The sequence below is a fragment of the Erythrolamprus reginae genome, chromosome 1, assembly GCF_031021105.1.
Source record: "Erythrolamprus reginae isolate rEryReg1 chromosome 1, rEryReg1.hap1, whole genome shotgun sequence".
NCBI lineage: Eukaryota > Metazoa > Chordata > Lepidosauria > Squamata > Dipsadidae > Erythrolamprus > Erythrolamprus reginae.
This window is the reverse complement of record NC_091950.1, coordinates 11,470,946-11,543,034: the sequence shown is the minus strand read 5'-3', so window position 1 is coordinate 11,543,034 and position 72,089 is coordinate 11,470,946. Positions and strand designations below refer to the sequence as shown.

Below are 72,089 nucleotides of genomic sequence, written 5' to 3'. Positions count from 1 at the left end.
CTGCCCTTATACTATTTCCTGTATTTTATCTTAGGATGGATATATATTTATCCCAGGCATGTTTAAATTCATTTACTGTGGATTTACAAACCACATCTGCTGGAAGTTTGTTCCAAGCATCTACTACTCTTTCAATAAAGTAATATTTTCTCACCTTGCTTCTGATCTTTCCCCCAACTAACCTCAGATTGTGCCCCCTTGTTCTTGGGTTCACTTTCCTATTAAAACCTCTTCCCTCCTGAACCTTATTTAACCCTTTGACCTATTGAAATGTTTCGATCACGTCCCCACTTTCACACTAGACAGATGGAGTTCATGAAGTCTTTCCTGATAAGTTTCATGCTTAAGACATTCCACCATTTTTGTAGCCCGTCTTTGGACCAGCTCAATTTGATCCATATATTTTAGTAGGTGAGGTCTCCAGAACTGAACATAGTATTCCAAATGTCTTTACACACCTCCAAGATGTACTTGACAAAACAAACAAATAAATAAATAACTCGCGAACGGCAGGAACCTCACGAAAGCGAGAGCATCCTCTCTCCAAAAGGCCGGGCCTGTCTAAGCGAGGATGCTGGGGGTGGATTAGATTACCCCAAGAACCCTCTCCAAAAATATGGGAGCCTGAGCAGGACCAACCAACCCCCCCCCCCCCCGCCTCCCCACACAACAACCCCTCACTCTTCCCCCCCCCGCGTCGGAAGCCCCTTGGTCGGGGCCGGAGGGCTCTCGAGCTCCAGGGCTATTAGACCCCGCGACAACGTGACTCTCCACACGGCATTACAGCCCCCCCTCGTCGTCCGCGTGAGGCGAGGGCCTCGGAAGCCCCTCAGGAGCCGCGGCCCAGTCGACCGACGGCCCGCTGGCTCTCCCGCCCCCTCCCCTGAGGTAAACCGCCCAGCCCTTTTACGGAGAGCGATGATCGCCTCACCGGTCGGCGGCGGTTCCAGTCGCGTAGTCGCCTCCCCGAGCGGCCACTGAGGGGAGCGAAAGCGGAGGGGGGAGGGGCGCCTCAGAAAACAGCCGTTTGCTTCTCCTCCGCCTCCAACGGCCGAGCAGCCTCCGCCGTCGGCCGACGATTGGTTGCTGCCCCGCGTGGAGAGACAGCAGAGCCCGCCAATCGTCGAGCGAGATCCGCGGGCATCTCTACCAATGGCTTTACCCGCGTGCCAGGCCCCGCCTCCCCGCTGGTTAAAGAGCTCTGGCGGGGGGGCTCGCGTCGCCTTTCTTTGCTCTCCTTTCCGCTTCGGCGCCGGTCATTGGTCAGGCGGCGACCAATGAGAGGTCGCGTGAGGGAGGTCCGGGATGGGAGCGCGGCTGGGATTGGAGGAGGACGAGGGAGAAGAGGTGGGCCGGGCCAAGCGAGGCCTGGCCACGCCTTTTCGGGCCCCTTTGGCAAGGGATGGGTGAAGGGACGCGAGCGGCCTACGTGAGGACGTGCACAACAGCAGCCGCGCGGCGGTGGGAGGGGTTTGCGGGCCTAGCGCACCAATCGGGAAGGAGTGGGCGGCTTCTTATCCTCAGGCCACGCCCTCGCAAGCTTTTCCCCGCCTCCCTTCTTCTATTCCCCCACGCGAGTTTGCTTACACAGCCAAGTGGGCGCTATTGCATAATTTGCCCTCAGATTTTGATTCTATCTTTAGCTCTCCGATCTAGTCGATTGAAACATCCCTCCCGTTGCAATTCTACGGCTTCGGGTTTATGGTGATTTTATTACAGTTCCATTTTAATGTAACATTTTATGCCTTATATTGCATTGGGCTTTTTTGGGGGGGGCGGACAGATAGAAAGATGGAGAGGTAGGTTAGATAAATGGGTAGCTAGATGGATAGAAAGCTATGCAGATAGATGGATGGGTGATGCAGATAGATAGATGTTAGATAATTCATAGATAGTTGATAAAGATAGATGGATAGATAGATGATAGATAATAGATAGATAGATAGATAGATAGATAGATAGATAGATAGATAGATAGATATGTTAGATAATTGATACATGATAAAGATAGATAGATTTGATAGGTAGATAGATAGATGATAGATAATTGATAGATGATAAAGATAGATGGATAGATATGTTAGATAATTGACACATGATAAAAATAGGTAGGTAGGTAGATGATAGATAATTCATAGATGATAAAGATAGGTAGATAGATAGATAGATAGATAGATAGATAGATATGTTAGATAATTGATACATGATAAAGATAGATAGATTTGATAGGTAGATAGATAGATGATAGATAATTGATAGATGATAAAGATAGATGGATAGATATGTTAGATAATTGACACATGATAAAAATAGGTAGGTAGGTAGATGATAGATAATTCATAGATGATAAAGATAGGTAGATAGATAGATAGATAGATAGATAGATAATGTTAGATAATAGATAGATGATAAAGATAAATGGATAATTGATAGATGATAAAGATAGATGGATGAAGATAGGTGATAGAAAGATGGTGATAGATGATTAGATAGATAGATAGATAGATAGATAGATAGATAGATAGATAGGTGAGAGAGGGATAGATGTAGATGAAAATAGATGATAGGTTGGTAGGTAGATGATAGATAGATTTGCTGACACTAAACTAATATATATAGTGGTGCCTATACTTAAGAACTTTTCTAGATAAGAACCAGATGTTCAAGATTTTTTTCCTCTTCTTAAGAATCATTTTCTATTTAAGAACTGGAGCCCGGAAAAATTTCCCAGGAAACGTGAGAGCGGCACAAAGGCCCGGCCAGTTTCCTGCCATTCCCCCTTTAATCCCGGCCATCTCGGGCTTTTCTGGGCTGCCAGAGGAGCCTTTCGGTGGTGCTTAAGGAGGCTTTGGCAGCCCAGAGCGAATGGAGCATTTTCCTTTCTATGGGCGCTTGGAGAGGGAAGAAACCATTTGCTGTGGTGACTCCCTCGCGCTGCCTCCCATACACTCAGCGCACGGTTGCCTCCTGGAGCGTCTGGGTGCAGAAAGGCAAAAGGGGGTGCTTAGCCCCGGCCAGATCAACCGAGGAGTCACCACAGTGAAGGAAAGGCGCTGGCTACAAAGCGAGCGAGCGAGAGGAGAGGGGAGCCCTTCAGCATGGGAAGGAAGAGGAAGCAGGTAGCAGCAGCAGCAGCCGCCTTTCAGTCAAAGGTACGAGAGGTCCCCTTCTCGCCCACCTGGGTTTCTCTCTCTGGTGCAGTGTATGGGGGGCAGCCTTGCGCTGGGTGTATGGGAGGCACGTGCTCTTCCTCGCCACATCAGTCCCTTTTTTTTAAGCCTTAAAATTTTGGATTTTTTTTATTCCCCTCACCTCATCTTCTTCCTTCGGCAGCGACTGTCCTCCTCCTCCTCTTCTTCCTCCTCCTCCCTCCACCCAAATTCCGAGCTTTTATTTCTTTTCTAATGGGTTTGCACACATTATTTGCTTTTACATTGATTTCTATGGGAAAAATTGCTTCTACTTACAAGCTTTTCTACATAAGAACCTGGTCACGGAACGAATTAAGTTCTTAAGTAGGGGTACCACTGTATTGGTGATTGCATGATCTCTCTACATGCCATTTATTCTATATCATTATATAGCATGATTGGCTCAGGAATTCTGGGAATTGAAGTTCACAAGTCATAGAAGAGCCAACTAGAGAAAAAGAGATGCCACTCTAGGAGACTCTATGGTGGGGGAACCGGACTTCCCGTTGACTGCAGAATTGAAGAGGGGGAGGGCTTCCGATGAGGACCTCTGTGGCTCTTTTGAGTGTCTAAACCAGCTGACCCCTGGCTTAGAACATATGCCCCCTTTCCCCCCTGCCCATCCTCCAAAAACCATTTTGCTAATTAAAGGAGACTTCCAGTAAATTATAGATTTCTGTGATGGCAGTATAGAGGCTACCTGACATTTTATGGAGGGATCTGAAATCTGTTCCATGCTTTGGGGAAGGGAAAAAAAAAAGTGGTTTTAAAAGTGCAAAGAAAACTTTTTTCCGACACTAAAAGCCAATGGGAAGAATTGATGGGCTGAGCTTGGTGGGGCTATTAACGTCTTTTAAATAAAGTCTCAGTGTCACATCCATGTTTAGATAGATCATTCCAAAGGTTCATATCCCCTCAAGGTTTGAAAATTGTAACGCTCTCTACATGGGGCTACCTTTGAAAAGTGTTCGGAAATTCCAGATCGTGCAGAATGCAGCTGCGAGAGCAATCATGGGCTTTCCCAAATATGCCCATGTCACACCAACACTCTGCAGTCTGCATTGGTTGCCGATCAGTTTCCGGTCACAATTCAAAGGGTTGGTTATGACCTATAAAGCCCTTCATGGCACCGGACCATAATACCTCCGAAACCGCCTTCTGCCGCACGAATCCCAGCGACCGGTTAGATCCCACAGAGTTGGCCTTCTCCAGGTCCCGTAGACGAAACAGTGTCATCTGGCGGGATCCAGGGGAAGAGCCTTCTCTGTGGCGGCCCCGACCCTCTGGAATCAACTCCCCCCGGAAATTAAGATTGCCCTCACCCTCCTTGCCTCTCGCAAACTCCTCAAAACCCACCTCTGCCATCAGGTATGGGGAAATTGACTCCCCCGGGCCATTTCCTGTTTTACACAAGGTTTGAGATGTATGATTGTTTTTTATACATAGGGTTTTAAATTGCTTTTTTATTGTTGGATTTGTATCATGTTTTGTGTTGTGAGCCGCTCCGAGTCTCCAGAGAGGGGCGGCATACAAATCGAATAAATGAATGAAATGAAATGAAATGAAATATCCTGCCTGCGATGACTTAATGGCTTTCAATATCTTCTAAAATCAACCATCTCTGTTTACGTGGCTGGGAGTTGGTTTTGACTCCTAACAATGGCCTGGAACAGTCTCTTAAAATTTTCCGGGCAGGATTTTGGGAAGTCAATTAATTGCCTTTGTCTTCTCCTAAGGGTGGAAGAAGGACTGGTCTAAAGTCATCCTAAGGCCTCAAGAGTTTCTCATCTGGTGTCTTTTAACTATTAAATTAATCTGGTTCTCATCCAGCTATTAAAACCACTCTTTTTCAACTTTGCTAACTTTAATAGCAGAAATTGCAATAAAACTGCTGCACAGTCCTTTACTAAGTGGTTTAGAGTCAGCATATTTCTCCCAACAATCTGGGTCCTCATTTCACTGATCTCAAAAAGATGGAAGGCCGAGTCAACCTTGAGCCGGTGAGACTCGAACTCTTGACAGCAAGCACTGTCACAACAGCCCTTCCTTCGCAAGCAACAGCACTTAGCTCATATACCGCTGCACACTGCTTTCCAGCCCTCTCTAAGCAGTTTTCAGAGTCAGCCTCTTGCTCCCGACAATCTGGGTCCTCATTTTAAGTAAATAACTAAATTTGACTGACCTCGAAAGGATGGAAGGCGTAGTCAGCCTTGACCTTGATGAGATTCAATCTGCCAAATTGCTGGCAGCTGGTGATCCGCAATAACCTGCAGTACTGTTTATTTATTTTTATTTATTTATTTATTAAATTTGTATGCCGCCCTTCTCCGTAGACTCGGGCGGCTCACAACAGTAATAGAAAAACAATGTACAATACAAATCTAATAATTAAAACTAAAAACCCATCATTTAAAAAACATGCACACAACATACCATACATAAACAATATAGGCCTGGGGAAGTTATCTCAGTTCCCCCATGCCTGACAGCAGAGGTGGGTTTTAAGTAGTTTACGAAAGGCAAGAAGGGTGGGGGCAGTTCTAATCTCGGGAGCTGGTTCCAGAGGGTCGGGGCTGCCACAGAGAAGGCTCTTCCCCCGGGACCCGCCAAAAGACATTGTTTAGTCGACGGGACCTGGAGAAGGCCCACTCTGTGGGACCTAATCAGTCGCTGGGATTCGTGCGGCAGAAGGCGGTCCCGGAGATATTCTGGTCCGATGCCATGAAGGGTTTCATAGGTCATAACCAACACTTTGAATTGTGACCGGAAATTGATTGGCAACCAATGCAGACTGCGAAGTGTTGGTGTAACATGGGCATACCTTGGGAAGCCCATGATTGCTCACGCAGCTGCATTCTGCACGATCTGAAGTTTCCGAACACTTTTCAAAGGTAGCCCCATGTAGAGAGCATTACAGTAGTTGAATCTTGAGGTGATGAAGGCGTGAGTGACTGTGAGTATTGAGTCCCGATACAGATAGAGCCACAACTGGTACACCAGGTAAACCTGGGCAAACTCCCCCCTCGCCACAGCTGAAAGATGGTTCTCTAATATGAGCTGTGGATCGAGGAGGACGCCCAAGTTGTGCACCCTCTCTGAGGGGGGTCAATAATTTCCACCCCAGGGTTATGGATAGACAGGTGGGATTGTCCTTGTGAGGCAGAACCCACAGCCACTCCGTCTTATCTGGGTTGACTCTAGCCCAGTGATGGCGAACCTATGGCATGAGTGTCACAGGTGGCACACGTAGCCATATCTGCTGGCAATCAAGCTGTTGCCCTAGCTAGGCTCCAACTTGCAGCTGTGTGCCGGATGGCTGATTTTTGGCTTACTCAGAGGCTCTGGGAGGGCATTTTTGGCTTCCAGAGAGCCTCCAGGGTGATGGGGGAAAGGCATTTTTACCCTCCCTTGGAACCTGGGAAGCCTTTGGAGCCTGGGAAGGGCAAAACACGAGCCTACTGGGTCCATCAGAAGTTGGGAAACTCCATTTTTGGCCTCTGGGGGGGGGGAGAAGCTGTTTTCGCCCTCCCCAAGCATTGAATTATGGGTGTGGGCACTCGCACATGCGCAATAGCCCACGCTCATGCTCTTTCGGCACCTGAGGAAAAAAAGGTTCGCCATCACTGCTCTAGCCACTGCGCCACAGCAGCTCATGGACTTCAACTCCCAGAATTCCTCAAGTGCCCTGCTGGGGAGTTGAAGTTCCACATTGCCAAAAAAACACTTATGAAGGCTCTTATTGTGTAGGACAGTGTTTCCCAACCTTGAAGATATTTGGACTTTGCTGGCTGGGGAATTCTGGGAGTTGAAGTCCAAATATCTTCAATTTGCCAAGGTTGGGAAACACAGGTGTAGGAAGCTCTGGGAAGTAATAGCAGAGAAGTGTATAGGTCAGTGTTTATTATTATTATGTCAATACAACACAGCAAACGAGATCACTATGCTGGATTTCGTATTTCATCACCAGTCGGGCGCTTCCCAAGCACCTAGGACTGCGTGATGTAGCGGCGAATTATGTTTGCCGATCCCAGTATAGCGGCCTTTTGCAATTGACAGATGGAGATTTTGTCAATTCCAATGGTTTTTAAATGTCCGCTGAGATCCTTTGGTACTGCGCCCAGCATGCCAAGTACCACTGGGACCACTTTCACGGGCTTATGCCACAGTTGTTGCAGCTCGATTTTTAGATCTTCGTATATTATTATTGTTGTTGTTGTTGTTGCATTTTCTGGCTGCAGGAACACACACACACTGTGGGCACTCAATGCAGAAAAGGTTAGCCATCACTGATGTAGGTAGTCTTCAACTTACAACCAGCCCCTTCTAGTGATTGCTCAAAGTTACAAGAGGGGTGAGGAAAAATTACAGGTAATCCTGAACTCGGTCACAACTGAGCCCAAAATCTATGCTGCTAAGCAAAACAGCTGAGTGAGTTTGGTCCCATTTTGCGACCTTTATTTATTATTTATTAATTGGACTTTTTTTATTTAAAAAAATCATCTTTATTAAGTTTCTACATATAAAAAGTCAAAACAAAAAACAAAGAAAAAAAGGATGAAAAATAAACAAACAATTCAGCTTAAAGCATATAAAATGTTAAATTTCAATAGTAAAGACATAAGTTGTTGTTGTTGTTATTATTATTATTATTATTATTTATTGGATTTGTATGCCGCCCCTCTCCGCAAACTCGGGGCGGCTAACAACAGCAACAAAACCAGCATGTAAATCCAATCCTAAAAATATCTAAATAAAAACCTTATTTGTAAAACCAAACATACATACAAACAAGCATACCATGCATAAATTGTAAAGGCCTAGGGAGAAAGAATATCTCAGTTCCCCATGCCTGACAGCAGAGATGGGTTTTTAGGAGCTTACGAAAGGCGAGGAGGGTGGGGGCAATTCTAATCTCCGGGGGGAGTTGGTTCCAGAGGGTCGGGGCCGCCACAGAGAAGGCTCTTCCCCTGGGCCCCGCCAAATGACATTGTTTTGTTGACGGGACCTGGAGAAGGCCCACTCTGTGGGACCTAACCGGTTGCTGGGATTCGTGCGGCAGAAGGCGGTCTCGTAGATACCCTGGTCCGATGCCATGGAGGGCTTTATAGGTGATGACCAATACTTTGAATTGTGACCGGAAACTGATCGGCAACCAATGCAGACTGTGGAGTGTTGGTGTGACATGGGCATTTTTGGGAAAGCCCATGATTGCTCTCGCAGCTGCATTCTGCACGATCTGAAGTTTCCGAACACTTTTCAAAGGTAGCCCCATGTAGAGCATTACAGTAGTCGAGCCTCGAGGTGATGAGGGCATGAGTGACTGTGAGCAGTGACTCCCGGTCCAAATAGGGCCGCAACTGGTGCACCAGGCGAACCTGTGCAAACGCCCCCCTCGCCACAGCTGAAAGATGTTATTCTAATGTGAGCTGCGGATCGAGGAGGATGCCCAAGTTGTGGACCCTCTCCGAGGGGGTCAATGATTCCCCCCCCCAGGGTGATGGACGGACAGATGGAATTGTCCTTGGGAGGCAAAACCCACAGCCACTCCGTCTTATTAAGTTGTCAACCATATTGTTGACTATCGAGCGACCTGATGTTAGGTATTTATGTCCAGGGTGTGGAATTTGTGTATTTATTTTCTTTAGTTCTGTATACTATATTTGTATTCATTTTAGGTATTTCTGAGGAAGGCACAAGTTCGTTTTTAAGGGTTTTATGTTCCATCGATTTATGGTGCAGTGTTTCTATATTTTCATTATGTTTGGGTAAGAAAGGAAGGAGTGTCTAGTTCTACTTTTCCCTTAGGTTTTTAATGTATTTTTTCTGTTTGAGCCACTTGTACCAGCTTTCCCATATTTTGTAAAATTTGGATGTATCTTTTTCCTGTAGTTCCAAAGTCATTTCTGCGCACTCAAGGACCTTATTTATTAATTGTACTTATATGCCACCCCTCTCCGTGAACTCGGGGCGGCTTACAACATTTCAATTAAAAAATACAATATATAAAACACTTCTAATCCAATTACCGGTAATAGAAATAATTACTTTAATTTTTTTCTTAAAAAGCTAAACATTTAAAAATCAAATATTCACATACATGTTACCACATCCTATAGACTCACTGGGCAGAGGCTGGGGTCTAATGACCCCAAGCCTGCCGGCATAAATACGTTTTCAAATTCTTATGAAAGGAAAGGAGGGTGGGGCAGTTCGAATCTCTGGGGGGGAGTTGATTCCAGAGCTAGGGGCCCCACAGAGAAGGCTCTTCCCCTAGGACCCGCCAAATGACACTGACTAGTTCAGTGATTTTCAACCTTTTTTGTTGCGGCATTTTTTACATTTACAAAATGCTGGGGCACACCACCAACCAAAATGACACAAAATGCCACTCTTCAGACAGTACATATTATCCCCCCCTTGTGTGTGTGTGTATGCACATTCTTGAACCACTTCCAAAAACAGGCGAGTGCTGGAGGGGGGATTTCTCTTATTCTTTGGGTGCTTTTTATCATATGCTTTAAATCAAGAGTCATTTCTCTCTTTCTCTTTCCTCTCATTCTCTGCCTCAATCATTTTCTTTTTTCTCTCCCCTTTTTGTTCTCATTTCTCTCCCTTCCTCTCCTTTTCTCTCTAACTCTCTTGTTTACTTTCTCGATCTCTTGCTTTCTCTCCCTTTTTCTCGCGCACGCTTTCTCTCTCGGCTTTCTTTCTCTCTTGCTTTCTCTCTCTTGCTTTTTTTCTCTCCCCTCTTTTTCTCTCTCTCTCTTTTCTTTTGAAAAACAAGAGAGAAAAACACTGGACTAGTTGATGGGGCCTGGAGAAGGCTGACTCTGTGGGACCTAACCGGATGCTGGGATTTGTGTGGCAGAAGGCGGTCCCGCAAGTAATCTGATCCTATGCCATGTAGGGCTTTATAGCTCATAACCAACACTTTGAATCAGGTCTGGAAACCAATTGGCAGCCAGTGCAGTCCGCGGAGTGCTGGAGAAACATGGGCATACCTTGGCGGTCCAATGACAGCTCGCGTGGCTGCATTCTACACAATCTGTAGTTTCCGAACACTTTTCAAAGGTAGCCCCATCTTGTTAAGTTAGCTGCAGTTTATTTATTTATTCGATTTTTTTATGCCACCCTTCTGCTTAGACTCAGGGTGGCTTACAACATGTTAGCAATAGCACTTTTTAACAGAGCAAGCATATTGCCCCCACAATCCGGGTCCTCCATTCATTGTTAAATGAATCTGTCTTCTCCAGCGATTTGCTTGTCAGAAGGCCGCAAAAGGGGGACCCTGTGACCCCTGGCCACTGCAATTGTGATAAATACAAATGGGTTGCCAAGCATCCAAATTTTGATCACATGACCTTGGGGATGCTGCAACCATTGGGTTAGAAAAGGTCATCAGTCACTTTTTTCAGTGTCATTAGAACTTTCAACAATCATTAAATGGGTGGCTTTAGAAACATAGAAGACTGACGGCAGAAAAAGACCTCATGATCCATCTAGTCTTCCCTTATACTACTTCCTGTATTTTATCTTACAATGGATATATGTTTATCCCAGGCATGTTTAAATTCAGTTACTGTGGATTTACCAACCACATCTGCTGGAAGTTTGTTCCAAGGATCTACTACTCTTTCAGTGAAATAATATTTTCTCATGTTGCTTCTGATCTTTCCCCCAACTAACTTCAGATTGTGTCCCCTTGTTCTTGTGTTCACTTTCCTATTAAAAACACTTCCCTCCTGAACCTTATTTAACCCTTTAAGATATTTAAATGTTTCGATCATGTCCCCCCTTTTCCTTCTGTCCTCCAGACTAGACAGATTGAGTTCATGAAGTCTTTCCTGATAAAGCTTTGTGCTTAAGGCCTTCCACCATTCTTGTAGCCCGTCTTTGGACCCGTTCAATTTTGTCAATATTTTTTGTAGGCGAGGTCTCCAGAACTGGACACAGGATTCCAAATGTGGTCTCACCAACGCTCTATACAGCGGGATCATAATCTCCCTCTTCCTGCTTGTTATACTTCTAGCTATGCAGCCAAGCATCCTACTTGCTTTCCCTACCGCCCGACCACACTGTTCACCCATTTTGAGACTGTCAGAAATCACTACCCCTAAATCCTTCTCTTCTGAAGTTTTTGCTAACACAGAACTGCCAATGCAATACTCAGATTGAGGATTCCTTTTCCCCAAGTGCGTTTTAAGTCAAGGGCTATGTGAATTACACTCTTACAAGCCATTACATTGCTCAGATCCCAGGAACCAGATGTACAAAACCTACAGAGAGAAAAAGGACAGCAGACTAACTTACAACTATTTCAGCATTCAAGAAGGCACATGCTCTTTTTGATAGGAAATGTATTTTATTTTGAGAACTTCTGTTTGTACAAAATTAGCATAATTCAGAAAGGTAAAAAAGTTACTTTCCTCTGAACATTATTACAGATTTATAAAAATGCAAAAAACCCCAAGTCCATTTGTTCCAGTCTGTTTAACGTGAAGAGTGATTTATTTAGCAACCTTGGTTTATTTATTATGTTGAGGTATTCACTGTAGAGTATTGCGCCTGTTGAGGTGAGAAACAAACTGACCGTTGAATATATAGTCAAGATTTTCCATTCAAAAACTAGTTACATATCTAGTTTCCCATCCTAAGCAAAACTAGAAAATTCAGAATTAGCAGGTTAAGAAACATGCACGCAAACTGCAAAATGATCATCTAAAACTAACGATACAGAATGATAATATTATAGTTGATAATTCCAAGAACAAAACTTTCCTCGGGCAGCTTAGGAATTCGGTCTATTTTTTAATTTTATTTTTAAGGGTTCAGAGATCAGTCTGATCAGCAAAGAAGGCTGTTAAATTGTACTTTTCAATGGCTTTTATGTTCCCATAAGACACCACAAAAATAGAAAGCAGCACCGGGCTGGCAGATATGAAGGCAGAGGTAGCCATTTTGCATAAAGGCTCTTAAGACAAATATAAGATTGATAAGGAAGAACTGTTGCTTTAAAAAACCTACAATACACACAAATAAAACAACGGCGTCTCGACACAACCGAGGAAAACGCTGAAAGCCCAAGCCGCGTTACAAAGAAGCACATCAAAAATGCTGCTTTAAAAACAGCTAAAACACTTCAAACTTATGGCCTTGGATCCACTGCTTCAGAAGATTGTTCTAGCAATTGAGTTACATACAAGATTCGATTGGTGAGTGAATGGCTTCGCCCCAATTTAATAGATTTCTGACAAGCAATGTAAGGTTCCCTTCGACCTATGCTCTGATCCGTATATGTTAATTGAAAATGCTACCAAAACAGTACATATATATATATATATATATATACTATATAAAAGAAAGTTCCTCAATTGTAGCTTTTTTTTGGGGGGGGAGGCTTGGGAAGGGGGAACGGAGACAGACGTTTTTCCAAAAGGTTATTTATTTAAATAAAACCCCACCATAATCACATACGGTTTGTTTTTTTCCGAAGGGGGCAAGACAAAAAAACAGAACTAAACTCCAAAAACGGAAATGAGAAGTGCTTTACAGAATCATCGTCCGTTGCCATAACCTGGGAAGAGCTGAATGAGAAGATCCTGCAGGGGTTGGTTGACGTCCATCGTATAGTTTTTGCCGAGATCGTAGCGGCAGGCTGGGCAGCTGTAGACTTTGGCTCGGAAAGATCGATCCAGGCAATCCTGGAAGAAGACGGACAAAAGCAAACAATGGGATTTGTGCTTAAACAACAACTTTGATCAACCTAATCCTCCTCACAGCAAAGATTTTGGTCCAAAGTAGATTAAAAATGTAAATCCAGTGGAACAAATCTCTTTAAAGTTTAATTGTGGAGATTCTATGTAAGCTGGAGAAGCAGGGATGGAGGAGAGTGGAATTAAGCTCCGAGTGCCATTTAGTCTGAAAATTTCAATTTAAAAAAAGGATAAAAATAAGATGTAAAAAAGCTACCCATAAACTATGTTTTGGTGGTGGAGTTACTTATAATCTAAACCTTTTTGTTTTATGTTCAGAATTTAACACTTTCTGTAATAAATATTTCTAAAATGCAGCTGCGAGAGCAATCATGGGCTTCCCTAAATATGCCCATGTCACACCAACACTCCGCAGTCTGCATTGGTTGCCGATCAGTTTCCGGTCACAATTCAAAGTGTTGGTTATGACCTATAAAGCCCTTCATGGCACCGGACCAGATTATCTCTGGGACCGCCTTCTGCTGCACGAATCCCAGCGACCAGTTAGGTCCCACAGAGTTGGCCTTCTCTGGGTCCCGTCAACTAAACAATGTCGGTTGGCAGGGCTCGGGGGAAGAGCCTTCTCTGTGGCGGCCCCGGTCTTCTGGAACCAACTCCCCCCAGAGATTAGAATAGCCCCCACCCTCCTTGCCTTTCGTAAGCTCCTCAAAACCCACCTCTGCCGTCATCTTTCCCCCTAGGCTTCTACAATTTATGCATGGTATGTTTGTATTATGATTGGTTTTATAACAAGGGTTTTTAGCTGTTTTAGTATTGGATTTTTACATTCTGTTTTTGTCACTGTTGTTAGCCGCCCCGAGTCCACGGAGAGGGGTGGCATACATATCCAATAAATAAATAAATAAATTCGGTTGTCAAATTAGTTCCACGTACAGGTAGCCCTCAACGTACGACCAACACTGGGACTAAGTGAAGCAGTTGTTAAGTGGTTTACAACCTTTTCTGCAGCATTGAACAAATCCTGCTTCCCTTCCCACTGCCTCTCACCTGGCAGCATTTCTTTCCTTCATACCCCCAAATCATCCATGCATTCCATTAGTCATTAAGCGAACTACCACTGTCATTAAGTGAATCCAGTTTCCTCCAATGCCTTTGCTTCTTCAAAGTCCATGGGGAAGGCCGCAAATGGCAATTACGTGATCCCAGGATGTTCCAACTGTCGTAAATGCATCTCAGTTTCCATGAGTTCACATTTTTATCACTTCACTCTGAGGGTCCTGCCACGGTCATAAGTGAGAGGACCTATCACAATATGAGGACTGCCTCCAAAATGTGTTCACGTTTATTCTTGCAAAACAAACAAGGAACAGGGAGGGGATCCTCCCTCTGGTATGCTGTTGATTCACTGCCTGTTCAGTGAAATGGAGGGGGATAAACAGAGCAGGGGTCTATGTTCTGTCAGGTTGACTCTCAATTTAGTTTAGTTAAATTTCGTAATCACTCCGCAGTCTGCATTGGCTGCCGATCGGTTTCCGGACACAATTCAAAGTGTTGGTTATGACCTATAAAGCCCTACATGGCATCGGACCAGAATACCTCCGAGACCGCCTTCTGCCGCACGAATTCCAGCGACCGGTGAGGTCCCACAGAGTTGGTCTCCTTAGGGTCCCGTCAACAAATGTCAGCTGGCAGGACCTAGGGGAAGAGCCTTCTCTGTGGGGGCCCCAGACCTCTGGAATCAGCTCCCCCTGGAGATTCAATCTGCCCCCACCCTCCTTGCCTTCCGAAAGAGTCTAAAAACGCATCTTTGCCGTCAGGCCTGGGGACATTAAATCTTCCCCTGTTCAATGAATGCCATTAGCATGATTATTGTGTGAATGAATGCTTTAAAACTAGAATCTTAAGAATTCTTTTTTAGCATATTAATTGGGCAAACTATTGTTATGTATTTTGATATATGTTGTGAGCCACCCTGAGTCCACGGAGAGGGGCGGCATACAAGTCCAATTAAATAAATAAAATAAAATAATAAATTAATTTAATTAGTTAAAATAAAAAAATTAGAAAGGAGATATGAAATGGCAAAAGAAATTAAAAAGGGGCATTTAGAAATGATAGAATTAACAAAAAAAAGAATTGAGTAACAATAAATTGGGGAGAGGGAGGATTAGGTCTAAAATTAAGAGGTATAAGAGATAATGAATATGTTTGGAAGATAAGCTATAGCGATTGATTTGGAAGAAAGTTGAAAATTAAAGGTTGTAGACCCAGACAACAAAAATAGAAGGAAGCAGAATTAAAATAATAGGAGATATGCCTAGAAAAATATATGAAAGAGGTAAAGAGGGAGAAAGAAGGTAAAGGGGAAGAGGGAGATAGAGGGAGGGAAGAATAATATAGAAGAAAAGCAGACGGGAGACAAAAGTATGAAAGGAGCAAATTGAGGATATGTTTATGACATTTTGGATATAAATATATAACTGTGGATTTTTTGGTAACATGGTAAATGTATAGATGATTGTGTAAGTTTGGTGAATTAAAAAAAATACAAAAAACCCCCACACCCATATTAGTTTGCATGTAGCAGTTCTTCAAGGGACACCGGAGATATATGTTTTGAAGGACCAGGAACAGTGACACAAAAAATAGGAGGGTATCTCAGCCAAGCCCTCCTGTAACTCGTTTAAATGAGACATTTTCGTCTCGTGACTGTTTATGTGCTCGACCATCCCAAGATAAACAGCCATAAAACCAATCCCTGGATAAGTCAACTTTCAGCTTGATTCAAGCACTAATTAATTCCTTAAATAACACAACATTGGAATGAATTGTACGGCTGGCACAGTCAGAAAACGGGTTCTGTTAAGGCTTTTAAAAAAATGTACCTGTATATTATTTTCTGGAATACAGCTAGAATTAAAGGTGCCCTCTCTCTTATTCCTTTCCATTTTAACCCACTCAAAATCTGACTTCTGATCACCAGGAACAGGATCAAAGGGATAAAGAACTACCAAATGCCAGTGCGGTGAAGGCACCAGCCTATGAACTGGGAGAACGTGAATTCTAGTCTTGCCTTAGACACAAAGCCAACTGGGTGAGGCTGTCACTTTCTCTCAACCCAAAGAAGCTGACAATGGCAAACCGATAGAAAGACACAGGCTTAATTTAGTTTACACCATAACAATCTTGAAACAAATACTTCGACATCCATCTTTGGAGAGAGAATAGCTGAACTAAGAGGCAGCAAACAATCTCCAAAACCTGCATTTGGCACATTGATGACAGATATATGACAGTGAGAATAATTAATCAGCAGACCAGCCAACCTCCAGAATTTGTGGGTGCTCCATCAGTGGAGGTTTTTAAGAAGAGAGTGGACAACCATTTGTCTAGGGTAGTATAGAGCAGTATTTCTCAAACTGGAAACTTTTAAGATGCATAAATTTCAACTCTCAGAATTCTCTAGGCATCAAGGTGGCTGAGGAATTCTGGCAGTTGAAGTCCACAAGCCTTAAAGTTGCCAAGGTTGGAGAGTCCCTAGATTACCACAAACAGTCAGAGTCCAACCTCCTCGAATTTGGTTGACTCTTACTTCCCAATTTAGTGCCAACCGTTAATTGACTAGTCTTGTGCAAAGACTTGAGCAATCAATCATCTTAACCAGAATTTAATGTGAGGTCTCAATTCTTCAACCTGACAATTCCACTCTAATTAAAGACACTAGAGAGCAGGACACGCATTCCTCTGGTGAAAAGGTCACTATAAAGGGCAGGTCTGTTATGCAATGGAAGAGACCATTCTCTTTAAAGGGGGAACCCAGATTTGATTAACAACCCCACCCCACCCCCAAAAAAGTGATAAAATCAGGCGTGGCTCGCTTAATGATCACATCGCTGAGCGAGGAAAGTTCTGGAGTACGGGTGTCAAACTCACAGTGACATATTACAACAATTTTTTGCCTTTTGTGGAGCTGGGGTGGGCCTGGCCTTTGTGTGACACATCCAATCCATAGGCCGCCAGTTTTAACACCCCTGTTCTGGAGCGAATTGTGGTCATAAGTTCAGGACTGCCTGTAACTTCTACTACCACCACCACGTCTTACCCTACCCTGCCTGCCCAAAGCTGCTTGAGCAAAGGCCCTGGACCATGTGAAACGTGACATCCGCTTACCTTACATACGTTGTGTTGGCACATGGTGGTGATTGGCTGGAAAACCACCTCTTGACAGCAGATGCACAGAAAGGTTTCCTCCACTTTGCTCAGGAATTTCTGCCAAGAGAGAGAAACAAGGCAGTTACCCCTCAGCCTCCTCCTGCCTTATCCCCTAACCCAGGAAATGTTCCACTTGATCTGGCCTTGAAAAAGCCCATCTTCATTGCCTCCATTACTGCAAAGAGAACTGTGCTATCCTCGCAGTGTGCTATCATTGGTTTAGTGGCCGTTCGAAGTTACAATGGCACTGAAAGCCAGTGACTTACAACCGGCCCCCTCACTTACAACCGTTGAGGCATCCCACACACATGATCAAGACTCAAGCATTTGGCAACAAGCATTACAGGCAGTCCTACTTACAACAACAACTGAGCTCAAAATATGTGTTGCTTAAGTTAGAATTTCTTAAGTGAATTTTCTCCACGTTATGACCTTTCTTGCCGTATTTGTTAAGTGAATCACTACAGTTGTTAAAGTTAGTAACCTGGGAGGTAAAGAGATTCGGGCTTCCCATTGACATTTGCTAGTCAGGTCACAAAAGGGAATCCCATGACCCTGGGATACTTTAACTGTCATAAATCTGTGCCAGTGACCAAGTGTCTAAATTTTGATTACATAAGCGGGGCGGGAGGGGTGGGAAGCTACAAGTAATGAACTGTGAAAGCAAGCAAGATGTCCATGGGCATCTCACCAAAGGAAAAAGAACTAAAACTTTGCCACAGGAGAAGCCTTGTTCTGTAAGTTTGGTTGTTTCCCTGCAGACACTTCATAGCCCAACTAGGTAGCATCATCAGTGTTAGAAGGGAATTGTGGCAAGGAGGAGGAGGAGGATGAAGGGCACCTTGGTGCTTTCTTGGTTCACAGTCTAATCATGTTCTCTTCAACAAAAGCCTAATGAAGAAACACCCCCACCAACACTGAAAGGACGAACACTGTATACAAACAGGGAGCAAACCTCACTGCCTTCCAGCCCTGATGATGTTACTTAGCTGGGGTCTGTAATATGGTAAATGATTTAGCTTTACTAGATAAATGGTCAAAGCAATGGAAACTGCAGTTTAATGTTTCCAAATGTAAAATAATGCACTTGGGGAAAAGGAATCCTCAATCTGAGTATTGCATTGGCAGTTCTGTGTTAGCAAAAACTTCAGAACAGAAGGATTTAGGGGTAGTGATTTCTGACAGTCTCAAAATGGGTGAGCAGTGTGGTCAGGCGGTAGGAAAAGCAAGTAGGATGCTTGGCTGCATAGCTAGAGGTATAACAAGCAGGAAGAGGGAGATTGTGATCCCGCTATATAGAGTGCTGGTGAGACCACATTTGGAACACTGTGTTCAGTTCTGGAGACCTCACCTACAAAAAGATATTGACAAAATTGAATGGGTCCAAAGACGGGCTACAAGAATGGTGGAAGGTCTTAAGTATAAAACGTATCAGGAAAGACTTCATGAACTCAATCTGTATAGTCTGGAGGACAGAAGGAAAAGGGGGGGCATGATCGAAACATTTAAATATGTTAAAGGGTTAAATAAGGTCCAGGATGGAAGTGTTTTTAATAAGAAAGTGAACACAAGAACAAGGGGACACAATCTGAAGTTAGTTGGGGGAAAGATCAAAGGCAACATGAGAAAATATTATTTTACTGAAAGAGTATTAGATCCTTGGAACAAACTTCCAGCAGACTTGGTTGGTAAATCCACAGTCACTGAATTGAAACATGCCTGGGATAAACATACAGTGATCCCCCGCTCGTTGCGAGGGTTCCGTTCCAGGACCCCCCGCAACGAGCGGGTTTTCGCAAAGTAGCGCTGCAGAAGTAAAAACACCATCTGCGCATGTGCAGATGGTGTTTTTAACCTCCGCAGCGCTAGCGAGGAGCCGAAGATTGGGGGCGGCGCGGCTGTTTTAAAACGTTGCCGCCGGCATGGGGGGCTTCCTAGCAGCCCCCCAAACCCGGGTTGGAGGTCCGGGGGGTGCTGGCAAGCCCCCCATGCCGGCTTGTCCGCGCTCGCTCTCGCCGCTTTCGAGCTGAGTCCTGAAGCGAATTCGCTCCAGGACTCAGCTCGAAAGCGGCGAGAATGAACGGTGTGGGCGGGCGAAGGGCGGGCGGCAGCGAGGAGTTTGCGTGGGCGGTGGGGAAACTCCTTGCTGATGCCCGCTGCTCGCCCTCCCGCCAGCAAGAGGGGGAAGACCCAGGGAAGCCGCCCAGCAGCTGATCTGCCGGGCCCATCTACGCATGCGTGCCCATAGAAAAAAGGGCACGCATGCGCAGATGGTGTTTTGACTTCCGGGTTGAAAAATCGCAAATTACCCTGTTCGCAATGGTCGGGGACGCAATAACCGGGGGATCACTGTATATCCATTGTAAGATAAAATACAGGAAATAGTATAAGGGCAGACTAGATGGACCATGAGGTCTTTTTCTGCCGTCAGTCTTCTATGTTTTTATGAAATGCCTGCAAGAAAACAACCAAGTCCAGAGGGCACCAAGGACCCCAAAGTCGTCCTCCTCTTCACAAACCCCATTCCCTTCTAAAACTGATGATGGTACTAGTTGGGTTGTGAAATGTTTCCAAGAACAGAACTAAGCCCAGGGAGCACCAAGGACCTCACAGTTCAACCCTAAGCTACAAATATTCTATTTCATTGGTTTTCTCCGGGCGAGTGGTTAAATTCATTTATAGGCAATTTGGACTCTGATGGGCTTTTGCAACAATGCTTTCAAAATAATTTCCTCTCATTGCTACGATTCCGTCGTTTCGTTCCACATCACTTGTAAAGACCAGGTCCTCTACAAAGCCAAGCACAAGAAACAACCCGTCATCATCAGTTATGCTCTCCCTACATACCGGTCCTTCCTTAAGAGCTTCTAGTGCTTCATTCCACAACTTGGCGTTGGCTTCATCGTCTTTGATAAGAGCCTTCTGCTGGGGAGTGAGTTTGTAGACTTCAACTTTAGTTTTCTTTGGGGTAGTGGAAGGAGAGGCACAAAGGTCCGAATCGTTTCCTGGAAAAATACACAACCACACAGGATTTACTTCTTCATTCATTCATTCCTCCATCAGAGAGAGCGACAAAGATGATTAGGGGACTGGAGGCTAAAACATATAAAGAACGGTTGCAGGAACTGGGCATGGCTAGTTTAATGAAAAGGACCAGGGGGGACATCATAGCAGCTTTCCAATATCTCAGGGGTTGCCATAAAGAAGAGGGAGTCAATCTATTCTTCAAAGCACCTGAGGGTAGAATAAGAAGCAGTGGGTGGAAACTAAATAAGGAGAGAAGCAACTTAGAACTAAGGAGAAATTTTTGACAGTTAGAACAATTAATCCATGAAACCACTTTCCTCCAAAAATTGTGAATGCTCCAACACTGGAAGTTTTTAAGAAGATGTTGGATAACCATTTGTCTGAAGGGGTGTTGGGTTACCTGCTTAAGCAGGGGGTTGGACTAGAAGACCTCCAAGGTCCCTTCCAAATCTGTTATTTTACCTCCAGAACCGCCTGCTACCGCACAAATCCCAGCGACCAATAAGGTCCCACAGAGTGGGCCTTCTCTGGGTCCCGTCGACTAAACAATGTCGTTTGGCAGGCCCCAGGGGAAGAGCCTTCTCTGTGGCGGCCCCGGCCCTCTGGAATCAACTCCCCCCGGAGATTAGAACTGCCCCCACCCTCCTTGTCTTTCGTAAGCTACTCAAGACCCACCTATACCGCCAGGCATGGGGGAACTGAGACACCTTCCCCAGGCTTTTATTTATTTATTTTATTTATTATTTGGATTTGTATGCCGCCCCTCTCCGAAGACTCGGGGCGGCTCACAACAAGTGAAAAACAATCCAATACAATCCAATTAATTAAAATATTATGAGTTTAAGAAAATCCCCTATACTAACATACACACATACAGGCATACCATATATAACTTCAACGTGCCCAGGGGAGATGTTTAGTTTCCCCATGCCTGACGGCAAAGGTGGGTTTTGAGGAGTTTACGGAAGGCAGGAAGAGTAGGGGCAGTTCTGATCTCCGGGGGGAGTTGGTTCCAGAGGGCCGGTGCCGCCACAGAGAAGGCTCTCCCCCTGGGGCCCGCCAACCGGCATTGTTTAGTTGACGGGACCCGGAGGAGGCCCACTCTGTGGGACCGAATCGGTCGCTGGGATTCGTGCGGCAGAAGGCGGTCTCGGAGATATTCTGGTCCAGTGCCATGAAGGGCTTTAAAGGTCATAACCAACACTTTGAATTGTGACCGGAAACTGATCGGCAGCCAATGCAGACTGCGGAGTGATGGAGAAACATGGGCATACCTGGGTAAGCCCATGACTGCTCTCGCAGCTGCATTCTGCACGATCTGAAGTTTCCGAACACTTTTCAAAGGTAGCCCCACGTAGAGAGCATTACAGTAGTCGAACCTCGAGGTGATGAGGGCATGAGTGACTGTGAGTAATGAGTCCCGGTCCAGATAGGGCCGCAACTGGTGCACCAGGCGAACCTGGGCAAACGCCCCCCTCGCCACAGCTGAAAGGTGGTTCTCTAATGTGAGCTGTGGATCGAGGAGGACGCCCAAGTTGCGGACCCTCTCTGAGGGGGTCAATGATTCCCCCCCCAGGGTAATGGACGGACAGATGGGATTGTCCTTGGGAGGCAAAACCCACAGCCACTCCGTCTTATCCGGGTTGAGCTTGAGTCTGTTGACACCCATCCAGGCCCCAACAGCCTCCAGGCACCGGCACATCACTTCCACCGCTTCGTTGACTGGGCATGGGGTGGAGATGTAAAGCTGGGTATCATCGGCATATTGATGATACCTCACCCCATGTCCTTGGATGATCTCACCCAGCGGTTTCATGTAGATGTTAAATAGCAAGGGGGAGAGGACCGACCCCTGAGGCACCCCACAAGGGAGAGACCTCGGAGTCGACCTCTGACCCCCCACTAACACCGACTGCGACCGGCCAGAGAGGTAGGAGGAGAACCACTGAAGCACAGTGCCTCCCACCCCCAACCCCTCCAACCGGTGCAGAAGGATACCATGGTCGATGGTATCGAAAGCCGCTGAGAGATCGAGGAGCACCAGGACAGAGGATAAACCCCTGTCCCGGGCCCGCCAGAGATCATCCATCAACGCGACCAAAGCGGTTTCTGTGCTGTAACCGGGCCTGAAGCCCGACTGCTGGGGACCTAGATAATCGGCTTCTTCCAAGGACCGCTGGAGCTGGAGTGCCACCACCTTCTCGACAACCTTCCCCATGAAGGGAAGGTTGGAGACTGGACGATAGTTGTTGAGTACTGCTGGGTCCAGGGAAGGCTTCTTGAGGAGGGGGCGCACAAGCGCTTCTTTATAGAGTGATGGAAAAACTCCCCTCCCCAAGGAAGCGTTGGTAATCTCCTGGGCCCAGCTCCGTGTCACCTCCCTGCTGGCCGAGACCAACCAGGAGGGACACGGATCCAGTAAACAGGTGGCGGAACTCACAGCTCCAATGGCCTTGTCCACTTCATCAGGTGTCACCAGATCAAACTCTTCCCAGACAGGTGGACAAGTACGTGCCCCAGTCACCTCGACTGACTCGTTGTCAGTCGACTCTGTTTTACAATTGGAGTCGAGGTCGGCCCGGATCTGAGCGACTTTATCAGCGAAAAACGTGTTAAACTCCTCGGCACTACTCTGCAAGGGCTCCCCAACTCCCCCCTGGTTAAGAAGGGAGCGGGTCACCCTAAACAGTTTGGTATGTATGTGTTTTGGTTTTAAATGATAGGGTTTTATATGTGTTTTTCTCTTTTAATATTAGATTTGTTCCACTGTAACATTGTTTTATTATTGTTGTGAGCCACCCCGAGTCTTCGGAAAGGGGAAGCTTACGAATCTAATATATTATTATTATTATTATTATCATCATTAATATTCTTTTCTAAAAGATGCGTGGGCAACTCAACAAGATAATTTACCGGATTTCCTTTTCCTCTTCCCTTGAACTGGGGATTCTTCTTCTATTTTCTTGCTGTTTTCTTTATCTTTGTTTGCAACGGCTTCCAGGTACCCTTCGGGATACTAAAGCAGAGGTGATGAAAGAGTCAGTTGTGACATAACCGCGGCCTGTCATGCTCATCGCTGCCCTTTTACAAGACCCTCCCCTCCCGTCATACCTGCATGGTCAGGCCCAGTTTCTTCATCCTCTCTTTGCCTTCTCTGGTCCAAGGGGCTGGTTCCTCATCATCTCTCTTCAGCAGGTAGCGCCAAACCAGGAAGCCAGATTTCCCCTTTTCAGGCCAATATTTAACTACCTTTAAAAGGGAACAGAGAAAAAGGTTTCAATTCCATAAAGACAGTTTGGTGCACTGGTTAAGGTACTGTTGTGGTTAGCTCTGGCCAAAGGACTGTGGATGTGGGGGAGACATCCACATGCTGCAGGCCTGTCCCCCCCCCTTGGTGGAATCTGATGACGAAGGCTCCTCTGACCAAGAAGACATGAGTGACAGTGAGGAGGAGAGTGTGGCAGACAGCTCAGAAGGAGATCAATTCTCTAGCTCCTCCTTGGATTCAGAACAAGAGTTAATGATACAGCCACGCATGCGGAGAGCGATGCATAGGCAACAACAACTGAGAGATTATTATCAAAGAAAATGAGGCCACCTGTGATTGGGTGGGGCTGTGGTCATTAGTGAGGCTGCTATAAAGAGCAGCCTGTGGGTTTGGCCATTGTGGAGGATTATCTGATCGTTGTGTTTTGTGCCTGCTTTATTGACTTTGACCTTTTGTGTGCCGATTTTTCCCCACTTTGAAACTAAACCAGAGCAAAGTGTGTGTCACTTTGTGAAAGAAGGACTGTGAATTGTCTCACAGCTGCAAGCTAAGTATCTCAGAACTGATAAGGGACTTGTACAAATTACCAGTTTGTTTGGAGAAGAGTGCTCTTTGCTATACCAAGAGGGCTTGGTTTAAGTGACTTTTCATTATAAAGAACATTGTTGAATTTTCAAACGTGTGTGTGTGTGAAATTTGTACCTGTGAATTTTGGGGAGGATTCTACCAGAGAGACCGAGAGAACAGGTACCAGGCTAGAAAACAAGGGGCAGTGAATTCTAGACTGCCTTATGCATGGAAGCCTGCTTGATGATCTTGGGCCAATTAGCAAGAGGTGGTGAGTTCTAATCCCCTTTGAGGCATGAAAAATGGCTAGGAGACTTTGGGCCCATCACCAAGAGACTGAGTTCTAATCCTGCCTTGAGACATGAAAGCCAACTGGATAGTTTTGGGCCACTCCTCTGTCTCATCCCAGTCCACCTCACAGGATAGTTGTTGTTGTTGGGAAACGAGAAGGAAGGAGAATTAAGAGTGTATACTACCTTAGCTATTTATAAAATAAAATTAGAATAAATAAAATAAAAAAGGCCAGGCACAACGCCTCCCTTTCCCAAGCTTTGGAGCCCCAATTACAAATCAACCCATTCTTACTTTATAGATTCCATCATAACGGTTCCCCTCTCTGGGGGCATATTTGCTGTATCGGCCTCCCTTCATGTTCCGCACCACTCGAACTGGTTTCCCATCCCGCCAGTCCTTGGCTTCGGCACCCTCTTTGTCATCAATTGGCGCACTGCAGTTCAGGGCCAGAGCTCTGCCAACCGTGAAAAGACAAAGGGGTTGAAGGGTCTTTCCTGGGCACCGATTTTCCTTTCTACAAGTAGTCCTCAACTTACAGTTATTCATTTAGCAGCCATTCAGAGTTACAACATTTGAAAAAAGTGATTTACAACCAGCAATCAATCGCTCCAGCATTCCCAAGTCACGTTATAAGGTGGCATTATCACGTGAAAATATCACATTGTAATGCCTCGATAAGAACACACTGCATCCAGTTTGGGTCATGATATAAAAAGGATGTTGAGACTCTAGAAAGAGTGCAGAGAAGAGCAACAAAGTTGATTAGGGGACCGGAGGCTCAAACATAGGAAGAACGGTTGCAGGAACTGGGCATGGCTAGTTTAATATAAAGAAGGACCAGGGGAGACACGATAGCAGCTTTCCAATATCTCAGGCGTTGCCACAAAGAAGAGGGAGTCAAACTATCCTCCAAAGCACCTGAGGGTAGAACAAGAAGCAATGGGTGGAAACTAACCAAGGAGAGAAGCAACTTAGAACTAAGGAGAAATTTTTTGACAGTTAGGTTATGACCTATAAAGCCCTTCATGGCACTGGACCAGATTATCTCAGGGACCGCCTTCTGCTGCATGAATCCCAGCAACCAGTTAGGTCCCACAGAGTGGGTCTTCTCCGGGTCCCGTCAACTAAACAATGCCGCTTGGCGGGACCCAGGGGAAGAGCCTTCTCTGTGGTGGCCCTGGCCCTCTGGAACCAACTCCCCCCAGAGATTAGAATTGCCCCCACCCTCCTTGCCTTTCGTAAGCTACTTAAAACCCACCTCTGCCACCAGGCATGGGGGAATTGAGATGCTCTTTCCCCCTAGGCCTTTACAATTTTATGCATGGTATGTCTGTTTGGTTTTTTATATTAATGGGGTTTTAATCATTTTTAGTATTGGATTATTACTGTACACTGTCTTATTATTGCTGTTAGCCGCCCCGAATCTCCAGAGAGGGGCGGCATACAAATCCAATTAATAATAATAATAATAATAATAATAATAATAATAATAATAATAATAATAAATCAGAGGAACAGCTTGCCTCCAGAAGCTGTGAATGCTCCAACAGTGGAAGTTTTTAAGAAGATTTTAGATAACCTTTTGTCTGGTGTAGAGCTTACTGCTTCTGCAGAGAATGGGTCCAGAAGACCTCCATGGTCCCTTTAAACTCTGATGAAAATATGGGTGCCTGGCAACCGGCATGTACTTATGGATATTGTTACATCCTAAATCAATGTTCCTCAATCTTGGCAATTTTAAGACATATGGTCTTCAATTTCCAGCGTTCCCCAGCCACCCTGGCTGGCTGGGGTATTCACGTCCACTAGTTTTAAAATTTGTCAATGTTGAGAGATAAATATTTCGGCTAAGTTGAACATTTACAAGCATTAGATACATAACTTATCAGCTGTTTTGTTACTTTCCATCCAGCTGCAGGGTTTAATTGGAGAGCTGTATCTTACTTGGGTGGACATTCATGAATAAAGAACAATTATCTTTTGGCAGAGGTTTTGCCAATATGCAATTTTTTCCATTTATGTGATTTCTTAGGTATTTGAGGCCCATACATGATTCCACAGTAATACAAAGCAGGTGTGTAATAGTACAGTATCAGGGTGGATTTAAATCAAGTCAATCATGATTTAAATTGTTAGTAAAAAAGCTTGATTTAAATCAATTCGATTAAATCCTAATTTTTGAAGAGCGACTGTCATCTCTGTCCCTCAGCGGATCCTCTTCTGGCTTGCTGTTGACTCACCAACAATTTATTATTTATTGGATTTGTATGCCACCCCTCTCCGTAGACTCAGGGCGGCTAACAACAGTAATAAAAAACAGCATGTAAATCCAATACTAAAACAACTAAAAAACCCTTATTGTAAAACCACACATTCATACAAACAAACATACCATGCATAAATTGTAAAGGCCTAGGGGGAATGAACATCTCAGTTCCCCCATGCCTGACGGCAGAGGTGGGTTTTAAGGAGCTTACAAAAGGCGAGGAGGGTGGGGGCAATTCGAATCTCCGAGGGGAGTTGGTTCCAGAGGGCCGGGGCCGCCACAGAGAAGGCTCTTCTCCTGGGCCCCGCCAAACGACATTGTTTTGTTTTGTTGACGCGACCCGGAGAAGGCAGAATATAGACTCATGCTATATAACTGAGCTCCATTTCATGCTGAATAAACTAAATTATTAATGTATCTTAAACAGAATGCTATCTTTAGATAGATTTCTACTCCAAAAGCATCAAAAGCATTTTATTAAAAGAAATTTAATAAAAATTTAAACAAATTCCTTTTTTTTAATCGATTTTTATCCACCCAGCACAGTATCAGGTATATGGACAAGTGAGGATAATTGCATGAGGACATCAACTGCATAAACACCCTGTCCATGTTAGTAAGGTATGAAAATTTTATAGTCCCTCCCTGATGCAGACAAGCCACTAAGCATCCACTGAATTATAAATGCAATTCTAAAAAACCTCTCAGAGATATCAGACATGTTTAGCTTCATTCGCTCCCTGTCTTTTGCACGATTCTTTGGGGGTTTCTTCTCACCTGTTCATTTTTGTAAGTTTTTGATCGCAAGACTGTTCAGCTGTCCGCTTGTTCCCCGAAAGGTCACGGCCTCCGCTCCCCGTGTAAGTGAAAGAATTTCCATGATCCTGAAATGTATTCAGATCGTTCAATCCGCGGGTGAAAAAATTCCCCTCAAGCTGGTCATTCGAGCACATGAATAAATTGATTGTGGCACTTAGAAATACTGAAATCTGACTCCAACTTGTAATAATTCATGATCTGCTTGGCAAACTGCTCTTCTTCCAAATGTGAACATTTGCAAAGAAGCTTTTGACTCTGAATTCTTGCTCTGCCACAATGCAACTTTATCAATACATGTAGTCCTTGACTTAAGATCAATTGCTTACCAATGATTCCAAGTTACAACGGACACCCCCAAAGCTGCTTACGGCCCAGTTTCAAAGTTCTGGTGTTGGTTCCTTCCCAAGGTTCCATGACCACGTTTTCAGTAGTCAGCAACCAATCAACATTTATGCTCATTTGCTCTACCCCATGGTCACATGAATGAGAATTACAGTGGTTTTCCTATAACCGGCCTTTATGTCCAGTTTTTGGCAAAAACAAGCCCGTACCAAACCATTGGCTTGATGAACAATTGTTACAAAAAAGGTAATCAAATCAAGTCCAAGGTGGCCTGTTTTACATGACTGTAATTGCCAGGCTTAACTATATTCATAACTCGAGGATTACAAGTATATAAAATTATTTATTCTTTTCATATCAATACAAATAAATAGCCTTTGGCTTGTACACTAGTGTGTACATTTCAGGGCCAGTACGATCTGTTTTATGTATAAAACAAAAAAAAAGATGGAACATATTGTATATTCCTTGCAGTCAATGGCTTTATGCCAACTTTTATGCTTCAACTGTTCATTTGAAGAAAACCAAATTTAAAAAATTGAAGGAACCAAAGTGCCCCTTCCCACTTTGGAAGAGTCCTCTGCTCTCACTCCCCCAAATCAGAGCTAACTAAGCTTTCTCAACCTCCACAACCTTTAAGATGTGTGGTCTTCAGATCCCAGAATTTCACCAAGCAAGAGCAGGCACTGTGTATTGAGCTATACCATCGAGCTCCAGCCAGGAAGGTGTGAATGCTTTCAGTTCAGGGATTTTAACTCTTTTCATATTGTTTTTATTTGTTGTAGACCGTCCAGAGTCCGCAAGGGACAGTTGTTTCAAACTTGCGCCTAAAGCAAGTAACCCAAACCCTAAGGGATTCTGCTTTGCTTCTATATTTCTTACATTTATTTTAATCCCAAGAGTGTGTCATATATGTTCACTGCTCAGAGTGTGTTATGACTGGAGCTCAGCCCAGTAAACTAGGGGTCCGTTCTACTTCAACTTCATACTAAAACAGACACGTGACAATTTAACTCCAACGAATGCAGAGCCCACTCTAGCCTTTTAGTTACTAAATCAGTTTTTCTTAATCCAAAAACCCATTTCAGAGTTTGACTGCACACTAAGCAGAAGCTCCAAGGAAATGGCTTCACTTGCTAGTTTAAGAGGTAAAAAAGGAAGAAAATCACAAAACCAAGTTATTTTGGGTTATCTAAGGTAGGGGAATTTCAAGATGGCTCAGAGACAAACCATTCAGTTCTGTAATTAACTATTAAATGTTGGAATTCAGTAATTAAATTCAACTAATTTAACTGAAATACAAATATCTCAATGGCCTTGGGACTTCTGGTAAAAAGCAGGACAGCACTTAGAGATATAATAAGGTCACTTACTACATCATCTTCGTATCCGCCCGCCAGGACCAAAGAATAGGCTCCGTCAGTACTCCGGCCATGAATCCCAGCAACGTGAGGCCGGTGGACACCCGACTCGCTCACCTGAAGGCAAGGTCACAGGTCAAAGCTTTAGCACGTGAGGCTGTCAGTTATTTTCATAATTACATGAATAAAGGAAGAGCGATTCCCATCCACCCTTTTCATTTTAGAAATCTGAAGAACATTTCTACTGTACATTCTCAACACAGCCTCTCACCTGGACTCGGAATTTCCACATGGTCCCCACTGGAACTCCAGGGATGGGCCCATAATGGTTTGATGGCACAATGGTGCATTCCCTTGTGCGTCCCACGCATGCCATGCCCTTAAAGGGGGAGAGGGGGCAAATGTTAAACATGATCAACACAAGCAACCCATGGATATATTCCAAACAGTTGAATCAAGAATTAGCTAAAGCCTACCTGAACTTTTTCCAAACTTCTAATAAAGCACCCCATTGCTTAAAATAACCATTAAAATAACCAGAATTAACCCACCAGGCCTCCCAGCTGCAGTCTTTGGTGGAACATTGAAGCCAGCAAACAGACTGACCTCCGTACCACCCGCCCCCTTGGCTTCAGTTTTTTAATATAATTTTTAGTTCTAATGTGTTTTATATTTAGGGTTTTTTTCTTGTAAATGTCTGCCAGCTACTCAGAGTTGCCGTATCAGTGAGGCTGGCAACCTATAAATTGTCTTAATCAGTTAATGTGCTGCCAATAAAACTGCACACAGTTTATAAAATTGCTCTGATTAGCTATTCTCATTATTTGTATCCCACCTTAATTAGTTTTACAATTAACTCATCAAGGTAGTGAACATATCCAATATACCCTCCTCCTCCTATTTCCCCCTCCACAGCAACAATCCTGAGTTGGATTGGCCTAAGAGAGCAACTGTTCAAAGCCTGCCCAGCTGGCTTTCATGGCTAAAATAGAAACATAGAAGTCTGACAGCAGAAAAAGACCTCATGGTCCATCTAGTCTGCCCTTATACTATTTCCTGTATTTTATCTTACAATGGATATATGTTTATCCCAGGCATGTTTAAATTCAGTTACTGTGGATTTATCTACCACCTCTGCTGGAAGTTTGTTCCAAGGATCTACTACTCTTTCAGTGAAATAATATTTTCTCATGTTGCTTTTGATCTTTCCCCCAACTAACTTCAGATTGTGTCCCCTTGTTCTTGTGTTCACTTTCCTATTAAAAACACTTCCCTCCTGGACCTTATTTAACCCCTTAATATATTTAAATGTTTCGATCATGTCCCCCCTTTTCCTTCTGTCCTCCAGACTATACAGATTGAGTCCATGAAGTCTTTCCTGATACGTTTTATGCTTAAGACTTTCCACCATTCTTGTAGCCCGTCTTTGGACCCGTTCAATTTTGTCAATATCTTTTTGTAGGTGAGGTCTCCAGAACTGGACACAGTACTCCAAATGTGGTCTCACCAGCATTCTATACAGCGGGATCATAAACTCCCTCTTCCTGCTTGGTGGGACGAACTTGCAATCTCTCACTTTTTAGTCTAGCGTCTTAATCTCTGCACCCAGCAATTCCTGCTCCTCTCCAAAAGCTTCCTAGCATTTTAATGCATTAAAGGCATGCAGTATATTTTGTGCTGGCTGAGCCATATGAAGGGCATCTTTTAGCCTGCAACAAACAAGCATAACGAGGTTCCAGTTACCTTGCCCCAATCCCGCTGAGATGACGAGTTAGCAGATGCCATCTTAGATTTCTTTTTGCTTTCTTTCAGCTTCTCACCAGCCAAAACTACCTCATTCACGTCAATTCGGCATTCGGGACAATACCTAAACATTAAAAAAAAGGAGAGGAGGCATTCGTTTTTGTTTTTATCTGCAATAGTAGAGAGACACATATTAAAAGCTACTTCCTCAATTTCAAATGGTGCAGATGTAGCAAGTTACAGCTTTCCAAGACTCCCTAAATGGTGCCAAACAAGACTACGTCTTGAAGAAAATCCACCTTAATTCACCATAAATACAACTGGTTTCATTTCAGAAAAAAAAACATTGCTATTTTATTTACTTAGTTATTTAAAACAGGGTACATGGGTAGTCCCTGATTTATGGCCAATTGCTTAGCAACCATTCGTACTTATGATGGGCCCCAAAACAGGTACATCCAGCCTAGATCCTGATGGCCATCCTCCCCAGGTTATGGGATTGTACAGTGTTCCCTTGATTTTTGCGGATCTTGCGAATAGCCTATACCACGTTTTTTCAAAAAATATTAATTAAAAAATACTTCATGTTTTTTTTTCCATACCACGTTTTTTCCCGCCTGATGACATCATACGTCATTGCCAAACTTTAGTCTGCCATTGCTAATTGGCCGAAATCTCGGCCAATCAGCATTGTTATTGCAAAAAAAAAAATTATTGTTAATAATTATAATTATAAATACACTGATACCTCAAGATACGAACCCCTTGTCTTACGAACAACTCATGATAAAAAACCCGGGGTTCAGAAAATTTTTGCCTCTTCTTACGAACTTTTTTTGAGTTACGAACTGGTGTTCGGAGACTGCTGGGAAGCCGCGCAGCTGTTTAAAAAGGTGACAGCCGGGCGGCGGGGCTTCCCAGCACCCCCCCGAACCCTGAAGTTCGGCACAAGTTCGGGGTTCGGGGGGGTGCTGGCAAGCCCCCCAGGCCGGCTGCGACCTTTTAAAAGAGCCGCGCCGCTTCCCATCTGTCTCCTGAAGCCGAACAGCAAAGCCGAACTTCCGCGTTCGGCTTCAGGAGACAGATGGGAAGCGGCGCGACTGTTTTAAAAGGTCGCAGCCGGCCTGGGGGGCTTGCCAGCACCCCCCCGAACCCCGAACTTGTGCCGAACTTCGGGGTTGTGCTGGGAAGTCCCGCCGCCCGGCTGTCACCTTTTAAAACAGCTGTGCGGCTTCCCAGCAGCCTCCCGAAGCCGAACAAACCCGAACTTCCGCGTTCGGCATCTGCTGGAAAGTCCTACTTCTCCCCCCCAGCCAAAACCCCAAAGCCTGTTTGCTGCCACACGATTTAGCCAGGACAGGAGCGAAGTGACGTGGAGGAATGGGGAGCTGAAACCGGGCGGTTTCAGCTTTCTATCCCTTCACGTCACTTCGCCGCTAAATCGTGTGGCAGCAAACATGCTTTGGGGATTTGGCTGGGGGGGAGAAGAAGTAGGACCTTCCTAACTCCCTCCCCCCCAGCCAAACCCCCAAAGCATGTTTGCTGCCACACGATTTAGCGGCGAAGTGACGTGAAGGGATGGAAAGCTGAAACCGCCCGGTTTCAGCTCCCCATTCCTCCACGTCACTTCGCTCCTGTCCTGGCTAAATCATGTGGCAGCAAACAGGCTTTGGGGTTTTGGCTGGGGGGAAGGGAGTTAGGAAGGTCCTACTGCTTCCTCCCCCAGCCAAAAACACAAAGCCAGGCAGCCTCCAGCTGCCAAAGGAGCCTCCTGATTCTCCCCGCTTCTCTGTCCCGCTCATTACCCGTGTCCGGCAGAAGCTGCTGCCCGATTGCTCTTAGCCGGCGGGATGCAAAGTGCTGGGGTGGGGGGGTGTCCTGACAGCCCCCCCACCCCAATGCGAGCGGCGGGGAGTCACCCATGGCCAGCAGAAGATCGCTCTTGCTGACCTGATGCCTCGCGGTGAAGCCAGGCAAGAGTGATCTTCTGCCGGCCATGGGCGACTCCCCGCCGCTCGCCCATGGCCGGCAGAAGATCGCTCTTGCCCGGCTTCCCCGCGAGGCATCAGCTCAGCATTCTGGGCGGGCGGGCGGCGGGCGAGGATGGGGGAAGCCTCGCGGGGAAGCCGGGCAAGAGCGATCTTCTGCCGGCCATGGGCGAGCGGCGGGGAGTCGCCCATGGCCGGCAGAAGATCGCTCTTGCTGACCTGCTGCCTCGCGGGGAAGCCGGGCAAGAGCGATCTTCTGCCGGCCATGGGCGACTCCCCGCCGCTTGCCCATGGCCGGCAGAAGATCGCTCTTGCCCGGCTTCCCCGCGAGGCAGCAGGTCAGCATCCTCGGCGGGCGAGCGGCGGGGAAGCCGGCGGCTGTGGCAGCTGCTGCAGGAGGCTTCCCCGCCTCCTCAAAGCAGCCTCCCAAACCCGAACTTTCGCTGAGAAGCCCCGCCGCCCGGCTGTCACCTTTTAAAACAGCCGGGGGGCTTCTCAGCAGCCTCCCAACGCCAAAGCCCCCAGGCTGTTTTAAAAGGTGACAGCCGGGCGGCAGCGGTTTTTTGCGGGGTTTTTTTGTTGTTGCACGGATTAATTGACTTTACATTGTTTTCTATGGGAAACAATGTTTCGTCTTACGAACCTTTCGTCTTACGAACCTCCTCCTTGCACCAATTAAGTTCGTATCATGAGGTATTACTGTATCAGGATCACTAAGTGTCTTATTCAATGGTGAGTACCAGTAATAATGGTGAGTAAAGGGTTGTTAAGGGAATGGGAAATGGTAATTTAGGGGTTTAAAGTGTTAAGGGATGGGTTGCCAAAAATGGTGTATTTACTTCTGCATCTCTACTTTGCGGAAATTCGACTTTCGCAGGCGGTCTCGGAACGCATCCCCCGCGAAAATCGAGGGAACACTGTATTCCGGGCACTTGACAATTAGCTCATGTTTTGGCTATTTTTAGCATCCTTCAATCAGGTTGTTTATGAAATTTATTGGCAAGCCCTCCTTAGGGTAATTCTAGAGGGTCATGAAAGATGAAAATTGTATCAACTAAAACTATAAATAAATACGCAAGCTTTTACTTCCATTTCTAATTTTGAAAAGTCCATTGGAGACGATGGACATTTAAACCTTTGAACGTTCGCTTAACATTTGCTACAACCAAGATCACAAAATCAGGTGCAAAGATGGTGACCCACTTAATTATCAGCACAACGTACAGCCATAATTCCAGGCTCAGTTACGCTTGTCAGTCAAGAATGACCTGTGTAGTCTCGCCCACCCTGTACCAAACACCAGGAGGCTCACAATTAAGATGTGTGAACTTCAATTCCCAGCATATACCTGAAGCATGGCTGGCTGGAGAATTCTGGGAGTTTGAAGTCCAGACATCTTGAAGGTGCCAGAGTTGAAAGACATTGCTCACAGGGATTCATTTTGACTTACCAGTCCTCATCGTCGGGTATCCTGCTAAGAGGGGGGTCAAGACAATAAATGTGGAAAGCCATGTCACACTCATCACACATGAGCTGCTTTTCAGGGTCTTGTTTCCCACCGCATATGTGGCAGGCACACATCCGGCAGGTTTTGCTCGGGTTGTCTTTACAATGCTTGCACACGGGTCCACTTTGTCCTAAAGTTTAAGAAAAGCACACAAACACACATATAAAGCCGCTCAGAAAAAACAGCCAAAGGACAGAAGGTCAAAAAGGACGTGGGTTCCGAATCCATATTATGACATTCACTAGCATTAATTATGGTGATGACACTCTCAGATGGTATTTTTAAAGAGTGGGGTTTTTCCCCTCAGAAAAATAATTTATTAACGTTTATTAGGTGTGATGTCTAGTGACTAAGGCACCAGGATAGAAATGGGAGGTGGTGAGTTTTAAGCTTGCCTTAGGAACTACAGCTGGCTAGGTGGACTTTGGCCCAATCATGAGATAATGAATTCTAATTTTGCCTTAGCCATGAAAAGCAGCTAGGTGACTTTGGCTCGATTTTACCAAACGACAATGAGTTCTAGTCCCACTTAGCCATGAAAGCTGGCTTTCTGCCTTTGGACCAGTCCCTCTCTCTCAGCTCCCCTGACCGGATTGTTGTTATGGAGATAATAGAAGGAGGTCAGAATATTATGTATGTTTCCTGCCTTGAATTATTTATAAAAAAAGATAATGAAGGTGAGATTTGAATACTTAAATTAATTTTGGCAGGTAGCTTCCATCCATTGAGGACCAAAGATAATTTTGTCCTGACCTACCCGACATGAATACATCTGCAGCTAAAACTATTACCCTCGCAAAGCAGGACCAGTCAATTTGAAGGCAACTCACTTTTCATGGGACTTTCTGCAGTCAAAGGAACAGCACAGCCTGGTTCTTCGATCTTGTAAATCTCGTCCACCAGAGCAATTCGGCAATCGGTCAAGATATCTCCACCGTCCCTACAAAACAGGGATTGGAACAAGCTGAGTAAGAGAGGCCGCAACAATGGTGCTTTCTCCCAGCAGAATTCCTTCCTACCAATCCCACAAATATTAATGCTATTTTGGATATACATGGCAATCCTTCCCTTTTGACTTCTGAGAGAGAACATTTCTGGATTGCTTGTTTCCTTTTTGATAATGTATGGATGCATGGTATTTAGTTATACAGTGTTCCCTCGATTTCCGCGGGGGATGCGTTCCAAGACCGCCCGCTAAAGTCGAATTTCCGCAAAGTAGAGATGCGGAAGTACCGTAAATACACCATTTTTGGCTATGGACAGTATCACAACCCATCCCTTAACACTTTAAACCCCTAAATTACCATTTCCCATTCCTTTAACAACCATTTACTCACAATTATTACTGGTACTCACCATTGAATAAGACACTTAGTGATCCTGATATTTATAAACATAATTATTTATTAACAATCATTATTTTTTTGTTATTTATTTGCAAAAATTATTAGTTTGCCGATGACGTATGACATCATCGGGTGGGAAAAACCGTGGTATAGGAAAAAAACCGCGAAGTATTTTTTAATTAATATTTTTTGAAAAACCGTGGTATAGGCTATTCGCGAAGTTTGAACCCGCGAAAACCGAGGGAACACTGTAGCCCATTTCATTGTCGAGTGAGCCTAAGCAGCTTACAATATCATAAAAACAGGAACCGCCCCGAGTGAGCCCCCCCAAGTCTTTGGAGAGGGCGGCATACAATTATTATTATTATTATTATTATTATAATTATAAAAAATATTAAGATTAAACAAAAAACTAAAAACTGGGTAAAATGTATGAACAAGGTGAATGTTGGATCTTTTAGTTTAGTTTTAGTTAATCGGATTTGTATGCCGCCCCTCTCCGTAGACTCAGGGCAGCTAACAACAATAAAAAACAGCATGTAAATCCATCTTCTCAGTCTATTAAACCAGGGGTCCCCCAGGCCACAGCCCACTACTGGGCTACAGCCTGTTCAGGAGCCTTACGTGAGTAATGGGCCAGTTCCCCCTGCCAGGCTGCCAAGCTGTAAAGGTTGGGGAGAGCTATACTAAACCACCTCCAGAATGAGAGTCCCCATTGGGACCCCAGGCCAATCGGCAGAGCCAATTTTCAGGCCCTTATGGAACTCAAAGGGAGTAGGGGGCCTACTTATCTTATCTCAATAGACTACATTAGAATAGAATTTCATTGGCCAAGTGTGATTGGACACACAAAGATTGGTGCATGTGCTCTCAGTATACATAAAAGAAAAGATACGTCAAGAATTATAAGATACAATACTCAATGATAGTACAAGTACATACAAGCAATTAAATCATATTAGGAACCAGTCAATTTAAATTGTTAAAGATACAAGCAATAGTTAATCATACAATCATTTATGGGAGGTGATGGTTGATGGGAACAATGAGTAGTGCAGACCTAGGAACTAAGGACAATATAAGCACAATAATCTAGGTGGAGGGTGTAATGGATGCATTTCTATCAAAATGATCTTTTACAGGTTTCCCCCCCTTTTCTCATTATTTTAAAAGCAATAAAAGGAATAAAAGGAAACACATAGTTGGATGAACCACAGAATAATGGTTTGTTTGGACGCCCTGGCCTGCAGCTTCCAAGATAGCTCACTTACCCAAGAACGATCTTGGCATATAATTCTTTGTAAGTCCTCGTTTCCCGCTTCTGAAGGATCTCTGCGTCGTACCAGAAGCCCCTCTCTTTCGGATCATCGGGATTATAATTCAACATGACGACATCTCCGGTTTCTACCTCTTCCCATTTTAAAACTGTCCTGGCACGAGCACGGACATTCCTGGAAGTCAACTGGATGACACCGTTCTCTGGATAGCTTTTTCGGGGAGAAGGAATTCAAATAAGATAAGCAGTTCCATCTTTCCCAAATAATCACAGGTAGTCCTTGACTTACAAACACAATTGAGCCCAAGGTTTCAGTTGTTAAGTGAATTCTGCCCCATTTTAGGATTTTTCTCTTGCCACAGCTGTGAAGTGAATCACCGCAGTTGTTGTGTTAGCGAGACAATTGTTGTGAGTGAATCTGGCTTCCCCATGAATTTTGCCTGTCAGGAAGTCGCAAAAAGGACGCTGGGAGGCTGCAAGTCATAAATATGAGTCAGTTGCCACCTGCCTGGATTTTGGTCACGTGACCATGGGGACACCGCAACAGTCATAAGTCATTTTTTCCTCAGCTATTCTAACTTTGAATGGTCACGAACTGTTGTAAGTCAAGGACTATCTATTGTTCATCAAAATCAGCCAGAATGTTCAGACTGAATTTGGCATTTATTTATTCATTGGATTTGTATGCTGCCCCTCTCCGCAGAATCAGGGCGGCTAACAATAATAAAAACAGCATGTAACAATCCAATACTGAAACAACTAAAAACCCTTATTTATAAAACCAAACATACATACAAACATACCATGCATAAAATTGTAAAGGCCTAGAGGAAAAGAATATCTCAGTTCCCCCATGCCTGGCGGCAGAGGTGGGTTTTAAAAAGCTTACGAAAGGCAAGGAGGGTGGGGGCAATTCTAATCTCTGGGGGGAGTTGGTTCCAGAGGGCCGGGGCCATCACAGAGAAGGCTCTTATTTATTTATTTATTTATTACTTAGATTTGTATGCCGTCCCTCTCCGAAGACTCGGGGCGGCTCACAACATGTAAAAAACAAATCATAAGCAATCAGACAAATTTAAAATATTTAAATATTTAAAAAACCCCATATGCTAACAGTCACACACACAGACATACCATGCATAAATTAAACGTGCCCGGGGGAGATGTTTCAGTTCCCCCATGCCTGACGACAAAGGTGGGTTTTAAGGAGTTTACGGAAGGCAGGAAGGGTAGGGGCAGTTCTAATCTCCGGGGGGAGTTGGTTCCAAATGGCCGGGGCCGCCACAGAGAAGGCTCTTCCCCTGGGTCCCACCAAACGACATTGTTTAGTTGACGGGACCCAGAGAAGGCCCACTCTGTGGGACCTAACTGGTCGCTGGGATTCGTGCAGCAGAAGGCGGTCCCGGAAATAATCTGGTCCGGTGCCATGAAGGGCTTTATCGGTCATAAGCAACTTCTATCTACCTATCAAGGACTTGGGACAGGCAGATGTGGATTTGTTGGAAGATATTGTTGCAGGATGTAAGCTATTCCAAGCTCCCCCCAGATATCAGAGTTGCCCCCACCCTCCTTGCCTTTCACAAACTCCTTAAAACCCACCTCTGTCGTCAGGCATGGGGTAATTGAAATTTTCCCTTCCCCCTAGGCTTATAGAATTTATACATAGTACGCTTGTATATATGAGTGGTTCTTTAAATTGGGGTTTTTAAGATTGTTTTAATATTGGATTTGTTTACATTGTCTTTTTATATTGTTAGCTGCCCCGAGTCTTCAGAGAGGGGCGGCATACAAATCTAATAAATACAAATACAAATATTCCAAGTCGAGTCACCTTTTGAAATTGACCAATGGAGATATTTTTAATGCCAGATGGGACTCTAGAAACCTGGATGAATCTAGATCCAAATACTTTCTGCAACATCCACACCATTTTCAAAAGTAGACCTGCCTTTTCAATAAATGCTGCCACTCCAGAGACACTAGGAAAAAAAATAAAATAAACCTCAGATACTCACTCGTCGTATTTCACGTGATACATAATGTCATTGGGATCGACTTCTTCCAAATTGGACTCTTCGTCACTTTCGCTCGCCTTGCTTGCCGAGTTTCCTTTCCGGGTCACTTTCACAACATGCGCTTCGAACCAGGCTCCCATGCTCGTGTCCCGAGCATCTACCAATTCGTTAATCTAAACCAGAAGACCCCAAAGGAAAACACTGATTTTTAATTAGCTAATGATACAAAAGTCAAGTCTTCAAAAATCCCACTTTCGTCTGAATACAGCTTTTATATGCAGGCAGCCCGCAACTTACAACCACAATTGAGCCCAAAATTTATGTTAAATGAGAAGTGAGTCTTTGCCCCATTTACCACTTTTCTTGCTACTTTTATTAAGTGAATCACCCCAGTGGTTAAATTAGTAACAGTCATTTTGTGAATCTGACTTCCCCATTAAGCTTTGTTAGAAGGGTGCAAAAGATGATCACATGACCGTAGGTTACCCTAATTGCCAGGCATCTGATTTTTGATCATGTGACCCTGGGGATGCAATAACGTCTGTAAACAGTCATAAATCACTTTTTTCAGTGATGTAACTTTGAACAGTCACTAAATGATCTGTTGTAAGTGAAGGACTGCCAATATCCTTGTTGGCAACTCTATGGCATATGTACCAGAGGTGGCAGGCAGAGCCCTGCAGGCACATGCACCGTCTCCAGCTGCTCTTCCGGGTTCCGGCATTCACATGTGTGCCAGCCAGCTGGTCTTTGCACGCCCAAACCCAGAAGAGCAGCTTGGTGCAGAAAAGGTTGGCCATCACTGGTCTATATATTAGTCTACCTCTATTTTAAGGGTCTGGGGAAAAAAAACCAAATTTAGCCTCTTATCTTTAGGCTAGGTACCAGTAATTATGAAAATGTTTTATTACTGCTCAGGGTTGGTTGCTAAATATTTGACGATGGCTTATAAAGTGCTGCATTTTGGAAATTATTATTATTATTAATTAGATTTGTATGCCGCTCCTCTCCGAAGACTCAGAGGGTCTGCATTTGCATCCATTTTAACTTTGCAGCCTTAAAATTGTTGCTTTAAATCAGCTATGGTATTCTTGGGCTTGACATATCCAAACATGGATCAGTATGTTCAGATTGATGTGAATACAGGTTTTATATACAGAAAGTCCTCAACGAATGACCACAACTGAGCTCCAAATTTAAAATGGGCAAGATTCCTCACACGGCCGTCCAGTTCTCCATCACAATTAGTGCACAAAAGGGAGTTTTGTTTTGTTCAAAAGAAAAAGATTGGCATAAGAATTTAGCATCTCTCTTTGATCAGGATGCTACTTGCTCTATTTATGCTGAGCTGATGACCATAATGGTTCCTTCCCATGTCACGACGGTCATTAAACAAGGCCGATTGCACAGTAATTGCCTTGTTTAAAGATGCTCATCTCTGCTCTCCCTGATGTAGCATCAAGAGAGGGTGTCGGGAATGGTCTGAGGGGGGCACTGCAGCAATTCCACAGATGGCACGTGGCCTGTTGCGGGCCTCCTCCACCCAAGGGCACCTTAATGGGATCACAGAACTGGAAGGCACCTTGCAGGTCTTTTAGCCAGACCCCGTGGGCCCACGTAGGCCTTTCCCACCCCACTGGGTATCCTCAGAACCTGAGCCTGCTGCTCACAACACTGAGTCCCACACTCTCCTCCCCATCACCAACTGGGCCCTTACCTTTTGGGCATTATACATCATCTTCTGGAAATAGCTGTTGCATTATGCAACCTTGCTACAATGTGGCTGCACCTTAGAAAAAGGCACCAATTTCAGAGAGGTTACAATCAATTGCAACTGCTCCCCAAATGGCACCGGCTTCTAGGAGAAACATCTGACCTGCAGGCAGGCCAGGAAATAGAATGGCCAGCTCTCCTTCCCCAGAGATCGCACTAGCGATGGAGAACAGGCCTCTCAGTACCCCTCACGGTGGATAAGGAGGAAGTACAGATAGTCCTTGACCTGGGACCACAACTGAGCCCAAACTTTCCACTGCTAAGCAAGACAGCGAATAAGTGCATTTTACAACCTTTCTTGCCAGAGTTGTTAAACAAATCACATTATCAATCAGACGTTAAGTGAATCATCCGCTTATTAGTGAACCTGGCTTTCCCCACTAACTTTGTTTGTCAGAAACCAGCTGGGGAGTTTGCAAAAGGAGATCATGTGATCCTGGGACATTGCAACCATCATAAACAGATGTGATTGCTCCAACACTGGAAGTTTTAAAGAAAAGACTGGATAATCATTTGTCTAAAGTGGTGGAAGGTTTCTGAATCCCAGCGACTGATTAGGTCCCACAGAGTGGACCTTCTCTGGGTCCCATCAACTAAACAATGTCGGTTGGCGGGCCCCAGGGGAAGAGCCTTCTCTGTGGTGGCCCCGACTCTCTGGAACCAGCTCCCCCCAGAGATTAGAACTGCCACTACCCTCGCCTTTCGTAAACTCCTCAAAACCCACCTTTGTTGTCAGGCATGGGGGAACTGAGATATCTCCCCCGGCCTATACAATTTATGTATGGTATGTTTGTATGTATGTATGCTTAATAATGGGGTTTTTAAAATATTTTAAATTGTAAATTATTAGATTTGTCATGAACTGTTTTTATTGCGTTGTGAGCCGCCCCGAGTCTACGGAGAGGGGCGGCATACAAATCTAATAAATAATAATAATAATAATAATAATAATAATAATAATAAAGGTTTCCTGCCTAAGCAGGAGGTTGGACTAGAAGAATTCCAAGGTCCCTTCCCAACTATTCTGTTCTAAATGAGTCAACTGCTAATTCTGATCACGCGACCATGGGGTTGCTGCAAAGGTCATTAGTGTGAAAGTCACAACCTTCAGGGCCATTTTAACGTCAAAGGGTCACCATGAAGTCAAGGACTATCTGCATTAGATCCTGCAGGGGTGTCACGTTTGCCAGGATTTCAGACAAATGAGAAACTGGCAAACCATGGCTTGCTCTACCACCAGTGAGGCATTCATTGTCGGAATGCCTACAATGACTAAGACTAATCCTTCCTTAATATATTATACAAACATGCTAATTCTTTGTGCAGTTTCCCAAGAGCTTAAGAATACAGGCTGCTCTTCTGCTTCAAAAGGTCTTTGCATCTCAACCTTCCATCTAAAGCAGCCGCACCTTATAGAATCCAAAGCCGGGATCCACCAAGTCCGTCCCAATGGCACTACTGCACTGTGCCTCCATTTCCACGGCTCCTTCCCCATTGTTGGAGCTTTTGTCCGATTCGCTTTGGCCTGAACAGCAGCCAGAGTCCGTGTCCGAAAGTTCAGAGTCTTTCTCCTTATTCGCCAGGGGCGGGAGAGTGGCGCTTTGTCTCACTAACAGCTGGACGATGTCGTTCAAATTCACACTGTAGTCAAAGAGGGAGTGGCCATCTTCCATCTGTAGGTTGAGAGAAAATCAGAGTCACAAAAGGCAAGCAACAGTTAACAGAAATGCCAAGTTCACATGGCAGAAAGTTTCAAACTGAAGGACCAAGTATTCCACACAGGAAATACTCATTGGAAACCTTGGAGAGCCATCAAGTAGAGCAGAATAGTGACCTACATTTCCAAGAGGAATAACATCAATATTAATCAATTAAACAGCTTACTTCCGGACACATGGGTGCTCCATCCGTGGAGGTTTTCAAGAATAGACTGGATAAACATTTGACCAGGATGGTATAAGGCAGTGATGGCAAACCTATGGCGCGGATCCCACAGGCGACACATGGAGCCATATCTGCTGGCAGGCGAGCCGTTGCCCTAGCTCAGCTCCAACGTACATGAAATCTTTCCACACCCTTTCATAGAAACATAGAAGACTGACAGCAGAAAAAGACCTCATGATCCATCTAGTCTGCCCTTATACTATTTCCTGTATTTTATCTTAGGATGGATCTATGTTTATCCCAGGAATGTTTAAATTCAGTTACTGTGGATTTACCAACCACGTCTGCTGGAAGTTTGTTCCAAGCATCTACTACTCTTTCAGTAAAATAATGTTTTCTCATGTTGCTCCTCTGCTTCCTCATAACTTTCCTCCCCTGCTTCCTCATAACTGACAATATTTGAGGGGGAGAGGTTTGCCCCTGGTTCTCACTCCTAAACTTCTTTGGCCCAGATCAAGAGCTCTGATTTATCTCTGATTAAGGTATAGGGTCCGAACCACTCAAAGACTGGCTGTTCCATGCATGGAGCTCTTTGAGTCAGTTGGAGTTGGGCAGCCAATATATATTGAAAAATATACCTACTTCTACTAGCTGCGTAGATGAAATCTGCCTAACGACAGCATATCCTGGCTTCCCAATCCAATCTAATAATCTCCTACATAGCATTATTAGTTGTGAATTTGGAGCAATGAGGTCATATTTGTGGTAAGTCTGGCAGCTTTCATTATAGTATTATGTGAATATCTGCAGAGCAAACTATCTGCATAGTTTGTGGGTTGAAGTGTTTCTCAAAATGTATTTGTGTTGCAAGACAAACAAACCTTATTGTCTATCTATATACTTCAAAAACTCTATATTTAACTGGACAAAATGGTGCGTTATAGGGCAGTAATTTTTGAATTGAGGTATCTGAAATGGGCTAACTTACAGAATGTATCCAAAATCTTGGACTCATGATTCCTCATAGGACTGAAATTGGATGAACTATTTAATCAACTAAACCTGTCATAAAACATTTTGTGACTTTATACAAAATGTACAAAATATCTCCTGTGGGCCTGATGCTCAACTTTATTAAACAGTTCATCATGAGCTATTTCCAAGGCAAATCCATCCCGTAATATCAGAAATATTTCTTTCCTTCATGCTTTCAACAATGGCTGAGCTTCTACTTTACTTCCCTGGAAAGAATGTTTCCAGGGAAATACACTAGAAGCTCAGCCATTGTTGCAAGCATGAAGGAAAGAAATATTTCTGAAACAATGACCCAATTGTTCAGATTATCTACAGGTAGTCCTCAACTTACAAGCACAACTGAGCCCAAAATTTCTGCTGTTAAGTGAGACGTTTGTTAAATGAGCTTTGCCTCATTTTATGACCTTCCTTGCCTCAGTTGTTAAGTGAATCACTGCAGTTGATAAGTTAGTGTCCAGGTTGCTAAGCGAATCTAGCTTCCCCATTGACTTTGCTATAAAGTTGCAACAATCCTAAATGCGGATCAGTTCCCAAGCATCTGAAATTTTGATCACATGATTACGGGAATGCTGGAAATGTCATAATTGAAAAATGGTCATAATTCACTTTTTTTGGTGCCATTGTACTTTTGAACGGTCAGTAAGTGAACTACTGTAAAGTGGAGGGTTACCTATATATTAACAGCACATAGATGGCAAAAACTGGTATCTTTATCCTGTTAATAAAAAACAATAATCATTACACAAACAAGAGCCACTCGGCTGCATCATACCGGCCCTGGGAGTTCTGGCTAAGGACAACAAGAAGCCAGCAGCCACCAGTTCAGGGTTGACAAGTGGCATAGAATCCAAAGGCAATGTGGCTGAACAGAAAGTGTAAGCCCTTTCACAAGAACGAGCATTCTTCCCTGCACTTTGCAAAAGACAAGTCTAAAAAAACAAAGTTCTGCCAAAGACACCAGGATTAGTTTGCATTTTTGTTTTCTATAAATCATTGACATTTCTGCATTCACACTGCAACTGTTTCATGCTTTTCTTCTGAGTCTGATGGAACTGCCAATTCAGTGAAGCGGTTGATGCAATGTGCTGGTTCCTGGAGGCTTTCAGGGTCTAGATGGGAGACCACCGGCTCAACCCCAACCAGACTGAGTGGTTGTGGGTATTACGTCCGAAGGACTGCACCATCTGTCCATCCGTGACACGGGGGGTGGGGGCTGCAATATTAATCCCCTCAGAGCGGGTCCGCAATCTGGGTGTCCTCAGCTGAGGTTAGGAAAACATCTCTCAGCTGTGGCTAGGGGGACTTTTGCACGGGTTCACCTAATGCACCAGTTGCGCCTCTACTTGGACCAGGAGTGTTTAGTCACAGTCACTCATGCCCTTATCACCTCACGACTCGATTATTGTAATGTGCTCTACGTGGGGCTACTCTTGAAAAACATTAGGAGAGGACAATTGATCCAGAATGCAGCTGTGTGAGCTGTTGTAAATGCACCGAGGTACACCCACATTACACCAACTCTCCGAGAGCTGCACTGGCTTCTAATCAGTCTCTGGGTGCAATTGAAGGTAATCACCTATAAAGCCCTACCTGGTTTAAGGCCAAACTATCTTTGGGACCGCCTCCTGCTAAATAGCTCCCAGCAACTGATAAGGGCCCACAGGGTTGACCTTCTGTGTCTCGTCGACCATTTTCAGCTGGTGAGACTGCAGGGATGGGCTTTCTCTGTGGTACCTCCATCTCTATGGAACCAGCTGCCCCGAGGTCTGTGTTGCCCCCGCCTACTGGCCTTCTGGTAGGCCGTTAAAACTTGGCTTTGCCAGCAGGCCTGGGGCAGAGCACAGTTCATTACCACTGTATCCCGGCCATTAAGGATGAATGTATTTTTTAATGGGTTTACAATGTTTAATATTGATTTTATTATGTTGTACGCTGCCCAGAATCTGAAAGATAGACAGTTGGACAGCTTATAAATACAAATAATAAACAAACAAACAAACTGCCTGGACAAGAACTTGTAGCTTTTTTTGTTTTTCTATACTGTTTTTCTGCCTCCTTCTTGGGGCAGAGTGAAAGTGTCCGGCCCAGGGTCACCCAACTAGCTTTGTTCCCAAAGCAGGAGAACTCACAACTGCCCAGTTTCTAACCTGATATCTTTACCACTAAAACAGACTGGCTCTAATTTCATATTTTCTTAAAATGGAATGGAATGTAATAGACTCTCACACACAAACAGACTGTAAAAAAAGTCATCTTTCTTTATTAGATTCACGATTAATGCAAAATGATCCTGCTATTGTACAGTTAAATTGGGGAAAATACTTTTCATTTCAAGTAATTAAGTAGATTAACTCTTTGAAGAGACTTCAAGGAACACAAAACAATGTTTATTGATAGAACCGGAGCTGGAATACAGCACTTTTCAATGCCAAGCTGGTAAGATAGGGAAGCGATGCCAAAAGAATTGCTAATCAGCAAGTAAAAAAGAAGACACAACTTTTGGGGGGTCCAGAAGCTAAGAAAAGATAGGGAAACTATCAGAGAATTCAAAGATTGCCCAAAAAAAGAAAATGGCAACCCCACCCGCTATCGTCTTAAGGAAACTGAATGGATATGGGGACATGGCTATCTTTTTGTTTACCATCACAACACTGTGGGAACATTATCGCTAGAGGGCAGTGCAAGTATTTTCTTTTAAAAAAACCAAATTAATAACAAGCCTCCTTAGGAAGCTTTTAACCAGCTCAAAAAAGCCATTTACCTAAGAGATTCATACCAAACACATTCACATTCAGCCAAAGAGCTAAATTCTCCATCCCCATTAGGATTCATTAATTGAGCCATTACTTGAAAAAAGCCATCTTACCACTGTGTAGGAAGAAGCAGTTTCAATCCATTGGTAAATTCACTACAAGCAATCCAGAGGTTAGGATGGCAAGACCAGGATCGCCAATTGCTTTTGTAAAGCACATTACAAATCCACATTGGATTTATAATCCAGATTTTTAAGAGGGAAGTGGCAGAGCCCCAGGAGGCCATGCCAGGAGTAGGAGGGGGGGGGGGGGCTTGGCGCAGGAAAGTTAGAAGGGGTGGGACAGCAGGGCACATGCTGGACGGTATAGTGGACATGAGCTCAAGAGGGGAGGGGGACACTCATTAGAGCGACTTCCCTGCCAGCTTCTCCATGAACTTTGTTTGTGGGGAGGCTGCAAACAGCACATGATCACGGGACGCTGCAACCACCCTAAGTGCGAGACACCCGAATCATGTCACTGCAGGGGGACTGCAACTATCTAACCATCATTCACTCGTTTAGTACCGCTGCAGCTTCGAATGGTCAGTAAGCGGTCTGCTTCGACTGAACAAGAGGTCACTTAGCAGTCTGCCTGCATTGAGAAAAGTGTTTGAGGGATACAACACGCATCAGTAGCATGGAGAAAACATCACAGTTCGCAGAAACTATTTCTGATATTGATCCAATTCAATCAATGTTAAGATCACTGCTACACACACACACACACACACGTTTTTCCTCCTAAATTTAAAAGTCCATACTTTTTTTAAAGGACACTCTTGAAATCTGAATTAGGCATTGCTTTGATTTCTCAGAATAAGAGGGCTGGAAAGGGGGTCAAAGAGGACATCTGTGACAAAATTGAAAAGCCCTGTCAGAGACAGCTTGACCTGGATGTTTGTGAATCTCCCTAGACAGAATTGGTACAGACTTGGAGGTCTTAGGGCCCAACCCCCTGCTCAAGCAGGAAGCCCTATACCAGGATTGCCCAACCTCTTCTTCAAAACCTGCAGTGTTGCAGCACTCACAACCTCTGTAGGCAAGTCGTTCCACTGGCTGATTGTCAGGAAATTTCTCCTTAATTTTAGGTTAGTGCTTTCCTTGATTAGTTTCCATCCCAACGCTCCTGGTCTTGCCTTCTGGTGCTTTGGAGCTCCACAATAGAAATCCAGAAGGGGGAGTTGAAGGGCCGCTACAACATATGCGAAGGAATCTACCACACGTGGCAAGGAGTGACGCGCCAAAGCGCCAATTCCCACAAACGCCCATTGTCCCAACACGATGCGAACGCTCACTGGAGAGAAGAATGAAAGCTACGTACCTGTTTGCCTCGATAGAAAAGCCTTTGTCTGTCAGGATCCACCCTGAAAACTTCATGGATCCTCTGCCGGAGCTCTTCCACTTTTGTAAGTTTGGAAAGAGAGTCCACCCGATGTGTCTCTTTCCCATCCATGGTGCGCACTTGAATCCACATTGTGGCGGTTGTCTCTGTGGAAGAATCAGAAGCATGTGAAGGAAGGGGACAAGGGAGGTCATGTCTTCTCACCAACCCCGATTTTGCCCCCAAACACGTGCCCACCCCTCGCAAGTCCCTCATTCAACCTAGAAGCCCAACGGTCCCATTTTGCATCCATTGTGCAAATCCAACACTGCCCTCCACATACAATGCCCCCCTCTACAATTTTCCCCCCCCCCCATTTTAACTGGAAATCTCCTGTTTCATCGACACCACTCGCCCCATCCTAGTGTCCCCCCAACCCCATTTTAACCAGAAACTCAGTTTCATTGATACCACTCGTTTCATCTGCCTAAATACTTTTATTGCAAATACTTTTTCTTTGGGGTGGGGTGGGGATAATACATCCCTGATGACCAGCGAGCTTCGATATACCCAATGCAATAAATACACTCCTGGGAGATAGATGGGCATGCTCTGAAGCTAAATTTTGACTAAATAAAAAGCAAAAGGACACGAATGCAGTAATTCTCTTCCAAAAAAAATAGCAGTTATTACTGGCACTGGCATTGCTGCTGTGTTGTTTTCAAACAGCCCGTTTCTGAGACAGTTATCCAGATGACGAATATAAAGTTTACACGACCACCTTCCCCCAGTTTCGTAAAAAGCCCCCCCAATTAAAAACAAGGTTCCCATGGCAACCGTGGCCCCATTTTCCCTCCCCAAACGCTCTCCTCACCCCCTCTTCAAAGCCCCCCTCACGAGCGCCAAGTTTTCTTCAGTTCTAGAAGCCCCTCAACTATAATCCACCCCATTGGCGGCTACCCTCCCCTCACGGAACCCCCAAGTCTAGTTCGCCCCACTTTACGGACCCACACAAAGAGGTCCCCCAATGAAGTCCAGTCTGCCCCGGCGCTCCCGAACCCTCCTTCCCCGGTTCGGCCCTGCCAATTCCTCGGCCCCCAAAGCGACCCGTTTGAGGAGTCCCCCTGCCGTACCTCGCCGCCCCTCGCCCCTTCGGAGCCGCTCGACGACCCCACAGCGCGACCGTTCAACCTAACTCCTGGCTGTTTTCACCCCCCCCCGCCTTGCATTTCCTCGCGCGCCACCCTTCCACGGTCCTCGCCCCCCGATTGGCCGCGCGCCCCCAAAGCCGAGACGCCCATAGGTCGTTTTCCTTCGGGTAAGCCTCCGAGTCCCGCCTTCTCCTCCCCTCCTCCCGCCATCATGTTCGGCTGCGCTCCACTCCCCACATCCGATTACTTGCCTGTTCCTCCTCGCGGAGTTCAAGGCGCGCGCCACAAATTGAAAAAAAACCGCCGGGCCGCGAAGATTGGGGAAAGGGAAGTCTCGCGAGATGAGGGAGGGGGAAACCGAAGCTGAGGGAAAAGAGCTTGAGAACGCGGAGAAAGGCAAGGGGGGCGCGAAACCAAGGCTATGAATTTAAAGGGACATGCTGTATTTTTGCGCGTTATTTCGAAAAGGACACGCCGTTTTCAGTTGGGTTTCAGCAAAAGGCAGCCGGGCATGCCGGCCACCCAAAATTAAAACCCTATTAATAAATAACGTCATTTATTTATTTGTTTGTTCTATGGCTATGGGATAGTTAATAATAATTATATAATAATTCGATTAATTTAATTAATGGGCCATGATTTCCTATGCAATTTATTTCCCAAAACAAAAAAAAGGCAATCTTTGGACTCAATTTCCTTGCAAATAAGTTGCAATACAAATCTGAAAGGACAAACACATGCAAAATAAAATCATCCTATGCAACTCACAGGAAATTTTTTGAGACTTATTTAAATATCTGTATTTATGCAGATTTTATTACTCCAAAATATCTCCAATATTTATGCAGAAATGCCTAACCCTGGTTATAGCGACAATCGTGTGGCATCTTTTAATGCCCACCAATTTATAGCAGCATGAATCTTGCCTCTTGGTTAGGAGCTACAATACCTATAATGCACAGCGGGGCTTTTAGACAAGACTGCCAGAAGCTGTGGGGAGACACCAGTTTATTTCAATCAATTTTAAAAAGTGCATTATTATAATTACTCAAGACCCACCTTTGTCGCCAGGCATGGGGGAGTTAGGATATTCCTTCCCCTAGCCTAGGCCATTACAAGTTATGTATGGTATTTTTGTGTGTATGTTTGGTTTTAAGTTGTTTTATTAAATTGGATTGTTACACGTTGTTTTTTATCATTGTTGTTAGCCGCCCCGAGTCTGCGGAGAGGGGCGGCATACAAATCCAATAAATAATAATAATAATAATAATAATAATAATAATAATAATAATAATAATAATATTTATTGATCCAGTATATGAGGTTGCTGGATTCTGAACGATTCAAGCTGGTGTGTGGAAAAGATTTAAAAGTTCCACCAGAAAAGGATAGACAGAGAAAAAAAGAGTGGAAGTATCCACTTTTGAAAAACACACACACACAAAATGTGCTAAAGTTCTTTAAAAGGTTTCCAAATTGTCCTGGTCCTGTACATGTTGGAAAAAACAGATTTTTTTTTTTTGCACAGCCACAAAACTAAATGGAAGTCAAGAGTTATAAAGACAAAGAAATGCAAATGGAAAAGGGATGTAGGAGCAACAAAATGTATTTACATCATAATTGATTTAGCTGTCATTTATTTCTCAGAGCACGGAATGGCGAGCACCACAGGAGACATAGGTGAAAACGTGGCAATTCGTAAATGGCGAAGTGGGCTGGGGGAAAAAGTCTCTTTACTATCTCTTACAGCTATCGCCTCAATGAACATTTTGCTTTTTTCCTTTGTTTTTTCCTATAGCATTGGTCCCACCCACCTTCCACCAATTCATCACAGGTTAGGAATTTTCTCCCGCGCCAGTCTGGTCCGGATCTCCTACTGCTTTGATCCTGTTTGGAGGATCCCTTTTGTGATCCACCACGTGGCGCGCAGAGAAAACCCCAAGACCAAACTTCCCAGATTTCTTCCCTTATCCTTCAAGGGGCCTGCAAGCTGCTCACAATTGCTTTTAAATTGAAAGACGCAAGCTTGAGGGGTTCGCTGGCATTTCGAAGATGCAACAAACAACGATGGCACACGATTTTGTGGCAGGGCTGCCCGTCGAAACCTTGTGCAGCTGTGCCACAGGAAGGGTGAGGTGACCACAAAATAACACAGCGGCCGCAACTGAAGGCTATCGCCTTTTAAGCATCTATGAAAACATTCAAGCAGTATTTCTCAGCCTCTGGAACATTTACGCTGTTGTTAATTTTGAATAGTCACTAAATGAATGATAACGCGAGCTATCATGGGCCTCCCTAGGTACGCCCATGCCTCGTCAACACTCCGCGGTCACAATTCAGAGTGTTGGTAATGACTTATAAAGCCCTACATGGCATCAGACCAGAATACTTATGGGACTACCTTCTGCCGCACAAATCCCAGCGGTTGATTAGGTCTCACAGAGTTGGCCTTCTCCGGGTCCTGTCGACTAAACAACATCGCTTAAATGATCAAGAAGATACGGAATTTTATGATACATGGAACAAAGTTTATATATGGATAAATAAGAAGAAACAATAGAAGGTTAAGAAAACAATTAAATAAATGAGTGAATTGTTTCGGCAAATATAAGATTTATGTGTTACAATAGAATTAGTTAGAATATGTTTGTTTTAGAAATATATTAGAATCAGTTTACATATGAAGAATTATTATGAGATGAATTTTGAATTTATATTAGAATTAGTTTAAATATGAAAAATTATAATGAGAAGTTTAACAAATTATTTCTTAACATTTATAATAATGAACTGTATTTAAATGTGTATTCTTTTTTCTGTATTCAAATTTATACTTTTGAGATAAGCGGGGAAATACAACCCCAATTTTGTGTTAAATGTATGTGTGTCTGTTCGTCTATTTTATGAAAATCTAATAAAAATATTTTTTTTTAAAAACATCATCTGGTGAGACCTAGGGGAAGAGCCTTCCCTGTGGCGGCCCCGGCCCTATGGAATCAACTCCCCCCTGATTTTCGAATTGCCCCCAACCTCCTTGCCTTCTGCAAGATGTAGAAGACCCATTTACACCACCCCACCCTTCTGACTTAAGCATTTGAGATTGGTGTGACTGTGTAGAATTGCTAATTTTTTAGTAATAATGGGGTTTTAATTTAGTTTCTTTCAATATTGGATTTGTATTCTATTGTATTACTATTCAATTCAATTCAATTTATTAGATTTGTATTGCTGTTGTGAGCCGCTCCGAGTCCTCGGAAAGGGGTGGCATACAAATCTAATAAATGATGATGATGATGATGAATTGTTGTAAGTCTAGGACTGCCTATACTAAACATGGATAAAAGGTTAGCATTTCCTGACAAACTAATTATTCAGCCTGGTTGTCACATCCATGTTGTTTTTGGACAGCGTTAAACTTATTCTATCATTATGTTTTGAACCACATACATGGTAAAAATTATTTAGGAGATACGCTTTAATCCTCAAGCATGCAATTCACATCCTCTGGCATCCATAATTTATTCAAGTTATCTTTCCATAGGTAGTCCTCGAGTTACAACAGTTCCACTTAGTGACCACTCCAAGTTGCAACAGCGTTAAGATTAGTGACATGACTGTTTTCAATCACAATGTCCTGGGGGCTACCTTTGAAAAGTGTTCGGAAACTTCAGATCGTGCAGAATGCAGCTGCAAGAGCAATCATGGGCTTCCCTAAGTATGCCCATGTTACACCAACGCTCCGCAGTCTGCATTGGTTGCCAATCAATTTCCGATCACAATTCAAAGTGTTGGTTATGACCTATAAAGCCCTTCATGGCATCGGACCAGAATATCACCGGGACCGCTTTCTGCCACACGAATTGCCACACGAATCCCAGCAACCGATTAGGTCCCACAGAGTTGGTCTTCTCCGGGTCCCGTCAACTAAACAATGTTGTTTGGCGGGTCCCAGGGGAAGAGCCTTCTCTGTGGCGGCCCCGACTCTCTGGAACCAGCTCCCCCTGGAGATTAGAACTGCCCCCACCGTCCTCGCCTTTCGTAAGCTCGTTAAAACCCACCTCTGCCGTCAGGCATGGGGAAATACAATTTATGTATGGTATGTATGTGTGTGTGTGTGTCTGCTTTAATAATGGGGTTTTTTTTAATGTTTTTTTAAATTATTAGATTTGTCATGAATTGTTTTATTGTTGTTGTGAGCTGCCCCGAGTCTACGGAGAGGGGCGGCATACAAATCTAATAAATGAATGAATGAATGAATGAATGAATGAATGAATGAATAAATAAATATGACCCAATTTTGGAACCTTCCAATAGGTAAAGCAATGGGCCAACCAGATTCACTTAACAGCGATGTTATTCACTTAACAACCGAAGTGATTCGTTTAACAACCATAGCAAGAAAAACCCGTAACTAGGGGCAAAAAACTCACTTGGTCTCCCTTAGCAACAGAAAGTTTGGGTTCTATTGCAGTTGTAAGTCCGCAGAGCATTGGTGGCGCAGTGGTTAGAGTGCAGCACTGGAAGCTACTTCTGCTGATCACCTGCTGCCAGCAGTTTGGCAGATCGAATCTCACCATGGCTCAAAGTTGACTCAACCTTCCTTCCTTCCTTCCAAGATGGGTAAAATGAGGACCCAGATTGTTGGGGCCAATAGGCTTACTCTCTGTAAACCACTTAGAGAGGGCTGTAAAGCAATGTGAAGCGGTATATAAGTCTAAATGCTATTGCTAACGCTGTTGCTAAATCCAGGACTGCCTGCATTTCAGGAAAGCAGTGCAGATTTTTCAAAGAGGGTGGAATGTGTTTTAGGGGTCAAAAATGATTCCTCCAAATAATTTTCTGATGCACACTCATCCCTCTGTCCTCTTTTCAAATTTGGCCCCTCCAAGTCTGAAGCAGGCCCGATCCTGCTAAGTTTCCCAGCTAGGAGAAGATCGGACAGATTTTCTGCCTAAAAACAGGAAATGGCTTTTTCAAAGTTGTGATTAAGGAGTTGGAAGACCAAATGATAAGAAGCGCTAATCAGGCTCAGGAACCATTGATTTCCTAAACCAAAGGATTTAATAAATTTCAACACATGCTCGTTAAGCTACCTGGGTCAGTGGAATGAACGAATGAACCTTCTAAAATTGCACCTTATGTGCACATGGATACATGAGATTGTTATTTTACCACTCTGTATGTCATCACCGCCTTCGGTCCAGCATGATGCAAGAACATCGAATCTGGGGTAACAGCCAACAGAAGGTGATTTGAATTAGAAGATCAGCTGAAGATCCAGAAGGATCTTAATAATAATAATTATTATTATTATAATTATTATTATTTATTAGATTTGTATGTCGCCCCTCTCCGTAGTATATATTATTATTATTATTATTATTATTATTATTATTATTATTATTATTATTATTATTATTAAGATCCTTCTGGATCTTCAGCTGATCGGCTCAAGATAGAATAGAATAGAATTATTTATTATTATGATCCCTAAAGCTCATAGGTAAGAAAGTGAGGACAAATCAAGGGAAATATTTCTTCACCCAGAGGGTCCTTGATTTATAGAATTCACTTCCAGAATAGGTCCTGACAGTTGTCAGCCTGGATAGCTTCAAGGCAGGATTAGACAGATTCATGGATGCCAAGTGTATGATAGGTGGCTATTGGAACGGATGTCCATGTGCCGCCTCTATGTTGGTTGAGGCAGGCAGGATTCCCTGGGGTCCCATTTGTTGGGGGTCCAGGGAAAGGGAGGGTCTTGCCTTCTCTTTCTGCTCAAGATCCCCATGGACAATTGGTGGGCCACTGTGTGATGCAGAATGCTGGACTCGATGGGCTTTGACCTGACTCAGCAGGGCTCTTCCTATGTTCTTATGTTTATTGGCCAAGTGTGATTGGACACACAAGGAATTTGTCTTGGTGCATATGCTCTCAGTGTACATAAAAGTAAAAGATACATTTGTCAAGAATCATGTGGTACAACACTCACTGATTATCACAGGGGTCAAATAAGCAATGAAGAGACAATCCAAGATCCAGAAAGATATATAGAATTTATATAGAATTCAACCCGGGGTCCCTTTCCAGAGGTGTAACGGTGACATGTGCTCACTTCCATGGCTCTGAGTGCTAGCGCAGTCCAGCGCAGTTATGCTACTGCACCTGTGCAGGTAGAAAAATCGCGCAGGTGTACATGTGCAGAAGCAAGAAAATGTGCCAAAACATGGGCGCATCTGCATCTCCACATGCGACTTTGCTACCTGCACAGGTGCAGTAGCATAATTGCGCCAGACTCTGCTACCACTCAGAGCCACGGAGGTGAGCATATGTCACCATTCCACCCTAGCAGCCCACCTCTCGCCCTTTCCAACAAAATACAATTCAGAGGAAAGAAAGGTTTTACACTTAGGCAGGGGGGGGGGGGGGGGGAAAAATGCGCAGGCATAAGATAGGTCAGTGATAGTGGACCTATGGCAGGCGGAGCCGTATCTGAGGGCACATGATGTCTCAGGTCCAGCGCGCATTTGCATGCCAGCCAACTGATTTTCGGGATGCCCCAAAGAAGAGGGAATCAAACTATTCTCCAAAGTCGCTGAAGTCCGGGCAAGAAACCTGCTGCGCCAGTTGCGGCCCTATTTGGACCGGGACTCACTGCTCACAGTCACTCATGCCCTCATCACCTCGACTACTGTAACGCTCTCTACATGGGGCTACCTTTGAAGAGTGTTCGGAAACTTCACATTGTGCAGAATGCAGCTGCGAGAGCAATCATGGGCTTTCCCAAATATGCCCATGTCACACCAACACTCCACAGTCTGCATTGGTTGCCGATCAGTTTCCGGTCACAATTCAAAGTGTTGGTCATCACCTATAAAGCCCTTCATGGCACCGGACCAGGGTATCTACGAGACCGCCTTCTGTCGCACGAATCCCAGAGTGGGCCTTCTCCGGGTCCCGTCAACAAAACAATGCCACTTGGCGGGACCTAGGGGAAGAGCCTTCTCTGTGGAGGCCCCAGCCCTCTGGAACCAACTCCCCCCAGGGATCAGCATTGCCCCCACTCTCCTTGCCTTTCGTAAACTTCTCAAAACCCACCTCTGCCGTCAGGCATGGGGGAATTGAAATATCTTCCCCAGGCCTATATAATTTATGCATGGTGTGTTGCGTGCATGTTTTTTAAATTATGGGTTTTTAACTTCGTATTATTAGATTTGTATTGTGCATTGTTTTTATCACTGCTGTGAGCCGCCCCTAGTCTACGGAGAGGGGCGGCATACAAATTTAATAAATAAATAAATGAATAAATAAATGAATAAACAAATAAATAAATAAATCACTTTTATAAGAAGGCAGAGCAAGTGAATTCGGAACTTCTGCCCAAATTCTGGGAGTGTAAGTCCACACATCTTAGTTGTCACGCATGAGAAAAGTCAGCCTGTGTCTACAGCAGGTTGAATTTTTTTTTTAGATTTCAATCTTCAGCAGTCTCTAAATGCTCTGAAAGTTCTTTTCCCATTGTTTAGTTTTCCTTTGGGGAAACGGCATGCCAGTCCAATGAATGTGTGTTTTTAAGAAGGGCGGGACAGCGATTCCTAAGTGGAAATATAAATCATAACTCGGAGCAGCTGCTGACAACAACAACAGAATTCCAGACAGTCAGTTGCAATAGAAATCACTCCCCCCCCTCTTGAGAATGAAGAAAAAAGTCAACAATCACATAATTCTCCTGTCTTGTTGAGATCAAAGTTGTGGCTTCTTTGGATTCAGTAAGGGTCAAACTCACACAAACACAAGAACACATAAGAAAATTTAAAAAAAACAATTGCACACAGAAAATGCAATTGCTGCCAACCTGCCTTCCATTGAGGACCTGTATACTGCACAAATCAAAAAGAGGGCGGTGAAAATATTTACTGACCCCTCGTATCCTGGACACAAACTGTTTCAACTCCTACCCTCAAAACGTCGCTACAGAGCACCGCACACCAAGACAACTAGACACAAGAGCAGTTTTTTCCCCAACGCCATCACTCTGCTAAACAAATAATTCCCTCAACACTGTCAAACTTTTTACTAAGTCTGCACTTCTATTTCTACTACCGTGTTTCCCCGATAGTAAGACCCCCCCGATTGTAAGACATATGGGGGGTTTCAGGGGGGTCGGCTAATATAAGCCATACCCCGAAAGTAAGACATATGTCTTACTTTCGGGGAAACACGGTACTAAAAGCGAGGGAGGCGTCCGCTACTCCCGCCGCCGCCTTTGGTCTCCCCGCCGCGCCTGGGGCTGCCTGCCTGCCTGCTGCCGTAGCCGGGCTGGGCGTGGGGCATCCTCGGTGTTGGGCAGCAGCGGGAGGAGCCGCAGCCTCTGGAGCCGGCCACCCCCAGGACGCGCATCGCAGACCGGCCCAGCCGCGGCGCAGGAGGGATGGAGGCCAGCCGCGCAACGCCGCCTAACGCCGCCCGCCCGGAGAAGAGGCCTCGCCCGGGCCGAAGCCGCCTTTGGTCTCCCCGCCGCGCCTGGGGCTGCCTGCTGCCGTAGCCGGGCTGGGCGCAGGGCATCCTCGGCGTTGGGCAGCAGGCAGGCAGGCAGCCCGAGGCGCGGCGGGGAGAGCAAAGGTGGCTTCGGCCCGGGCAAGGCCTCTTCTCCTCCGGGCAGCCGCGCCTGCCACGCAACGCCGCCTAACGCCGCCCGCCCGGAGGAGAAGACGCCTCGCTCGGGCCGAAGCCGCCTTTGCTCTCCCCGCCGCACCTGGGGCTGCCTGCTGCCCAACGCCGAGGATGCCCCGCGCCCAGCCCGGCTACGGCAGCAGGCAGGCAGGCAGCCCCAGGCGCGGCGGGGAGACCAAAGGCGGCTTCGGCCCGGCCCGGCGGGGAGAGCAGGCAGCCCCAGGCGCGGCGGGGAGAGCAAAGGCGGCTTCGGCCCGGGCGAGGCCTCTTCTCCTCCGGGCAGCCGCGCCTGCCGCGCAACGCCGCCTAACACCGCCTGCCCGGAGGAGAAGAGGCCTCGCCCGGGCCGAAGCCGCCTTTGCTCTCCCCGCCGCGCCTGGGGCTACCTGCCTGCCTGCTGCCGTAGCCGGGCTGGGCGCGGGGCATCCTCGGCGTTGGGCAGCAGCGGGAAGAGCCGCAGCCTCCGGAGCCGGGCGCCCCCAGGACGCGCATCGCGGACCGGTCCCGCCACAGCGCAAGAGGGATGGAGGCCGGGCCCGACAGGCAGCCGCGCCTGCCGCGCAACGCCGCCCGCCCGGAGGAGAAGAGGCCTCGCCCGGGCCGAAGCCCGAAGACGAGCCGGCCCTGGTGCCCGGGACAATATAACACATACCCCCAAAGTAAGACACAGTGGGGCTTTTGGGGGTAAAAAGATAGTAAGACACTGCCTTACTATCGGGGAAACACGGTAGTTTTTTCTCATCGTTCCTATCACCCATTTCCTCCCACTTATAACTGTAACTTGTTGCTTGTATCCCAAGATTTTTATTAATATTGTTTCTTCATTGCTTATTTGACCCCTATAACAATCATTGACTGTTGAACCTCATGATTCTTGACAAATGTCTCTTTTCTTTCATGTACACTGAGAGCATCTACACCAAAGACAAATTGCTTATGCGTCCAATCACACTTGGCCAATAAAAAATTCTGTATTCTATTTTAAGACACATATTTTCGAGTTGGGAAATCCTTTCCCCCACTTGGAAAGTGAAAATTTTCTAGTTCTTGTTTAGGAAATTTCACATATAGGTAGTCCTGGACTAATGACCACAATGGAGGCCAAAATGTCTGTTATAAAGTGAGTCAATTATTAAGTGAAATTTTGCCCCATTTTACAAACTTTCTTGCCTTAGTTCAGTGAACCATTGCAGCAGGTATTTCGGACTATAAGACGCAGCAAGATTTTGGAAAAGCAAGAAAAAATGTCCCCCCCCCGGCGCCCCCCCCCCCAAGCACTCTGCAAACCTGCCACTTTACATGCCCTGCTTTTTTTGCAAAAACAAACCCGTCCCCCCCCCCAATTTTTTATTTATTTATTCAACATGTTAGCATTAACAGAGCCAGCACATTGCCCCCACAATCCGGGTCCTCATTTGACCCATCTCGGAAGGATGGGAGGCTGAGTCAAGCTTGAGCCTGTGTTGAGGTTTGAACCGCTGACCTATAGATCTACAGTCAACTTCAGTGGCCTGCAGTACTCCACTCTACCTGCTGCACCACCTCTGCTCAATTGTTTGCAAAAAATGGGACACCCAGAGGGTTTGGGAGGCCTGCAGTGCTTCTGGGGGCTCTGGAAAGGCAACTTTGAGCCAGTGGTGAGATTTGAACTACTGAACTACAGTAGTCCCTCACCTATCGCTGGTGTTACGTTCCAGACCCGGCCGCGATAGGTGAAATCCGCGATGGGGAATTTATCGACTGATAGTACTTATTTAAGTATTTATATTGTAATTGTTTGGTAAGTTTTCATTGTTTTAAGTGTTTATAAACCCTTCCCACACAGTATTTATTTTAGATACAGTATTTAAATACAGTATTTACAATTTTAGATATTTTTTTTTTGAAAAACCTGGCGATCAAGTTCCGCAGGCTGTTTAAATCTGCCGATCGGCTTCCTCAGAAACCCGCGAACCAGCGAAGATCCACGAATGATTTTTCTCATTATTTCTTGAAAACCCGCGATGAAGTGAAGCCGCAGTAGGTGAAGTGCGATATAGCGAGGGACTACTGTACAGCTAACTGTTGGCTGAAGTAGCCTGCAGTGCTGCGCTCTAACCACTGTGCCATCCTGGCTCATAATCCCATGGTGATGAGATCAAAATTCTGGGGCCTGGCAACGTGAATTTATGATGGTTGCCACATCTTGGAGTCATGTGATCCCCACTTACGACATTCCCAGCTGACCTCTGCTAAGCAAAATCAATGGATCCCCTTAACAACTACACACAATTCACTTAACAAGTGACAGGGATTTATTTAACAACAATCGCTAAGACGGTCATAAAATCGGCATAACTTGCTTAATAACCACTTTGCAGGAAAATTCAAGAATGTGGATCCAGATTAGATCAGAGGTCTTCAAACTTGGCAACTGTCAAGGTTCCAGGTAGCATCCAAACTAAATCAGAGTCCAAGTCCAAGGACTCCTCAAAGTTCCAATTTATTGCCGGAGCCATCCGGGCACCTACGCTGGGAAACCCGAGTCTGAGTTTCCCACTCTGTTGAAAGTTTATATCTCTTGCCCCCCACCTGCAACCTTGTCACGTTGCCCACCCAGTCCTCCTTCCACTTCCACCCAGGTGGGTGGGCACAGGATGACCTTGAACCACTAAAAAAAAATGCTTTGCGGCTGCAGCTGTTCCCTCCTGAAAATCACTCCTCCCAACTTCCCATCAGCATCAGGCCTTCTACAGATAGTGTTGCAAGCCGTGGATTTATCACCGATTTCTGCACCGGCTTGACATAAGGAAGTTGTAGTAGCACAAAGACTCTGCTCACTGCCAAAAGTTCAAGTCTCATCGGCTCAAAGTTGACGCAACCTTCCATCCTTCCGAGATCGGCAAAACAAGGACACAGACTGTTGAGGGCAATAGACTGATTCTGTAAATACTTAGAGGGCTGTAAAGCAGTGTTTCCCAACCTTGGCAATTTGAAGATATTTGGACTTCATCTCCCAGAATTCGCTGGCTGGGGAATTCTGGGAGTTGAAGTCCAGATATCTTCAAGTTGCCATGCTTGGGAAACACTGCTGTAAAGTATCGTGAAGTGTCCAGGGAGAAAGCATATTGAAATTCCCTGATATTTCCCTCACATTTCCCTGTAACTTGCAATCTAGTTAAGACACAGTCATAGATGACGTCATAACAAACGGCTAAGCCGTGGAGAAATATCGGCAGCTGAGGAAGCAAGTTGTTGCCACAGTTATGCTCAGTTCTGCTTGACTCTGCCAGGCAGCGCGATCCATTTTTTTTAAAGTGATTTTTCCTTGACTTTTAAACATTTTAATACTGTAGTTTGGTTTTCCCCCTGACTTATTCCGTTTTTTTCACAAATTCCCTGATATTTTCCAAACTGCCGATTTCATGGCATCGGACCAGAATACCTTCGGGAGCGCCTTCTGCTGCACGAATCCCAGCGACCAATTAGGTCCCACAGAGTTGGCCTTCTCCGGGTCCCACCGACTAAACAATGCCGTCTGTGGAAGAGCCTTCTCTGTGGTGGCCCCAGCCCTCTGGAATCAACTCCCCCCAGAGAGATTGCTGCTTTTAAAAATCAAAGCATCCGTGCAGCTGCTTTAATAAGACAATTCATTAAAGCAGCCCTTACTCCCCCACACCCCTCAACCAGGCTCAAAGGTAACCAAAAAGACACAGCCAACTTTAATAAAACAGCCAACAGTTGTTGTTAAGTTTCATTATAACAAGCAGGAAGAGGGAGATTATGATCCCGCTATATAGAGTGCTGGTGAGACCACATTTGGAATACTGTGTTCAGTTCTGGAGACCTCACCTACAAAAAGATATTGACAAAATTGAACGGGTCCAAAGACGGGCTACAAGAATGGTGGAAGGTCTTAAGCATGAAACGTATCAGGAAAGACTTAATGAACTCAATTTGTATAGTCTGGAGGACAGAAGGAAAAGGGGGGACATGATCGAAACATTTAAATACATTAAGGGGTTAAATAAGGTCCAGGAGGGAAGTGTTTTTAATAGGAAAGTGAACTCAAGAACAAGGGGACACAATCTGAAGTTAGTTGGGGGAAAGATCAAAAGCAACATGAGAAAATATTATTTTACTGAAAGAGTAGTAGATCCTTGGAACAAACTTCCAGCAGACGTGGTAGATAAATCCACAGTAACTGAATTTAAACATGCATGGGATAAACATATATCCATCCTAAGATAAAATACAGGAAATAGGATAAGAGCAGACTAGATGGACCATGAGGTCTTTTTCTGCCGCCAGTCTTCTATGTTTCTATGCATAACCCGGAGCATTTTCTGAATCACTTTCACAGCACATACGCTAATCATAAACACCCGTCAGTAGATTCGTAATCATAGTCGAAGCCTGGAGGTTTTCGCTCCGTTTACTCATGCGACATACGAATCAGTAGGAACAATTCAGGCCAACGTGTCTGCTCGGCACACAAAGCCAAGTTAGATCCGTAGTGGTGTAAAAGGAAACAGCCGCCAGAGGCGCAGCCGTCCCGCCAGGCTGCGTCATGTTTATCAGGCAATTATGGCCGCCACAAAGAGAATCAACGTGGGTGCAGCCGGCTAAGAGCCGTCCCAGGAAACCTGCAGGAGGTGGGAGATTGACGGGGCCATCCGATAGGGTTTGGAAAGGAATAACAGAGATGACATCGGGTAGGGTAATATAGCTTTGAGAGACTTGGAGGGGGTCTTAAGAGGTCATCCAGGCTGACCCCCCTGCTCTGGGTATGGTCCACTTGGAGCAGTGGTAGGGAAAGTTGACTCTTCTATGACTTGTGGATTTCAGAATTCTAGCTTTATTTTTAAAAATTATTGATTTTATAAAATATGAAAACACACACGACAAACATTCACACCTCACCACCAAATTTGTTCCTTATACAGTGTTCCCTCAATTTTCGTGGGTTCAAACTTCGTGAACATCCTATACCACGGTTTAAAAAAAAATATTAATTAAAAATACTTTGCGGGGGTTTTTTTATACCATGGTTTTTCCCACCCGATGACATCATACGTCATTGCCAAACTAATAATTTTTGCAAATAAATAACAAAAAAATTTTTTATTGTTAATAAATAATTATGTTTATAAATATCAGGATCACTAAGTGTCTTATTCAATGGTAAGCACCAGTAATAATGATGAGTAAATGGTTATTAAGGGAATGGGAAATTGTAATTTAGGGGTTTAAAGTGTTATGGGATGGCTTGTGATACTGTCCATAGCCAAAAATGGTGTTTTTACTTCCGCATCTCTACTTCGTGGAAATTCAATTTTCGCGGGCGGTCTCGGAACGCATCCCCGTGAAAATCGAGGGAACACTGTATATACCATTTTAACTCTAAGAGCAAAATATCTGTTTACATATTATAAAGTGGTTCCAATTTGTTCCTTGTAGCTTGGTCTTGGATCCTACTTGCCATATAGCGTCTTGTCTTGTCCCATCGTCCTATCAGTTGTCGCAAATCAGTTTCATGAACCAAATTCATCCTTTTATCAATAATCTCAAATTGAATGTGATCCACCATGTACCGGTACCATTTTTGCATTGTCCATTTTTTCGCATCCTTCCAACCCGAGACTATAACCGCGACTTCAGAATTCTAGCTCAGGAATTCTGGGAGTTGAAGTCCACATGTCATAGAAGAGCCAACTTTGCCTACCCGACTTGGAGCATCTGACGGACGGCTGGTAAAATTTTTAGGGCAGCATGCATTCAATAACATCAGGTGGCCCATTTCCCCCATAGATAGCTAGTCATTGGCTTACGACCACAATTGAGCCAAACATTTCTGTTCCTAAGCGAGACCGTCGCTAAGTGAGTTTTGCCCCAGTTGTTCAGTGAATCCCTGCAGGTTTTTTTAAAGTTAGCAACCTGGTCGTTAAGTGAATCCGACTTCCTGCTTGACTGCTCCCAAAAAGGGGGTCGTGTGACCCCCAGGATACAACCACCGTCATATGTATGAATCATTTGTCAAGCGTTTGAATTTTCATCACCTGTCTTTATGGGGATTCTGCAACGGTTGTTAAGTGTGGAAAACAGTCATGAATCCCTTTTTTCAGGGTTGTTGTTAACTTTGAACAGTCACTAAGTGAACCGTCATAAATCGAGGACTATAGCAGTCTTCAATTCTGTCTACGTCAGCTGCATGGGGGGGGGGGGAAATGGAGAAGGGAGAATCAGAATCAGCCCCAAAGATTCAAAATCAAGGGGAACTTCATAACTATTTTTATTTCTTAAATGGACAAGCCGTCCATCTTATTATCAGATTCGGTCTCTATATAATTATTACAGGCTGTCAGCCTGCGGAACCAGCTGCCACATGATGGATTAAGTGCTGCTTCTTTAGAGGCTGGGCCTATCATCTCTCATGCGCTTCTAGTTTATCTTTTCTTAAGTTGGGGGGGGCGTTTCTCATCAGACTAGATGATCTCTAAGACCCCCCTCCAAGTCTTTCAAACCAATAGATAATCCTCGATTCATTTAGTGAAGGTTCAGTTACAACGGCACTAAAAAAGGGACTTGACAAGCGTTGATGGCCACATGATCAAAATTCGGTCACTTGGCCACTGCTTCATATTTATGACGGTCGTCGTATCCCGGGGTCACGTGATCCCCTTTTGCGACCTTCTGACAAGCCAAGTCAAGGGGCAATTGAGATTCACTTAACAACCGGGCTACTAACTTAAAAACTGCAGTGATTTCCTGAAGGGTGGTCATAAAATGGGGCAAAACTCATTTAGCGACCGTCTTGCTTACGAACAAAAATGTTGGGCTCAATTGTGGACATGATGAATCTTTGGAGAGGGGCGGCATACAAATCTAATTATTATTAATAATAATCATAATAATTATTATTATTATTCTATGACTACATATCTATGGGCAACCAGCTTATGGAACAGCCTGCCACGTGACATTATTAAATGCATGTTGCCTTTAAAAATTGTAAAAAATTGTACCAAGATGCTCCAAGTGGATGGTACCCAGAGCAGGAGGGTCAGGCTGGATGACCTCTAAGACCCCCTCCAAGTCTTTCAAAGCAATATTACGCTACCTGATGTCAACTCCGATACCTGATGTCAACTCCCGTCGCTCCTCACCAAGGCCTACAGGAGGATGGCCCCGTCAATCTCCCGTCTTCTGTAGATTTCCTGTGGCAGCTCTTAGCCGGCTGCACCCACGTTGATTCTCTTTGTGGCCCGCCAGATGGAACATGACGCAGCCGGATGGGACGGCAACGCCTTCGGCGGCTGTTTCCTTTTTACACCACAAAAATCCAGGGCAGATCGTGGTCCAACCCACGTGGCCTGCCAAGTTTCATTTGTTCTTTCTCAAGCTGGTTTGGGTCAAAGTTCCATTTTATTTCTCCTTGGAGAAATTTCAAGGCAGCCACCGAGGTTATATTTCAGGTTATACCGTCATCCCAGCTGTTTGCCCTTATTTATTTTTGTGGATGCTTTTATTTTTTAATGGTAACCTTGTCATTTCAACTGTTTTGATTGTTGTGGCCATTTTAAGAATTGTACTCGCTTGAAATTGGGTGGCAATAAAAATGGAATGCAAGAATAATAATAATAAAATAAAATGGAACAATAACACCACGACATGAATTTTTTTTTAAAAAAAAATTGAGTTAAGAATTAAAAATAAAAATGTAAAAAATAATTTAAAAATAAAAAATAAAATAAATAAGAAGGTAATATAAAATGTAATGTATAACATGTAGCCACCCCTAGTCTTTAGAAAGGGACGCCATAGAAATCCAATAAATAAATAATCATACATCATAAAATAAATAAAACAAAATATAAAACATAAAAAATATGGAAAATCAAATTAAAAAAATGAAATGTAATAAAAAATTTAAAATTAAAAAAGTTAAAAATGAAATAAATCAAAATAAAATAGATATACAGAGCCCTTGAATGACCTGGTCTAATACCATATGCATAAAAATTCCAGTTTCGCAAGATGCAAATGATTTAGCAAGGCAAAGTCATCACTAGTTTACAACACTCCAAAATCACTGACATTTTTAGAGGCAACCTTACCTGGGGAATCAGTCCACCGATTGCAACGGGATTTACCCGTGAGTAGAGATTCCTTTGATTGCACCAGTGAGGAAGCATTGGAAAGGCTGGAGCTACACCCCTCCTATCCGGACCCGCACTCTTGTTCACTTAGGAGTAGTAATTTTGCACAGTCAACCCTCGCAGCTTGCAGGTCAATCCCAGACCTTGCAGTTCTTGTGGGTTTTTTTTTTTTAAAAAAATGCATCTTGGCATCTACACGACCAAGGGCAAACATGGGAAGAGGCCCCTTTCCCACCGCCAGGAACCCAGATTTCCCCATTCCCACGTGCAAACTCCCGGGATTAAGTCAACTCTCATCCTGCAAGCCTTGTATGCAACCTGGAAGGACTTCAGAAAATACTCACTGTGCCCAACGGATCTTTCTTACTCCTCTTCCCCCAGATCTTCTTGTTCCGCCAGATCCAAAAATTTGGCGCCTTTGGGGGGTTTATTTTGCAAAAATAAGAGCAAAACTTGCAATCGGTGGTTCCGATCTTAGCAAATGCAAACTTTAAGCAGGACAAGAAATTTTTAAGTTTTAATTTAATTTTGGGGGGCGGTTTGCACGGGAAAAGAGCCCGCGATTTCTAGGCAACGCAGCTGCAAAGGAGCAGGCAGCCGCGCCAAAAAGCAGGGAAAATCTGCTTTTGCTCTCTCGCTCTTTTTTTTTTTAACAACTCCCGGCTTTGGAGTTTGGCGGGGAAATTCGCCCGGCACCGATCGGAGCCTCCTGATTGGTCGACGGTGGCGGGAATTTGAGAAAAGGGGCGCGGCTTGAGGAGAGAAGGCCTTCACTGGCCTGGTCTCCCTCCCGCGTTCCTGACTGCGCAGGCGCGAAAGTCTGCTGCTTTTTAAAAAAAAAATTTTTTTTTTAATTTATTTGAGGGAAAGTTGTAATCTTAGGGATTGGATTGAAATCTTTAGACAGGCCGGTTCTCGCTTTTGTCTTTCCATTCTGGGGGAAAAAAGAAGCCCGCATTTCTTGGGGTGTCAACTCGTTGTATGCTCTGAGGCACTGTTGTTCTGGCCACTTTGGAAAGCTGGAAGGCTTAGCCTGAGTCGCTGTGAGAAGGGCGACATAGAAATCTAATAAATAAATAATAAATAAATATCCCTGGGCATCATATCCTCTGCCTAGAGCAGTGTTTCCCAACCTTGGCCACTTGAAGATATTTGGACTTCGACTCCCAGAATTCCCCAGCCAGCGTTTGCTGGCTGGGGAATTCTGGGAGTTGAAGTCCAAATATCTTCAAGTGGCCAAGGTTGGGAAACACTGGCCTAGAGAGAACCTTAAAAATTTAATTAACAATTAATCTTTCATCAAAAATTAAAATCGAAGCGTGGTTAGGCCACCGCTTCCCAAGCATCTTGGACATGAGGTCCCATAATCCACAATGCCCAGCCTGGGAATTAGAGAAATTGCCATCTCACACACCCGAGGATGCTAAATTACAAAAAACCCAAAAGGGACTTTTCACATTCCTGGAAGTGTTATAATTTATCTTCAGAGCCAGAACTTAATCCGTAGAACCTCTTGGCTATATTCAGACATTATGCCCAGCCGGGTGAAGTAAAAATGTTCCTGCATTCACACAATATAAGAAGTCCTTGATTTACGACCACAAATTTAGACCAAAATTTATTGCTAAGAGAGACAGTTATTGTATTTATTTATTTACGGTATTTATTTTATTTATTGGATTTGTATGCCGCCCCTCTCCATAGACTCGGGGCGGCTAACAACAATGATAAAAACAGCATGTAACAATCAAATACTAAAACCACTAAAAAATTATAAAACCAAACATACACACAAACATACCATGCATAAATTGTAAATGCCTAGGAGGAAGGAATATCTCAGTTCCCCCATGCCTGATGGCAGAGATGGGTTTTAAGGAGCTTACGAAAGGTGAGGAGGGGGGGGGCAATTCTAATCTCTGGGGGGAGCTGGTTCCAGAGGGCCGGGGCCGCCACAGAGAAGGCTCTTCCCCTGCGTCCCGCCAAACAACATTGTTTAGTTGACGGGACTCGGAGAAGGCCCACTCTGTGGGACTTAACTGGTCGCTGGGATTCGTTGTTATGGAAGTTGTTATGGAAGTTTTCCCCCATTTTACGACCTTTCTTGCTACAGTTGTTAACTGAATCAGTGCAGAGTAGAGTAGAATAGAATAGAATAGAATAGAATATTGGAATGAAGAATAGAACAGAATAGAATTCTTTATTGGCCAAGTGTGATTGGACACACAAGGAATTTGTCTTGGTGCATATGCTCTCAGTGTACATAAAAGAAAATATACATTTGTCAAGAATCATGAGGTGCGACACTTAATTATTGTCATAGGGGTCAAATAAGCAATCAGGAAACAATACTGTATTAATAAAAATCTTAAGGATACAAGCAACACGTTACAGTCATACCATCATAGGTGGGAGGAGATGGGTGATAGGAATGATGAGAAAAAATTAGTAGTAGTAGTAGTGAAGACTTAGTAAATAGTTTGACAGTGTTGAGGAAATTCTTTGTTTAGCAGAGTGATGGCATTTTGGAAATAAATAACATGGTAACGTATTTCCCAATACAGTGTTCCCTCGATTTCCGCGGGGGATGAGTTCCGAGACACACACACATATACACATAGTAAAATACATGATGAAAGTTATAGAGGAGGTACTCATAGTAAAATATATCAATGAAGGAATAGAAGAAGAGATATAGGAATAGAAGAAAGGAATAGGAGATATAGGAGAGCAATCGGATGGGACGGAAGGCACTCTAGTGCACTTGTACTCGCCCCTTACTGACCTCTTAGGAATCTGGATAGGTCAACCGTAGATAATCTAAGGGTAAAGTGTTGAGGGTTTGGGGATGGTACTATGGAGTCCGGTATTGAGTTCCACGCTTCGCAACTTGGTTACCGAAGTCATATTTTTTACAGTCAGGTTTGGAGCGGTTAATATTAAGTTTAAATCTATTTAATACTGTGTCCAGTTCTGGAGATCTTACCTACAAAAATATATTGATCAAATTGAAGGGGTCCAAAGACGGGCTACAAGAATGGTGGAAGGTCTTAAGCATAAAACTGATCAGGAAAGACTTCATGAACTCAATCTGTCTAGTCTGGAGGACAGAAGGGAAAGGGGGGACATGATCAAAACATGTAAATACGTTAAAGGATTAAATAAGGTTCAGGAGGGAAGTGTTTTTAATAGGAAAATGAACACAAGAACAAGGGGGCACAATCTGAGGATAGTTGGGGGAAAGGTTAGAAGCAAAGTGAGAAAATATTATTTTACTGAAAGAGTAGATGCTTAGAACAAACTTCTAGCAAACGTAGTTGGTAAATCCACAATAACTGAATTTAAACATGCCTGGGATAAACATATATCCATTCTAAGATAAAATACAGGAAATGGTATAAGGGCAGACTAGATGGACCATGAGGTCTTCTTCTGCCGTCAATCTTCTATGTTTCTATGATGGCTGGGGAATTCTGGGAGCTGAAATCCACATATCTTCCAGCTGCCAAGATTACAAAACATTGAAATAGGGATATTGTCCAAATACAGAAAATTGGGAGTTAATTTGGTAACCGATTAAATTAGTCACCGGGGAAGGGTGTTGCCTGAACAAGCAAAGATCTGAACCATAAAAACATACATGTACAGATGCCAATTTTTTTTAAAAAAATCCATGCCTTTTTAGGGCCCGGCTAATGTCTGGTTTTGATACTGACTAGTATTTTAGTATACTGTAATGGTGTTTTGTTTTTTTCGTTTTGACATCGTGACTGGAGTCCTTTGGATTTGGGAGAGGTTAAAAATATGTGGAAAGAATAAATAAAATAGCAGAATTATCTGCTATCTATAGTTAGAAAGGGACCTTGGAGGTCTTCTAGTCTAACCCCCTGCTTAGGCAGGAAACCCTATACCAGGGGTAGGCAAAATTGGCTCTTCTGTGACATATGGACTTCAACTCCCAGGATTCCTGAGCTAGCATGATTGGCTCAGGAATTCTGGGAATTGAAGTCCACAAGTCATAGAAGAGCCAACTTTGCCTACCCCTGTCCTATACCATTCCAGACAAGTGACAGTCCAATTATTGGAAGGAAAATCCATCTGGTTCGCTTCTAAGCTAGGAGAAAGGATCTGGAACTAAAATTAATTAATTAATTAATTAAATAATTAATTATATTTATTTAATTTATTTATTCCAATACACAATAATACACAATGAAGGTAATAGAGGACAACTTCGAGGAAATAGAATTAGAAAAAGAATAGAAGAGAGACTATAGGATAAAACAATCAATGAGAAAATAGACGAAAGATATAGGGATAGAAGAGAAGATATATGGGATATAGGAGAGACAATAGGACAGGGGTCGGAAGGCACTCTAGTGCACTTATGCACGCCCCTTACTGACCTCTTAGGAATCTGGAGAGGTCAACCGTGGATAGTCTAAGGGTAAAATGTTGGGGGTTAGGGGATGATACTACGGAGTCCGGTAATGAGTTCCACGCTTCAACAACTCTATTACTAAAGTCGTATTTTTTACAGTCAAGTTTGGAGAGATTAATATTGAGCTTGAATCTGTTATGTGCTCTTGTGTTGTTGTGGGTGAAGCTGAAGTAGTCGTTGACAGGCAGGACATCGCAACATATAATCTTGTCTGAGGTACAGTATGGATTCCAAACAGATGAGCTGTATTCTAGGATGGGTCTGACAAAAAGTTTTGTATGCTCTGGTGAGTAGTGTGAGATTTCCAGAGCAGACGCTACGCAGGATTAGGTTAACAAGTCTTGAAGCCTTCTTGGCGATGTTGTTGCAGTGGGCTTTGGCACTTAGGTGTTTTATTTATTTATTTATTTTATTTATTTATTTTGTCCAATACACAATGAGAATTTTAGTGGGTATATATATATATATATATATACCCACTATATTATATTACTATATCTTCGTTTCTATTCTTCCATAGATATATTTTACTATGAGTATCTCCTCTATAACCTTCATCATGTATTTTACTATGTGTGTGTGTGTGTGTGTGTGTGTGTGTATATATATATATATATATATACACACACACACACACACACACATAGTAAAATACATGATGAAGGTTATAGAGGAGATACTCATAGTAAAATATATCTATGGAAGAATAGAAACGAAGATATAGTAATAGAATACTGTATATCAATGAAAGAATAGAAGAAGAGATATAGGAATAGAAGAAAGGTATAGGTGATATAGGAGAGCAATAGGACAAGGGACGGAAGGCACTCTAGTGCACTTGTACTCGCCCCTTTTGACCTCGAGGTTCGACTACTGTAATGCTCTCTACATGGGGCTACCTTTGAAAAGTGTTCGGAAACTTCAGATCGTGCAGAATGCAGCTGCAAGAGCAGTCATGGGCCTACCTAGGTATGCCCATGTTTCACCAACACTCCGCAGTCTGCATTGGTTGCCGATCAACTTCCGGTCACAATTCAAAGTGTTGGTTATGACCTTTAAAGCCCTCCATGGCACTGGACCAGAATATCTCCGAGACCGCCTTCTGCCGCACGAATCCCAGCGACCAATTAGGTCCCACAGAGTGGGCCTTCTCCGGGTCCCGTCAACTAAACAATGTCGGTTGGCGGGCCCCAGGGGAAGAGCCTTCTCTGTGGCGGCCCCGGCCCTCTGGAACCAGCTCCCCCCGGAGATTAGAACTGCCCCTACTCTCCTTGCCTTTCGTAAGCTCCTTAAGACCCACCTGTGTCGTCAGGCATGGGGGAACTGAGGCATCTCCCCTGGGCGTACAATTTATGAATGGTATGTGTGTATGTATGTGTGTTAGAAAATGGGTTTTTAAAAATGTTTTTTAGTTGGAATTTAGATTTGTCGCAAACTGTCTTTTTTCACTTGTTATGAGCCGCCCCGAGTCTGCGGAGAGGGGCGGCATACAAATCTAAATAAATAAATAAAATAAATAAATAAATAAATTAGTACCCCCAGGTCCTTAACCGAATGGGGGTTACCTGGAAAGAAAGTTGAGAACGGGTGGGTTTTTATTCCCTCTTTTGGCTTTCTATTTAGGCCTCCTGTTCCTGGCCCAGAACATGTCTTTCCTTTCTCTCACTTATCATATACGTATATTCTCTTTCTTTCACATATCCTCTCCTCTAAGTTCACTTTACCCTTATATACATTACTACATGTCTATTTTTCTTCCTATGTATTTGTGTATCGGACAAATGAATAAATAAATGAATGAATGAATGAATGAATGAATGAATAAGGTTAGGTTAGGTTTATTGGATTTATATGCCGCCCCTCTCCGCAAACTCGGGGCGGCTCACAACAATAATAAAAAACAGTACAGTACACAATACCAAATCCAATGCCCACCCATCCAGTTCC

The 72,089-nt window shown here is 44.3% G+C and overlaps 2 protein-coding genes across 7 annotated transcripts in view; both read right to left on the bottom strand.

Annotated features, from left to right (window-relative positions):
• KDM4B (lysine demethylase 4B) overlaps positions 1–1,097 on the bottom strand; it is a 324,593-nt gene extending 323,496 nt beyond the window's left edge. Inside the window, exon 1 of one of the 3 annotated variants that reach the window (XM_070744575.1) lies at positions 932–1,097. The gene's annotated coding sequence lies outside the window, so the exon portion shown is untranslated. The remainder of the gene's footprint in view (positions 1–931) is intronic. The other 2 variants (XM_070744583.1, XM_070744593.1) reach the window with 2 other exon arrangements.
• Positions 1,098–12,615: 11,518 nt separating this feature from the next.
• Positions 12,616–66,362, bottom strand: UHRF1 (ubiquitin like with PHD and ring finger domains 1). Of its 4 annotated transcripts, none has more exons than XM_070744421.1 (17): positions 66,046–66,362; positions 47,743–47,909; positions 42,118–42,381; positions 38,936–39,108; positions 36,916–37,131; positions 35,129–35,238; positions 34,242–34,428; positions 30,804–30,927; positions 29,332–29,439; positions 29,073–29,177; positions 27,316–27,422; positions 24,564–24,726; positions 23,255–23,392; positions 23,057–23,159; positions 19,964–20,121; positions 17,075–17,173; positions 12,616–12,892 (listed from the first exon to the last, which is right to left on the bottom strand). In XM_070744421.1, the coding sequence occupies exons 2-17, from the start codon at positions 47,893–47,895 to the stop codon at positions 12,746–12,748; spliced, it is 2,355 nt and encodes a 784-aa protein (XP_070600522.1). In that variant the 5' UTR covers positions 47,896–47,909; positions 66,046–66,362; the 3' UTR covers positions 12,616–12,745. The 4 variants fall into 4 exon arrangements, with proteins under 4 accessions (XP_070600522.1, XP_070600497.1, XP_070600506.1 ...); XM_070744396.1 differs by lacking the exon at positions 66,046–66,362 and adding an exon at positions 65,660–65,681; XM_070744405.1 differs by lacking the exon at positions 66,046–66,362 and adding an exon at positions 48,876–49,151.
• Between the last annotated feature and the right edge of the window lie 5,727 nt (positions 66,363–72,089).

Bases quoted from the DNA above. Each gene is read 5' to 3' on its own strand.
- UHRF1 (XM_070744421.1), bottom strand. From the start codon at position 47,895: ATGTGGATTCAAGTGCGCACCATGGATGGGAAAGAGACACATCGGGTG. The intron at 29,178-29,331 runs GTGAGAGGCTGT...CCTTGCCTTCAG, and splicing joins TGTGGAAATTCCGAGTCCAG to GTGAGCGAGTCGGGTGTCCA. The intron at 23,393-24,563 runs GTAAGAATGGGT...TCCCTTTTAAAG, and splicing joins GTTATGATGGAATCTATAAA to GTAGTTAAATATTGGCCTGA.